The 72,089-nt window shown below is 41.6% G+C and overlaps 1 protein-coding gene, 1 long non-coding RNA gene and 1 pseudogene across 6 annotated transcripts in view; 2 read left to right on the top strand and 1 right to left on the bottom strand.

Moving 5' to 3' along the window:
- bnc2 (basonuclin zinc finger protein 2) overlaps positions 1-7,826 on the top strand; it is a 235,512-nt gene extending 227,686 nt beyond the window's left edge. The window contains exons 6-7 of one of the 5 annotated variants that reach the window (XM_067441605.1): positions 1,821-1,894; positions 3,680-3,814. In XM_067441605.1, coding sequence (XP_067297706.1) covers positions 1,821-1,851 — 31 coding nt within the window. In that variant the 3' untranslated portion in view covers positions 1,852-1,894; positions 3,680-3,814. Of the gene's footprint in view, positions 1-1,820; positions 1,895-3,655 lie in introns of all 5 variants that reach the window. The other 4 variants (XM_067441602.1, XM_067441601.1, XM_067441603.1 and 1 more) reach the window with 4 other exon arrangements.
- Positions 7,827-16,240: 8,414 nt separating this feature from the next.
- On the bottom strand, positions 16,241-59,475 carry LOC137074038 (uncharacterized). Its single transcript, XR_010904880.1, has 5 exons — positions 58,858-59,475; positions 58,530-58,768; positions 40,167-40,216; positions 27,792-27,854; positions 16,241-16,654 (listed from the first exon to the last, which is right to left on the bottom strand). It is a non-coding gene; the product is annotated as an uncharacterized lncRNA (long non-coding RNA).
- Positions 44,350-46,852, top strand: LOC137074037 (uncharacterized; annotated as a pseudogene).
- Positions 59,476-72,089: the final 12,614 nt, after the last annotated feature.

Here is a 72,089-nt window from a genome sequence, read left to right as displayed (position 1 = left end):
GAGACATATGATGTCAGGCTTAGAAAATTCAGATCTTCAAACTATGAATAAACTTTTTAATTTGTGTTAGCTGTTTCTTTGCTACTGCGATGATGGCCTTGACATGGAGAAAGTGATCTGATCTTCAGCTGCCCACTGCACATTAGAGGAAAAGATAAAGACAAACAAAGCACCTCATCATCTAATGTGACTCTCTTTCCCTTTGCAATTGAGTATTACAACTCATTTCACAAATGTGCACACTTGGCAGGAACCGAAAGGGCCATCAAATCCTAAAGATGATTAACATTCTTAGGACAAGACACATTAAGAGCCATACCTCTCTCCTCCTCTGCAGAGTAAAAAAAAAGGATTCTCAGGAGAGGCTGCCTCAAGCTTTGGGCAAATTGGTTTGGCTGCTAGATTAGAGGTCGGAAGGGAGGGAGAAAGAGCTGAGGAGGTGTTGGGGGATGGAGGAGGGGACTGAGGGGCATAACTTAGTTGTGGCCTGAAATGAGGTTGCAGGGGAGAAGGAAATGAGGCAGAAAGGCTTAACCTGATAAATGAAAGGGTAGACTCTCTTCTATGGAGTGTTAGGGCTTGGGCTTTGTGTTTAACTATCCTTAGTCAAGCTAAGTGAAATGTACTGCTTGCTTGGTTCCATTAAATATCTCTCTCTCTCTCTCTCTCTCTCTCTCTCTCTCTCTCTCTCTCTCTCTCTCTCTCTCTCTCTCTCTCTCTCTCTCTCTCTCTCTCTCTCTCTCTCTCTCTCTCTCTCTCTCTATGTGTGTGTTTGTGTGTGGGTGGGTGGGTGGCTACTAGTTTGACCCATGGGGACCCAAAGTCATACCCATTGTGGTGGGTATTAAGGTTTTAGGCCACACCCCCTACATTATGAGGACCTCATGTCCTCATTATTCAAATGATGATCTATTTTACAAAGTTCAGGAGAAACGCAATCAAATTGCCTGACCAATCAGCATGAGATTAGGCCTATATAGATACATAGCTTATACTCACCCAAGTTTGGGGTGGGGGTGGGGGGGTACTGTGTGTGTGTGTGGGCATGTTTTTGTGACATATGAGGACACAAATGTGTATAATGACATAGGTATTACAAGGAGAGGGTGACTTATGAGGACATTGGCCATGTCCTCACTTTTCAAAATGCTTATAAATCATACAGGATGAATTTTTATTAGAAAGTAAAAATGCAGAATGTTTCCTGTGATGGGTAGGTTTAGGGGTAAGGGCAGTGTAAGGGGATAGAAAGTACGGTTTGTACAATATAAAAACCATTATGCCTATGGAATGTCCCCATATGTCACAAAAACAAACGTGTGTGTATGTGTTGCCAATTAGTTATGAGCTTAGAGCTTATGAGCAGTGTGAGGGTGCAATTTTGAGGTATGCTCACATGTTGCAAAAGGAGCCGTCAACTTAAGCATCATCAGCTGCATATAATAATAATAATAATAATAATAATAATAATAATAATAATAATAATAATAATAATAATAATAATAATAATAATAATAATAATAATAATAATTCAGCCACAAATTACAAGCTCTAAATAGTTGCTGTGAGTCATTCAAAATAAAACTAATTGTCCCCTTAATTTTAAGATATTATTTAAAAATAGTTAACTGTTTCCTATCAGAACTGAAGTGGTCTGTTATTGTATAAATACAAACAAAATATAGCAATGGTCATGTGAACACACACATTAATCAGTATGCTGTTTTATTGAATGTTGATGATGCTTTGGTGGTCCACTCCAATATACCTAATATCAACAGAAAGGGTCCCTCTATTGAATTTATTTTTACTTCTTGCAGGAGAATGTCGGATAGGGAACTAAATAATTAAAGAAAAGGGACCCTTTTTGACTGCATCAACCATGGCACTGCTGGTAAGCTCTACAATACATTGTACAATCAATTTATCAGTCACGAGTCACGTTTAAGTGATTATTTTAGTTACTTTTAATCCTTTTGCATGGCCTGGGATCACTGTGGTCTTTTTTTAGTTTATTTTCTTGTATCTACATTACTATTTATTTTAAAATGTAGTGAGCACGTGTATTAAGGCTCAGTGCACACACATACCTTGGGGGTTTTATTTACGTTTTGATACTACATATACTAGCCAATGTTGCATTGTTTTCCATGACACCGGAATATTTGTTTAGTTGTTTGTTGAAGTTAATAAGGATTGACATATTACATAGTCTAATATTTGAGGGACTTTTGAGCAGTTGTCTAGCGGAAGATCAAGTTGAAGAAAACAAATCAAGGTTTAGATTAATTGGTGCAAAGTCACTTTCTCTTGCTATGTGTTATGTGATCCTGGATTAGGGTGAGAGAAAGCCCATCTTTATTAAAGTGAAGCCTAAATGAACAATATCCTTATGGGTCTCGATTAAACTACCTTCAGGAGTGAGTAAATGTGCTAATGCTATCCAAGTCTGAGTTAATATGCTATCAAGTTTCTCTCTATTATTGCATTACCACAGCTCGAATCAATTGATAAACTCCCATTCAATGTGGTGGAGTATTTAATTGAGTCAGAGTCAATTGCATTTGTGCATGCCTGCAGACATGCTGACAGGAGTAAACACTTTAGCAGGATACTGTCTAAGCTGTCTAAGAGTTATTGAACTCTGATGTGTCAGAAAGTAGTGTGCTTTGACACACATTCATGCATTCACTCAAATAAAAGCATGACAATGCAGGAAATGTCATAGACTTGTACTATAAAATTAACATAATTAAGTTATTGGTAGGGCTGGAGTGACCCATCAAGATAATTGACTACATTGATTATGCACTGTTTATGTTCATCCCTAATCCCCTGTCATGTTTCAAACAAAACAAAACTCTAGAGCAGATGCTGTCTAGCATGGTAGCAGCGCTTAACACAGTTGCGTTCATATAGTGTTTTTTTTTTTTTTTTGAGCATGACAACCCTACGCAATAACCGAACTGACACCTGCACATTTTCAGGACTCACAACCGCATTCTCGACAAATGAAAGGAACGGCACTGGACAACTAGCTGTCTGCCACGTCATATAATGTGAGAGCCACGGTGAACTTCATCATAACATGTTTTGTTTACTCACAGAAATGGAGAAATGATTTGTGTTCATTCACATATCCACCGAAGCTGCAATGGGTGCAAGCTGCAATGCGCAGATCAAACAAACTCTCTGCACTTGTTTACTAAGCATTTCAATTCCTTGTTCATTGTTTAAAATATCTGATGGATGAACTCACTTGTTTATTTAATAACAATGTCAGTTGTGATAAAACTGAACATTATTAGTACAATTTTATTGGTACATTTATTGATACTGTCACAGATTGTGGTTGCGAGTCCTGAAAATGTGCAGGCTTGTTTTAAGCGGCGCTGCTATGCTAGCCATTAGCATCTGCTCTAAAGTTTTTTTTTTGTGTGAATCATGAAAAGGGATTGAGGATGATTTTTTTATGAACAGATTTTTCAGAAGTATATTTAGTATAAATTTACTGAAAGGAAAACAAACTCTGTGTCAACAATACTGTGAAAACATGTTTAGTTTATCATTGTTGTTATGTTGTTGTTGTTGTTGTTTTTTTTGTATATATATGTTTGCAAATATTCATGTTTTCAGTTCAAATAAATTGCTACAGTAGCCTTTTCTCTCTTCCCTGCAGACATAGTTCCAACATCAACCTGCACCGCAAACTACTGACCAAAGAGCTGGATGACATTGTCCTGGACCCCCAGCTTACGACCTTGCCTAAAGAGCTGCGTGCTGAGTTCCTATCAAAGATCTATGCTGACCACCACCTAGGACTGGAGGGAGTGGGAATTGCTGCCAGTGGACCACCACGAGGCAGAGGACACGAGGGAATGAGATCTCCAGTCGCTAGAGAATATTCACACAGCAACGGCTATTGCCATGGTCCCAATGATGACTACATGGTGCTGGACCTGAGCACGGCCTCTAGCGTACAGTCAAGTGGCAGTGTGCAATCCTCACAGGAGTCTGATGAGGGCAGCGATGACGGCATCTTGCTGGATGATCTGGAGGGTGCTAGTGACACTGAGGACTGCAACCCTAGTACTGAGGCTCAGAGACTGGCAAGGGAGGGAAATGATGGGGAAGAGGCCAGGAAGGAAGGAAGAGAAGGAGGCACAGGGGAGGGGCTTCTGCGCTGTGACCCTTCCTTCTCACCATCCGTCTTGGCATCCAGTGGAGGTAATGGTACAGGAGGCATCCTTTGCACCATCTGCCACAAACTCTACAGTAACAAAGGAACCCTTCGGGTGCACTACAAAACTGTCCACCTGCGTGAAATGCACAAATGCAAAATACCTGGCTGTAACATGATGTTTTCTTCTGTGAGAAGCAGAAACAGGCATAGCCAGAACCCAAACCTACACAAAAATGCCCCTTATACAACAATGGTTGATTAGATCAATCCACACAACATCCACACAACAACCCCCCTATCCATTCCCAACAACAATCCCATATTGCTATAAAAATAGCATTGTTTCTCTTAAAAATCTTTTCAAGTATGAAAAGTTTGAGCAGAATTGTGCCCTTTTGACATTTCCGTTTTTTGGAAGCAAAGGACTGAACATACAGTATAACACCATAGATCCCTCAATCCCTGACACAAACTTATTTTCAGTCTCTTATTTGTGACTCTTGCCTGCAGAAATGATCATGGAAAAAAAAATCTTGCATTTGTGTAATGATAGCTTTTAAAAGAATCCCATACAAGAGCATGACTGGCTTAAATATGTAAATAATGTTGTGAGGGGCTTTGGTGTGAAACAGTTGCATTGATGGTTGATATTTTGTTCATTTGTTTTTGTTTTTCTTTTACTGTAATACTTTCATTTTAATTAGGTAAGGTAAGCAAGACAAAGTAGCATCTGCCTAGCTTGGTTCATTTATATTGGCTTTAAAAAAAATGTTTTAGAAAAGAAAAAAATATGTGAAAAAAAGAAAAGTTAAATACGTGACTTGTGACTTGTTTTATCTACCTGTTAGATATACAGATGGAGCTGGCATGCTTTAGCTCTAACAAAGTACTTTTTTTATTTTCTCATGTTTATAGCTTTAGTATAAAAAAAATAAAATAAAAAAAAATATGCACTTTGCAACTATACTATGGGACTTGTAATAATACTACAAGGATAACACTTTACAATGATGGTTGTCCAACGTGAAAAATATACATTTTTAAGGATACAGTGCCAAATGGTAATTACTGTACCTTTAACAGAAATGTGCCAGATCTTTATATGAGAATAATCTCATTTGACATGATTAAACCCAATATTCATCCCATTTAGTAAGTGTTTCAGGTATATTCATTTGAATGCAGTAAATAAGTATTACTGACTCTGATCATAACATTTGAAGAGTATAAGTGTATGGTTAAAGGCTAAACTAGCCCAGAGGTTAGGTAGAGAATCTTTCTACTGCATGTAGTATTACTTTAAAAGAGTCAGTATGTGTCCTGTAATTTATTTTGTCTCTATAAATTTGAGCAATTTTAACATATACAAATGCCATTGACATTTCAGAGTGCCACAAAAGAGAGGCTCTAAACTGTGACCAAAATCAAAGACAAAGTTCCGAAACCCAATGAAAAGAAATGACATTGAGAAGAAGTTACAGTAGTTTGTTATCTCCTCCAATGCATTACTTCCAGACATTATTTAACTGTTGGATTTTTAAAAAAAAATCTTTATCTTGTTCATGGCATGCATTGTCTATTGGCCACACAATAATAAGACAAAGAAGAAAGCACTATTAAATTTGAACCAGTTAGAGGGTATGTAGATATGAGTATTTATTTCTAGTTATCTGTTTATAATAATGAATTGAATGCAAATTAGCCCTTTGATGTCTGTTGCTGTCAATTGGAATAAATGAATTGAAAGATAATTATGAATGGATGAAATGTAATTTACAATACTGGAACTCCATGCAGTTCAAAAGGTTATTAATGTTGGACAAAGACTAGATGAATTTGCTCCCTCCTTTATGTGCTATTATAGTAGCCGTGCTGTTGTTTTCTGAGAAAAAAAACAGATGGAAGATATGAACTATATCAGCAGTGTGTATAATTAAAATGTACTGATACAAGGAACCTGGAGGTATTTCCACCACTGACCTGTGGCAATTCAATAAATTCAGTGATTCAGTGAATGTTGCTGACAATACTGCATCATGGAGAGACCCAAAGCTCTCTTACTGGTGTTATCTTTTCTTTACCTCCTCTGTTTTTTTCCTGCTCTGCCACCACTCTACCTGCTACCTCCTACTCCATCACGGCTGCTGCCACAGTGGGTGGTCCTATAGGGACACTGGCTAATAGTGTACACTTAACTTTACTGAATGGCACACAACACAGAAAGGGAATTGTAATTGCCTGTTTATTCCATATGAGGGGAACATTGAGCATTACTTTCCTACTATCCGGAAGGGCTATGAAAGAATACTACGTCAAATCCATTTGACTGCCTCAAAAACAATGTTTTTGAGTTACTTTATAAATCTTGCACCAATAACTGGTCAATAAAAATGACAGAAACATTATGACCTGTTAACCTCAAAACAGAAAGGATTTTTAGGACTGACAAAGGCTTTTGCTTCATTTTAAACCCAAATTATTATAATTATTATTATAATTATAATAATAATAAATATATGTACAGATGGGTAACGTGAAATCACAAAGTGAAGGAAGTTATCAACCTCATGGCCCCCTACTTTCCAGACTGTTGAACCAAAGATTTCTAGAGAGAGACACAGCACTGACACAAAGGAAATACTTAAAAAAATAAAAACGTTTAATCTGAGAAAAAGAAAATCTAATTCCCAGAATGCTTACAAATTGTGATGAGTTCAAATGTATCTAATGGTTCATAAAAATGTACATTGAAGAATCAGGCAGTACATTAAATGGCCAAGTAATATATAAAGTAAGGGAAATTGTCAATCATTTAACAGGAAAGAGGTATGAGAGAAGATCTCTAGTGAACAGTCATTACTGTCCTGCATTGTCCCCACAGAGTTAAGCTTTTACCATGAAGCCATTGGCTAAAAGAGTCTGAGTGAGCCTTAAATATTTCATTGCAGCTCTGAGGACAGGACCATCACAGACCATTAACATTGAATGCAATACCTTGCAAAGGCGATCTGTAAATTTGCTGTGTTAACACTGTTTCTTCTTGGAGTGATATAACAAAAATAAGATCAAATTCAATTGAAACTACATAATAGAAGACGTATGTCCAACAAAACGATCCATTGTAAATGTCAAATACAGAGGAGCATTCTGATCAGTGTGATCAGCTATGTGATGTTTCAATGATTTCAACAACAAAAAACCAAAAAAAAAAATCCATAATCCATAATTAAAACCTAGTACAATATATTTTGTTTTTGTGCAACCACAAAAAAATGAGAAATTAGACTGAAATATTTGGTTGAACTTTTCTGTTGATCTAATGTGATGTTTGGTGTAGTTGTCTTGTTTGATTGTCCCTTTTGGCCACTGAAGAAAAGTATATCCACATCAGAGGAATTTCAAATTTTGACTTACAAAGGGTGATATTGATTGCTTAACAATGCTACTTTAGGTCTAAATTGTTTAGATTTAACTCCACCCCCATGAGACCGTATGATGTCCACCTTGAATAATTAAACTTTTTTTTTTTTTTTTTAATCTTTTGTATCATAACCTTTTTTTCTTTTTGACATACAATGCATATGGTTTTGCCGTATAAATGGATTTTTTTGTACAAATCAGAACTCTTGTACAATTTTATATTAAAGATTTATGAGTCACTGGCACGTTGAAGTACTTTATTCTTTTGGAACAAAATACATATATATATATATATAGTTTCTTTGCACACTTGCAAGTCAGAACTACTAAAAGTGCTATTTTGGCTCTTTTCTCTTTTTACTTAAAAGTTCAATTTTAAAAAAGGTTAGATTTCTTCAGATTTTTGGAAAGAACAACATTTTATGTTGAATACAACAATAATTTCTTTCATATTTGACATACTATAGTAATGCAAATGGTGTGCAATAAACATTTTCTTAGATGCGTATATGTGCCATTGTGCATTAGACAGAGAGAGCTAGTTGGCAAACACTAACAAGTAAACATAAAATTAATGACAGATGTAAGATTGACTATGCTGTTGATATCATTGTGTTTTGCTGGATTAAGATTATTCCACTTCCACAAAGACCCACATATAGAAGAAACAATCTGCAAACTTTTTTTTTTCCTTTTCACTTTTTACATGTTGTTGTAGGAGGCCTTTAGTGTAGAATAAATGGGATTTTACATTTTTTTCATTTTAGTAAGTTTTAAGGAAATGTTGTAATATTGCAATATTAGCAATTCTGGGTAGCAGAATTTCAGTGATTTCACAAACTGTCTATACAAACGCAGATAACACATAAGGGCTTATTTGCAAGGTACACTGCTCATGCAGCATCAACTGTAGCCTGTATATACTTATATTTGTAATTAGAGAAGTCATAGTTTATGAAAAAAAAAAAAAAATTTATTATAAAAATATGTTCAGATTTACAAAACCAGATGAACTGAATGAAAACTTTGGGATTTAAACGATTTAGCTCTGTTCAGAGCCATGTTCAGTGATGATAATCCCAAAGTTAATGTCTTTCGAGAAGCAGAGGCAGACATTAAACTTGCTGCAAAGTGTGTTTGTTTAGCCTTTACCAGAGTGTCTGCAGCTTCCTCTATTTTATTCATGTTTTCATCTTCTGACACAAACTTTCAGAAATACTTCAGTGGTGTATGAAGTGAGGCGGCATCATTAGTGATATCCTGACCTGAAAAATCAGTTTTGGGACTTGTAAAATCCACCGATACCTGTCACGGGGCATGGTCTATGGTCTTGCATGACATAATTTTGTTGACAAAATCATCAGATGGATGATCATTGGGTTGTTCCTCTTCATCACTTGTATTAGAATCCATTTCAAAATCACTTTTCCCATTGAATTTTGGATGGCATCAATGATATCAATACAATCTTTCCTGGCTGAAAAAAAAAAAAAAAAGATTATTTAACCTATCCCAAACATACTTACCAATTTGAACAAATTCACATATTGCATAGAATTCACACATTCCACAGAATTCACACAATTTGTGCCCTGTCCAGATACCCACACTTGCGGTCTTGGCTACTTGAGAGAGCATGCATACAACAGGAAGTAAGTATGCAAAACTGTCCCATGTCTTATAAATGGCAAAGCGCAATGCCCTTAATTCACAATAAACCACTTCGGAGCGGTATTCAAGGCTATACTGCATTATGTTAGGGAACTTGCGCGCCCCGAAATCATGAGATGTTGAGGAAAATAGTCCACTGTAAGTTAAATTAATTAGATATTAGATATAATTTGGTAGTATTCAGTTAGTTACAGTACATAGCGACTACTGAACGACATTTAGCATGCAAAGTATTGAAAAAAAAGACCTGTAAACACTTATTCTGCAACACTATAAGCCTCTCCCATGAGGTAATCAAAAGTTATATACACACTTGCTGTCTTCACGCTTAGTTGAACATTTATACATTAGACATGTGGTCAATTGCAAAGACCGCAAGTGAGGGTATTTGGACAGGGCAACTTTCTGTCTAGCTTATTGTGTCCTCTATTATCATGCTAATAGCATTTATACTCCCCCACATTCCAGAACATTATCACCTATCCCTCATGCAGCAAGCAGATATTTGGGCAGACAAGTAAAGCCCAGAAAAGAAAACATGACCAGCTATATATTTTAAAAATTAAGATACAGATAAGCCCCTTTCACACTGCGATTCCGGCAAATACACGGATAATGCGACCCGGCATTTGTTCCCAGGCCGCTAGATTTGGTCCATTCACACTGCCAGCGAAATGCTGTAATATGTGCGCTTTCACACACAACGCTTAACGGTCCCGGGTCGAGTTGGCACGTGACATCCTGATGTGATATATAATGGTGAGCGTTCTCAGCTTCAGCACGGAAAGTAAGGAGCTCCGTGGTCTCGACTTGTGTCCAGTTTGCGCACATTTCTGCTCGGTTAATTTTAGTTTCTTTTGTATACGAACACTCTCTGCGTTTAAAACACCGACCAGCTCTTCTGGCACTGCAGGGTTGTGTTATTGAAAAAACAAGCTCTAGGAGTCGCACAATAACTACGTACACGTTGCGGCATTAGTTTCGGCTTTTGTTCACACAGCGCTCGTCCCGGGTCGAATCTTGCAATGTTACTAGGTTAAATTCGGTAATCAATCGTGGGGACTTGGTTGCTTTCACACAGAAGGCGACCCGGCAATGTTCCGGGAATATTGCAGGTCCGACGTGCAGTGTGAAAGGGGCTATAGTAATATATTCAAATACTTTCAAATAAATAATTTATTCCTTTATTCAACTAGAATTTATTTGTCAGCCACACCCTCAGCACCATATCTTTACACTTCACCCACTTGTTTTCCAATAGTCAAGTCAAGTCAACTTTACTTATATAGCGCTTTTACAATGATGATTGTTTCAAAGCAGCCTCACAATTTGATTCAACTGTACAGTCGTTCTGGAGAAAACAGTGATATTATCAGCTTATTTTAATTGTTGGCAGATCAGTATTATAGTTTGACTTACAAACTTACATAAAAATTTGAATGTCCCCAACTGAGCAAGCCAAGGGGTTGCTGAGAGAAAATTCTCGTGGTGCCCCCCTAAGCACTTGGTGCCCTACAAGCAGCGCGTGATGCGCATGGTGGGAGCGGCAGCACTGGCGACAATACACACAAAACGTCTCCGGGATATGACTATAACCCTTGTTCACTGAGCCCCATATGAAGGGACCAAGAAGAGGCCATGCCCCTTACTAGTGGAATGTGCCCTCAAGGCCAAAGTTGAAGGCAAACCTCACACCTGATAAGCCAAGGTAATCATCTGAACTATCCAATTACTGACCGACTGCTTGGACGCGGGCACCCCCGTCTTAGGAGACCTGAAGCACACTAACAGACCAACTAACATGTTGGTCCAATCTTCTCCATTGCAAAGACTTCTGCAGATAAATTTGCAGTGCTCTGACTGGGCTGAGCAGATGAAGTCTCCCTTCTTCAGCCAACACATGAGGTGGAGGACGAAATGCCTGCCACATTAAATGGCACTTTGGGCACATAGCCTGGCCTCGGATGAAGGATGGCCTTAACTCTGCCGGGGGCAAACTCCAGGCAAGTCGGCGTTATAGCCAAGGCCTGGAGGTCCCCCACCCTCTTAAGCGAGATGATTGCAAGGAGCAGCACCACCTTAAATGACAGAACTCGATCTGTCACAGACTCAAGAGGTTTGAAGGGGGCCGAGGCCAGTCCCTCGTGAACCACTGCCAGATCCCTAGTAAGAACTCTGGAGTGAGTCGCAGGCCTCATCCTCCACGGAGTTGCCTCCCCAGAGGCCCATCACTTACAGGAGGATGGAAAGCCATAATGGAAGCCACGTACACCTTAAGTGGAACAAGATGGCTGTAGAACCCCAACTCCCTTTCCGGTGGAGCAGCATGTTCTATGGCCTTCTTTACCAGCAGGGAGTGTACTTCCTGTTCCATAACCTGAGCGCGCTCTGGGACAACTGCAGTCCAGACCTCCCCATTGAATCTTGGTTGGCTGTGGCCGAACTGCAGTCTGTACCCCTTTTCTTCTGTACCCCTTTTCTATAGGACCCATGCCGACATATTCGCCAGGCATTGTCATGCATGGAAAAAATCTACGAAAACAATCAGTCTCTCAAAGCTGACCTCTGTGTTTTTTGAATACCGTTCTCGACTCCCTGAAGCGGCTGCCCGGCAGGAAGAGTTTGTGGATGATTTTCGATGTGCGAACGCCATTGCTGCTTGCCCGAAACCCCTCAGGGCAGAAGAGGTAGCGTGCGTGCGCTGGAAACCGATGTGGCCCAAAGCGCCATTGACAGTGGGATTAACATATCGATTTCCAGAAGGCTCAATGAAAAAAACGGACTCAGTTGCTTCTCCCCTCAGAAAGCCCTCAGATGTCCTACCACGACTAGGAGCACTTTGCCAAAGCTTTTTTTAGCCTGAAGTATGGCCCGCAGGTTAACCTTCTGCTGAGCTGGCTTTGAATGCCGCCTCTTTTGCCAAGTTCCCTGAGGAGGGGCTCTAGAGGCGATGCTCTCTTTCTGTGCCTGACGGTATGAGGACCACGAGGACGGCTGGGGCTGGTCGGTCTTAGGACCAGCCCTTTTAGATTTGGAATGGCAAGGGAGGAACTGCTGGAAGGCCGCAGATTGCATCTTCGTATTCCTGAGACCTGTCGACAACCATATTGACAGCGTCGCTGAACAGGCCAGAAGGTGAAAGAGAAGCTTCAAGGAGGAAAGCTTTATCTTTCTCCTTGATGCCCAACAGATTCAACCACAGATGTCTCTCCGTGGCCCACAGAGCAGGCCGTCTCCCTGGTGAAACGAAGAGAAAAAACTGTTGCTCTATGGAGCTCAGCCACATCCTCAGGTGTGAGTCACTCGCCTTCATCCAAGACAGGTTGGCCTGGTATGACTGCAATAGAGCCATGGTATGCAGACATACACCAGCACAACCTGCCACCATATATGCCCTGCCCACCATCACCGATGTATCTCTACATGGCATGGTGGGCGGCACCAGGTTTTCGCCAAATTGGGAGAAAGATAACTGGCCAAAGCCTCCTCCACCTGCATCATCCTTCCATAGCCATTCTCTCCTGCCCCCATTATATTGCTGTAATCCAACATCATTGGATTAGAGACGCGGGAGGAGTGTGGTTTCTTCCAGGATTTATGTCATACTGCTACAAACTTTGACCGCTTTCTACTGATGGGCGATTTTAATATCCATGTCTGCTGTTTGTCAAACTCCTTGTCACAGGAGTTTGTTAACATGTTAGATGCTTATTATGAAAATTAGCACAGTGGATCAAAAACTCCACTCATTCTCAGGGCCACACGTTGAACCTCGCTCTTTCTTATGAGCTTGATGTTACGGACATAGTGCTCTCTGATTTTCCACTTTCTGATCATAAGCCTATTTTATTTTCACTATCCCTTCCGGAGCTCTGTCAAACCACTGTTGCTCCTGTTACATTGTCACGATTCTATTCTATACAGTTTAGCACAAATTTTTAACTTTGTTTTACTGAACTATGCTCGCACCTGCACTTGGATAATCCTTTTGATGACCAGGATGCTGATGATCAAACTCTGCCTGGCTAAAGGTAGCAAATGTGACTGCTCCTTTTAAACCTCATAAGTGCAAACCTAAATCTGCCAGATGGCAAAACTCAGTCACTTGTGATCGAAGACAAATTTTCAGAAAGGCTGAACGCAAATGGAAACGGGACAGGCTACATGCCTCATTCCTTTTGTTGAAAGACTCTCTAACTTCTTATCAAAACGCTGCTAAGTCTGCAAAAGCTGCCTATCTTTCAAATTTAATTGAATCTAATCATTCTCATTCTAACCCAAAGACCCTGTTTTATGTCATCCAATTTGTTGTGAATCCATCCATTAATACATGTTCTGTTGCTTCTGATGCTCTATGTGAGGATTTCCAAAAATTCTTCATTGATAAAATCAGCAATTTAAGACTTAGTGTCTGCTCTAACCATCCCTCCTAGCTTGTCGCCTGCTTCTGTTTTCGGGGAGGTTTTTGAACCTTTAACCTCCAGACACTGAAGGATGTGATTGTCAAGATCAAACCCGCACTTTGTCCATATGATATCATTCACCCAAAATTTTTAAAACAAATCATTCATTCAATTGGGCCAGGAATGGTCTCTTTTATTAACAAGTGTCTCAAAACGGGTTCTGTTCCTGCTAGTTTTAAAGTGGCCACAGTCACCCCTCTTCTTAAGAAGCCCTCACTAAATCCATCAGTTCTAAAACACTTCCGGCCTATCTCTGTCCTGCCTTTCTTGTCTAAGTTACTGGAGAAAATTGTGCAGGACCAACTACAACACTTTATGTTACAGAACCCAGTCATCACATTTCCTTTGGCCCAGATAAACAGCTTAGATGTGGCCCAGATTAGATTGTGTTTTCCGGCCCACTTCTTCTTTACCACAGCTCAGCCAAAGCAGTGCCATAACTCCACCAAACGTGAGCCAAACAATACAATTATATGGAATTTTAGTATGGAGTTTTGTTAAAATCGAATGGCCCTTATGTGGCCCACATGCAACTTTGAGCATTACAGTATTGTTCAAAATAATAGCAGTACAATGTGCCTAACCAGAATAATCAAGGTTTTTCGTATATTTTTTTATTGCTACGTGGCAAACAAGTTACCAGTAGGTTCAGTAGATTCTCAGAAAACAAATGAGACCCAGCATTCATGATTTGCACGCTCTTAAGGCTGTGCAATTGGGCAATTAGTTGAATTAGTTGAAAGGGGTGTGTTCAAAAAAATAGCAGTGTGGCATTCAATCACTGAGGTCATCAATTTTGTGAAGAAACAGGTGTGAATCAGGTGGCCCCTATTTAAGGATGAAGCCAACACTTGTTGAACATGCATTTAAAAGCTGAGAAAAATGGGTCGTTCAAGACATTGTTCAGAAGAACAGCGTACTTTGATTAAAAAGTTGATTAGAGAGGGGAAAACCTATAAAGAGGTGCAAAAAATGATAGGCTGTTCAGCTAAAATGATCTCCAATGCCTTAAAATGGAGCGCAAAACCAGAGAGACGTGGAAGAAAACGGAAGACAACCATCAAAATGGATAGAAGAATAACCAGAATGGCAAAGGCTCAGCCAATGATCACCTCCAGGATGATCAAAGACAGTCTGGAGTTACCTGTAAGTACTGTGACAGTTAGAAGACGTCTGTGTGAAGCTAATTTATTTTCAAGAATCCCCCGCAAAGTCCCTCTGTTAAAAAAAAGGCATGTGCAGAAGAGGTTACAATTTGCCAAAGAACACATCAACTGGCCTAAAGAGAAATGGAGGAACATTTTGTGGACTGATGAGAGTAAAATTGTTCTTTTTGGGTCCAAGGGCCACAGGCCGTTTGTGAGACAACCCCCAAACTCTGAATTCAAGCCACAGTACACAGTGAAGACAGTGAAGCATGGAGGTGCAAGCATCATGATATGGGCATGTTTCTCCTACTATGGTGTTGGGCCTATTTATCGCATACCAGGGATCATGGATCAGTTTGCATATGTTAAAATACTTGAAGAGGTCATGTTGCCCTATGCTGAAGAGGACATGCCCTTGAAATGGTTGTTTCAACAAGACAATGACCCAAAACACACTAGTAAACGGGCAAAGTCTTGGTTCCAAACCAACAAAATTAATGTTATGGAGTGGCCAGCCCAATCTCCAGACCTTAATCCAATTGAGAACTTGTGGGGTGATATCAAAAATGCTGTTTCTGAAGCAAAACCAAGAAATGTGAATGAATTGTGGAATGTTGTTAAAGAATCATGGAGTGGAATAACAGCTGAGAGGTGCCACAAGTTGGTTGACTCCATGCCACACAGATGTCAAGCAGTTTTAAAAAACTGTGGTCATACAACTAAATATTAGTTTAGTGATTCACAGGATTGCTAAATCCCAGAAAAAAAAATGTTTGTACAAAATAGTTTTGAGTTTGCACAGTCAAAGGTAGACACTGCTATTTTTTTGAACACACCCCTTTCAACTAATTGCCCAATTGCACAGCCTTAAGAGCATGCATATCATGAATGCTGGGTCTTGTTTGTTTTCTGACAATCTACTGAACCTACTGGTAACTTATTTGCCACGTAGCAATAAAAAATATACTAAAAACCTTGATTATTCTGGTTAGTCACATTGTACTGCTATTATTTTGAACAATACTGTATATAAAAGTCTCATTAACTCCATGGTAAATAAAACACTCAACAACAAAAATGTATTCAATAATTTACTTTTGACAAATGTTTACAGTTATTCAGAAACCATTTATATTAGTATAAATAACATTAAAAGAGTCTAGACTTAATTTTACAAATTAAATTTCAAGAGTGTATTATGCTAAACTAGCAATGAGAGTTAAAGTAGAAGGGAGGGGGGAATCACAGTAACTTGCTAACTTTTAAGTAACTTCACAAGAGAAAAAAAGCCTCTAATTGTAACAAACCGCTCTGAGACACAAGGTAGGAGATCCAAATGCAGTATTTATTAAGAGGGTAATCCACAATCATAGTCAAAAGCAGGCAAAATGTCATACACAACCAAACAATCCAAAAAGGCAAACAAGACAGGATAGAGAGTCAAACAGGTAATCCGGGAAAACAAGAGACATGAACCCGGGGAAAATGCTGAGGAAATGCAGTGTACACAAAACAAGACTTCGCAGTGAATGACAGAGATATCCCGGCTAATATAGGGTGAGGAAAACAGGATAATGAGACACAGGTGTAAAAAGTGAGTGCTAATGAGTCCACGCAAAGGATAATGGGTAATGTAGTTTATGATAGAGTGACAGTCCGGATTGGAGTGCCCTCTGGTGGTGAGCATGGGCACTCACACTGGTGAATTGTGACAATAATCAGTTTTGGAAGTGTGTTGCTGGGACTTGCGTTTTTTCAACCAACTGCACCTGCAATAAAAAGTTACATTTAAATAATGTTAACAGCAATAAAACCTGGATGCTATGTCTGCATTATTATGAATAAAATAAATGTTAAACTAAAAGGATAGTCAACCAAAAATATAATTCTGTCATCATTTATTTTGTCACTTGTTTTAAAATCAATGCAATTTATCATTACCCAGGTTAAGATTTGAATGTATTAATTAATTTATTAGTTTTTTTGTGCCAAAAAAACAAAAACAAAAACTAACGCAATCGCTTTAAGCTCATAGATGTGAACAAAAAGATGTCGTTCCCCTCAAAAGATCTCATGGCCACAACACACTCGCGTTCCCAAAAGTTACTATAAGTTGCGGCCGCAACAAACCTAAAACCGGGTGCACACTGTCAGATTTATTATAGTCCTTCACAATTGTTCCTTGTCAGGCTGTACAAACATAATCAGTGCTGTAAGCCATGTCACACTGTAAGATCAAAATTGTCATATTTTGTGTGACGAAAGACGAGTGTAAAGACCTCAACTCTTCCCTGTGCAAGACCGACGAGTTTAAAGACCTCAACTCTTCCCTGTGCAAGACCGACAAGTGTAAAGACCTCAACTCTTCCCTGTGCAAGACCGACGAGTGTAAAGACCTCAACTCTTCCCTGTGCAACTCCTCCCGAACAAGGACCCTGGCAAGGCACTTGATTATCATCTTCCTTTTCATTATTTGTGTTCGGTTCTTTTCTAATTCCGATCTGGCCTTTTCTCTGATCTGTATTCACCATGTGCTTTCAAATCTCAACTATTACTACTAGCACTCGTAAATCACGCTCTGTACGCACGAGATGCCGCAATCCTAATAATTTGCGCTATATCCTAACATCCTCTGCTACTTTACTCTCTATTCCAATTGGTCTCTGGAATTGCCAGTCTGCTGTAAACAAAGCAGACTTTATTTAATCTATTGTGACTCATTCTCAGCTCAGCCTCATGGCCCTAACTGAGACCTGGATCAAACCAGAGGACACTGCCACTCCTGCAGCCCTCTCAACCAATTTAACTTTTTCACACACTCCTCGCCCTATTGGGAGGGGTGGGGGTACTGGTTTGCTTATCTCAAATGATTGGAAATTTGATCCCTTACCATCTTTACCGGCCAGATAATTTGAATCGCACTCAATCACTATTACTCACCCTGTTAAAATCCATGTGGTAGTGGTCTATCGTCCTCCAGGTCACCTCGGTAACTTTGTGGAGGAGTTGGATGTGTTACTTTCTAGCTTCCCTGAGGATAGTACTCCACTGATTCTGCTTGGTGACTTCAACATCCATCTTGTTAAACACCTAGCCACAGACTTCAGCACTCTACTGACTTCATTTGACCTTAAGTTAGTATCTACTATGGCTACTCACAGATCAGGTAACCAATTAGACCTCTTTTACACACGCAACTGCTCCACGGACAACACTTTAGTTACTCCATTACACACCTCAGACCACTTTCTCATCACTCTTAACCTCATATTGACTCCTGATACAACACGTACTCCTACACAGATTACCTTTCGGCGTAATCTACGCTCACTCTCTCCCTCTTGCCTATCCACTATGGTTTTATCTTCACTCCCTCCACCTGCTCAGTTCTCAGCACTGGATGCTAACAGTGCTACTGACACTCTTTGCTCCACTCTAACATCCTCCTTAGACAGTTTTTGCCCCCTTTCATCCAGACCAGCCCGCCCCACCCCATCTGCCCCCTGGCTGTCTGATGTTCTCCGTGAACATTGCTCTGGCGGCAGAGGGGAAATGGCGTAAATCTAAAAACTATACTGACCTTACCTTGTATCAGTCTCTTCTTTCTTCTTTCTCTACAAATGTCTCCACTGCTAAAACAACATACTACCACAACAAAATCAACAAATGCTCTGACTCTCGCAAACTCTTTAAAACATTCTCCTCTCTCCTTTGTCCTCCTCCTCCTCCCCCTCCAGCAACCAGTTCTCCTCACCACAAACTGACACGCACATCTCAACAACTAACACGCTTCCATCCTTCTCTCCACTCTCTGAGGCAGATATTTCTAAACTCATCCTTTACAATCACCCTGCTACCTGTCCACTTGATCCTATACCCACTCACCTCCTTCAGGCCATTTCTTCTTCAATCACTCCTGCACTCACTCACATTGTCAACACTTCTCTTCACACGGGAACCTTTCCCACAGCATTTAAGCAGGCTCAGGTAACCCGACTGCTTAAGAAACCCTCTCTGAATCCAGCACGTTTAGAAAACTACCGACCGGTATCCCTTCTGCCTTTCATTGCAAAGACCCTTGAGCGAGTTGTGTTCAATCAACTCTCTATGTTTCTTGAACAGGACAACCTCCTAGACAACAACCAATCCGGCTTCAAAAGCGGCCATTCGACTGAGACTGCCTTGCTCTCGGTAACTGAGGCACTGAGACTGGCAAAAGCAGCTTCCAAATTCTCAGTGCTCATTCTGCTGGATCTGTCTGCTGCTTTTGACACAGTTAACCACCAGATCCTCCTGTCAACACTTAAGAAGACAGGGTTCTCAGGAACTGCTCTCCAGTGTTCTTACCTCTCTGGTAGGTCCTACAGGGTGTCATGGAGAGGTGAAGTGTCTAAGTCACATCATCTAGCTACTGGGGTGCCCCAGGGCTCAGTGCTTGGACCACTTCTCTTCACCATCTACATGTCATCATTAGGTTCTGTCAATCAGAAACACGGCTTCTCCTATCACTGCTATGCTGATGACACTCAAGTCTACTTCTCTTTTCAACCAGATGATCTTACAGTGAGTGTTCGTATCGCTGCCTGTCTGACAGACATTTCTGACTGGATGAAGGAGCATCACCTTCAACTCAATCTTGCAAAGACAGAATTACTTGTTTTCTCAACCAACCCAGAACTTCATCAACATTTCTCCATTCAGCTTGGTTCATCGACCATAACTCCATCCAGGACAGCCAGGAACCTTGGAGTTGTGATTGATGACCAGTTAAACTTCACTGACCACATTACTGCAACAGCCCGGTCCTGCAGATTTGCTTCATACAACATTAGAAAGATTAGACCCTTCCTATCAGAACAGGCTGCACAACTCCTGGTTCAAGCTTTTGTTCTCTCCAGACTGGACTACTGTAATGCTCTTCTGGCTGGGCTTCCAGCATGCACTATCAAACCCTTGCAGCTGATCTAGAATGCAGCGGCGAGAGTGGTCTTTAATGAGCCGAAGAGAGCGCATGTCACGCCTCTCTTCATCAGACTGCACTGGTTGCCAATGGCTGCTCGCATCAAATTCAAGGCACTAGTTCTCGCCTACAAAAAAACCACTGGCTCTGCACCAATATACCTAAACTTACTTGTTCAGACTTACACACCCTCCAGAAGCTTGCATTCTGCAAACGAGTGGAGCCTTGTGGTTCCATCCCAAAGAGGCATGAAATCGCTCTCACGGACATTATCCTGGACCGTTCCCAACTGGTCCCAGCTGGCATTCGACTGACATTAAACGTTTAAATGTAGTTGAAATAATGTCAGTTTATGAAAAAACATTGTTTCAACTTCAAAACAACGTTGGACACCAAATAGTTGAATTGGTGTTGTTAACTCACTAAGAATTCAACATAGAAATATCAACAAGTTTTGAGTTGTACGTCAAATCAACATTATTTTTACAACCATGACTTTTAAAAATTTTGTTGAAATATATCAGTAGAAAAATAACGTTGGAACAACGTCCAAACAATGCTGATCAATTAACTGTTGAAAAAGAGTTGATACATGAATAATGATACAACGTTGAAATATCAACTCTGAATTAAACGTTTGTTGAGCACTTTCTACATCTTATGGCTTACTTTGACAGCAAGTCCGATTGATCATTTTGGTTAGTCATTCCATACAAGAACAATATATGCAGTGGTGGCTGGTGAAAATATTATATGTGGGGCTGTTTGTGTGGGGGTCTGGGGATATACATTTCCCCCATACAATTTTACATTTTGTAGATGTGATTTCCTGCATTCTGGTGCATTTTAATTTTTATATATTAAGTTGTATATATTAAGTTAATTTTTATATTAAGTGGTCTCTTAATTTTTCTTCCAGAGCTATATATATATATATATATATATATATATATATATATATATATATATATATATATATATATATATATATATATCCTACACAGCTCTGGAAAAAAATTAACAGACCGCTTAAAATTAAAAAAATAACACACAAACATACACACACACACACACACACACACACACACACACACACACACACACACACTTTTGAAGTCACATTTTATAACTAGAAAATTCCTAAATAAATGTTGAGTGTGCCTGACTCTGGTCCATATACGTATTGTGTTAATTAATAATGTGTTTATATGGGCAGACTAACGTAGTTTAACTGCGAACCGGAGTTTGCTAGCTAACCGTCAAACGCCGTGCTTATCTGTGTGTGTGTAGACGTATGGGCAGACTAGTTTAACCGCAAACCGCCGTTAAGTGTAACGTTACGGGCAGACTAGTTTAACCGCGAACTGCCGTTAGTCCGTCGTTCCACCGGCGTGTATGTGTGTACGCTCCATGAAGCTAACGTTATACATATTAGATCAGTTTGAATGTTTTTGTCTTGTACTACCGTTACCCAATCAGGGAGAGGCATAAGAATATCTATACATCTTTAGCACGTCACATTCTTCTTTCTTCTTTTTTCCAGACTCCTTTTCCAGTCTTCTTTAATGTTAAGTTGTCCCCATACCTAACCCAACCATATATTTGAATCTGAAAGTAACTAACCCTTAACTTTTTTTTTGTTACATTTTTGTAAAATTTAAATACAGGTTTATGTGGAAGACTTTTTATATATAAAATGTATATAATAATTTCTGATCAAATCATTGCATTTATGTTTGAATGATTCGTTTTTGACTTGAAACAGTTGCATATTAAACTTAAATTTAGCTTATCCTTCCTATTTTGTTGGTTTTGGGGGGCGTGTTAGAGTGGGATTCTGTAGGTGGTCCTCAGAAAAAAATTGGAAGATAAAGTGGTCCTTGGGCTGAAAAAGTTTGAGAAACACTGTGTTAAATTGATAGTAAAGGAGATTTATATTATTTGAAAATGTTTTTATTTTGAATAAATGCAGTTCTTTTAAACCTTTTATTCATCAAATATATTAAGCAGCAGAACTGTTTCCAACACTCATAATAAATCAGAATATTAGAATGATTGCTGAAGGATCATGTGACGGTGAAGGAATGATACTGAAAATTCAGCTTTTCACAGAAATAAATTGTAATTTAACATATAATAAATTGAAAACCAAATATTTAAATTGTAATAAGATCACAATATTACTTTTTTTTTTACTGTATTTTTGATCAAATAAATGCAGGCTTGATGAGCAGAAGAAACTTCTTTCAAAAACATTACACATAGTAATGTGTCCAAACTTTTATATATATATATATATATATATATATATATATATATATATATATATATATATATATATATATATATATATATATATATATATATATATATAAAATACTCCATTCTGGGCTCTAGACTAACTTCTCTACCTGCAGCAAGGGTTACTACCAACTGCCTTTTGTTGCTCGCTCAAGCACATGATTATCAATGACTTTGCATGTTGATCAATACTAATTGATATACTTTGATCATTGGCAATGCCACAAAAGTTGATATTTGCTAAATATTTTAATTTGAGAGAGTAGTGTTTGCTAATACTGATCTGTTTTTTTGTTTTTCTCATCAGATGCGGTCTTGAGCTTAAAGCCAATGAAAGTAGACGAATACATGGCCAAAGACTTGAAATATGCACCTGAGAGGACTGGTGGCGGTAGCAGAAAGAAGTAACAAGAAAGGAAGACTTAACCAGCTGTGTTTAATGTTGCCCAATGTTTGGGCCGTTTTTTTTTAAGGTTAAAAAAAGCTAGTTCACCCAAAAATGAAAATTCTGTCATTTACTCCTCACCCTAATGTCGTTCCAGACCCGTAAGACCTCCATTCATCTTCAGAACACAGTTTAAGATATTTTATATTTACTCCGAGCTTTCTGTCCCTCCATTGAAAATGTATGTACGGTATACTGTCCATGTCCAGAAGGACCAGAAAGATAATAACATCATCAAAGTAGTCCATATGTGACATTAGTGGGTTGGATAGAATTTCGTGAAGCAATGAAAATACATTTTGGTCCAAAAATAACAACAACATAAAAAGTGACAGTATACCGTACATACATTTTCAATGAAGGGACAGAAAGCTATTGGACTAAATATAAAATACCTTAAACTGTGTTCCGAAGATGAACGAAGGTCTTACGGGTGTGGAGCGACAAGGCGAGTCATTTAAAGGGTTAGTTCACCCAAAAATGAAATTGATGTCATTAACTCCTCACCCTAATGTTGTTCCACACCCGTAAGACCTACGTTCATCTTCACACACAGTTTAAGATATTTTATATTTTAGTCCCAGAGCATAATGCAGTATGCACACTTTACTGTCCATGTCTAGAAAGGTAATAAAAACATCATCAGAGTAGTCCATATGTGACATCAGTGGGTTAATTAGAGTCTCTTGAAGAGTCAAAAATACATTTGGGTCCAAAAATAAAAAAAAAGTATGATTTTATTCAGCATTGTTTTCTCTTCTGTGTTTGTTTTCAAACCTCAAATAAAGATTCAAACAGCCATGATTCATTGATTCGGATCGCCACAATGCTCTGGGACTAAAATATAAAATATCTTAAACTGTGTTCTGAAGAGGAATGGAGGTCTTACGGGTCTGGAATGACATTGGGGTGAGTCATTAATGACCTCAATTTCACTTTTGGGTGAACTAACCCTTTAATGACAGAATTTTTGGGTAAAGTAAAAGTTTGACATGTGTACAATTGATGTGAAAGGTTGGCACAATTGCAGCTATGTAATAAAGCATGTTTCCTACGTCAGTGAAATGTCTTTATTAATCTTCTTCCTGGTCTTCCTTTGACCAATTGGCTTCTTCCAAGCTGACTGTGCGTGTTTGCAAACTTAGTGTTTATGTATCCATTTCAAGGTGTTTGGTGTTGCTGTTGAACACATCAATACTTCAGTGAAAACAGTTTAACAAAAACAATGTTGAAAAGCAGGACTTTACAGTGATGTTGAAATTTCAAAGTTGATTGGATTTGCAAAATCTAAACTTAAATCAATGTTGGCAAATTCACCTATGTTGAGAAACATGACGTCGGAATGACGTTGCCATTTCAACGTTGATTAGATTTGCAAAATCTAAACTAAAATCAATATTGTTTCTATGTTGGCAAATTCACCTATGTTGAGAAACATGATGTCGGAATGACGTTGCCATTTCAACGTTGATTAGATTTGCAAAATCTAAACTAAAATCAATATTGTTTCAATGTTGGCAAATTCACCTATGTTGAGAAACGTGACATTGGAAAGACGTTGCCATTTCAACGTTGATTAGATTTGCAAAATCTAAACCAAAATCAATATTGTTTCAATGTTGGCAAATTCACCTATGTTGAGAAACATGACGTCGGAATGACGTTGCCATTTCAACGTTGATTAGATTTGCAAAATCTAAACTAAAATCAATATTGTTTCAATATTGGCAAATTCACCTATGTTGAGAAACATGACATTGGAAAGACGTTGCCATTTCAACGTTGATTAGATTTGCAAAATCTAAACAAAATTCAACGGTTATCCAACACTGGCACCTGACGTTGATTCAACAGTGGCTCAATGTTAAAATGCCAGCTGGGGTGGAATGACCTAACGATCTCAATTCGTGCTGCCGAGTCTGTAGCCATTTAAAAAAAAAAAAACATCTTAAGACACAACTTTTCCAACTGCACCTGACCAATACAGAATAGCACTTACTGATCACCACAGCAACGACCAAAAATTGCACACTCCTGGATCATATCTACGTCTACTATCCGGATTTGTGCCTTCAGGCGGGTGTGTTATATAGTTATCATAGCTATCATAATCCGGTGTACTGTATTTTGCATACGTGTGTTTTTGTTGTAGATGGCTATTGCTGCGCGTTTAGCTAGAATGCCATACAAAACCAACCCATTGGGCCACTGAATCTGCTTAACGACAACAGTTGGGGCAACAGCCTTAGTCCTAATGGGTTGTTATCATGGCTATCAAAATCCAGTGTTCGGTATTTTGCGTACGTCAGTTTTTGTTGTATGTGGCTATTGTAGATGGCTATTAAAAAAAAAAATGTGTACTGTGCTAATTAATTGAGACTTCTTACAGCTCTTACAGATTGTTGGCCTTGTTTGTTTCGTTGCTTCTATTGCGTTCCCCTTTTTTGTAAGTCGCTTTGGATAAAAGCGTCTGCTAAATGATTAAATGTAAAATGTAAATGTAAACGATAGTCGAGGCGTGTTAAAAAACGGACGCACGCAAGAGAACTAGTCCGGAGTTTTAAATCATCAATCAATGACTCGTTCGGTGACTAATGGTATCTATGAGGTCTTCCAGTCTGGTTTTAGATCTGCTCACAGCACTGAGTCCGCCCTTCTGAGAGTATTAAATGATATTAATCTCTCCACTGACTCCGTGGTTCTTGTTCTTTTAGATCTCTCGGCAGCATTTGATACCATTGACAATCATACTCTTTTATCAAGACTAGAGTCTTGTGTGGGTCTAAAAGCTTCAGTTCTGACATGGTTTCAGTCATACCTGTCTGTGAGGAAGTCATACGTATCCTCATTTGGACCGGAGCGCTGCTGCATATGATGCCCGTTTCACACATACTCCGTTTGCCGTGCGTATGCGGTGCATATTTTTCCCGTGCCCATGTTAACGGATTATAGCTTTCACACTGCATGCGGACGCGGTCCGGTGAACCGTTCCTGGAGTGGTACGTACAGATCAGAGTAGCCCTACATATCGGCGATCGTTTCCGCACCGAGTCTAGCCTATATATATTTTTTGATGTGCTGGATGCACTAAATTTAAAGTGACATTGTGCACTGTTCGCATTAAAATAAACATATATTGACGCGGAAATCTAGTTATTTCACCACGCATATGATGTGAATATAATTTATAATTCTACTTTGTTTCAAAGTCATCATGAGGCTTTTTGCCTCGGTATAGCAAGGAAAACAACAACATACCTGGCATTTAGCTAAATAAGAAGACATAATGATTAGCACTCCTCCTTCCTCCTTTCTTTTTGGAGGTGGAAAAACAAAGTTCCTTATAACGTGCTGGATTTCTTGAAAAAAATAATAATAAAGATTTACGAAATAAAAGACAAGATTTAAATGTTTTGCCACTTGCGTTGCGTGAGCAACCTAATATTTAAATCTAAAGGCTATATAAATATAAAGGAATTGGATTAACGGAATTGAATAAAACGTTTATATTCTAATAGTGCTTTTAAACGTGTCATCTATGAAAGGGTGTATACAAAAAAAATGCAATGATGACAAGCCATGTTCAATAGCCTAACAACTTTTAAATTTTAAATAAAAAATAAATCTGTGTTTGTGATAGCCTATAGCTACAGCCGCGGATCAGTTGCGCGCTGCAAACGCGGCAAATATCAAAGCACAATAGCGTGCGGGGCTCCTGCATCGGCAACTTTAGTTTGGTCTGAACTCCCTATGCACCCTCCCGCCCACACACACCGATACACACACTAATGGTGAAACGAAGATTGGTGAGTGTTGTGAATCGTGATAGTCAAATTGTATTTTGTTTTTAATTACCTGCTTACCTTTAGCTATGTTTTCTTGAGGTGAAGGAAAGGGGATATTTTGGATTGCTATGGAAATCTATAATCTAGCTATAGTGAACAAGCAAAATACAAGATTTTGCAAATGCAAGTTACAAATACCCTGGGGCTAAGAACCCCCCCCCCCCCCCAAATTCAAATTTCAATTCCAATTCAAAGAAACAATTCTACAGCTTTAAATTCTCTTCTTCTTTAATGCTTAAAGGAGGTAAAATCATGGCGACAAGTAAAGACAAGACGGAGGTCATTTTATTTGTCCCAAATGAAAACTCTATAAGCGCTGAGTCTATCGCCTTTTAAATCCCCAGGAGTGCGGAACCCAGGTGTTCTAGTTGATCCGCATTTAAAATTTGACTTGATTAAAATCGGACAAATTTAGTCCGTAATCAGTTCAAGTTTCTACCAGGTTCGTCTACTCTCAAAAATCAAAGGCTTTCTTACACCGAAAACTCTGGAAATGGCTGTACACACTTTTATCACATCTAGGCTTGACTACTGCAAATCTTTATATTGTGGCATAGCAAGCTCTCAAATTGTTCGTTTATAGTTAATCCAAAATGCTGCGGCTAGACTTATTCATAAGTGTAACAAATATGACCATATTTCACCGGTTCTTAAATCTTTACACTGGCTGCCGGTTCGACAGATAATTGATTTAAAAATTGTAATGTTTGTTTTTAAATCCCTGCATAATTTAGCTCCTAGCTATCTCTCTCGTCTTGTAACCCATACATTCCGCCCAGAAACTTAAGGTCGATTGACCAGGCTCTGCTTGTAGTCCCTCGTGTTAGACACAAGTGCAGAGGGGAGCGCGCATTTGCAGTGGCAGGGCCGCGGTGGCTTAGTCTGCTATTGTTCTGCCAATGCTGCTTTTCTAATTATTATTATTTTTTTGTCACGAGTCACAAACTCAATAAGCTCCTCATAAGCGGGCACGTGAGGTGACGAGTGAGCCTCAACGTAACCCACATCGATGCTGATGCAGACAGCATGCAGACAGCTCAAACATCGAACCCTCTCCTCGTGCAGAAGAAGCTGTTGGGCCTTGACCCCTCCTGGACATCCCTGTGCCCCCCCTTCAGACCGAGGGAAATGGACTTGATAATATTGTGTAATTTTCTCACATAAACCACTGCCTGCTGCTGCTTCTGCTACTGATTGCTTTTAGAGGAAAAAGCTGCCCTAAACTGCTGGTCTTGGATCGTTTTTCTTCATAATAATAGCATATTATTAACAAAAAAGTGTTATATTAAAATATCTAGTGCATATCTGGATTTGTGTGAACTATTTACCTGACTACCTACCACTGAGACACTTACCTGTTTGATTCTGTCCGTTCGTCTTCAGTCTACTCCAGAGATCCAGCTATCTGCTATCCCCATCTGAAACAGATATTCACCACTATCATCAAAATTACTTATCCACTTACTCAGTTACTCATGTAACGAATTAGCTCTTAAGGGAAATATTAATAATTATTCATAACTCATTATGATTAATTATGAATATTTGAATAATTTAATAGATTAGCTTTATGTAGTTACATTAACATTGCAATCAATTAATCAGTTCGTTTGTGAACATTTAGTATTGATTATTACTTAATTCTAAGAAAAATATATTTTTCATGGCTACAGAAAAATATTCTTCCTTTGTATTTACATAAGCGCTTAGAGCGCAGACCCAGATCGATCATTTAAGGGACAATTTGTTTGCAGGCAGGGAGTCAGAACCAAACATATATTGTGCACAAAATTTAATATCTATAAATCACGAACGAGACATAAAACACATACATACACAAAACATACATAGCAAGAGTTGAAGTGAAAGTGGTTAGAAGAACCAGGTCAGTACAGATGGATGAAGTCTAAAGAGTCTAAAACCTTGAGAGAAACCATCGGTGACTACAAGCCCCTTTGTCTGAACAAAGGGGTTTACAGTTTCACTCACTACACAGCAATTTGTTTTGCTTACGATACTTGCATATGGCTTGAGCCGTAGAAGACCGTCCAGGTGGAAATTGCAGGAGAAAGTTCGATGGTTTGGTCTGATGGGTTTTTCCACGCATGATTCCTTCCGTGGTGAGTGAAGGAACGATGGTGAACTTGCAGAGTCTCTGATGGTCGAAGAAGAAGAAGGTCGACATGAAGTGTTGGGGTCTGTTGGCATAATAGCGGTGTGTGGGCCTCGGGTTTCTGGTCCCACACAGCACATGGATCTGTGTATGGAGGCCCTCCCTGCTTGGGGGGCCTGCATTGGTGGCCTGTCTCAAGGGCCAGCCACAATGACGTGTTGGTTCAGCCAGAGAGAGAAGAGAGAGAGGGAGGGCATCCGAGCACTCCTCTTTTTAAGGTCTGGGAGTAGTCATGCCCTCCTGGGGTAGACTTGACCAATGAGATTGTTGGGATTTCCAAGCGGGAAATTCCTCTGAAGATTTTATGGCTCTTTGTTTCAAGCTTGAATCAGTGGGTCTCTGCCCATTCATACTCTAATTAATGCAACAAACAAACACTGCATTCTCTGAATAAGTGACATACATGGAAGTGTAAATCGTGAAGTGAGCATTAATTTGATAAGAGACATGACATATATGAGGTTACCTGAACTAGTAAGTTGTTAAGACAAAGACAAAAACATTTTACAAGACAGTTATGTGTTTACATACAATGTCCTGGGGTGCATGTTCATTTATAGATGGTTTGTCTATAATTTTAGGCAAAAGCGTGTGTTTTCCAAGCTTTGTGTCTTTAACTCTGGACTTTTCCTGTGGCCAAATTCTTTTGGGCCGTAAAACGTCTTATCAGATGGTTTCCAGGGTAACAGAGAATCTTTCTCTGTTGTGTTGGGGGAAGGTCTGTTACTAAGCACAAAGTATTCAAAACATATTTGTTAAATGTAACTGGCGATTGTGTGTTTGATTCGCCTGAGTCGCTACACTCATCAGCTGTTAATGTCACTTGTTTTCTGCATACCTGCAATAAACCTCTTGTTTTGGATATTACCTGTGTGTTGAATTCTTCTGTTCTGACAATTTAATATTCATTTTCTTTTTAACTGAAACTCAAAATTGTAACAAATTAGACATTTAAAACATGTGAACCATCCCACTGTAGCAATTACAGCATCAAGTCAACACAACAAAGCATCCCAGAGACCCCTTCTCTAAACCCTGAACTGATCATAAAACTGATCAAGGATGCCCAAATGGCGCAGAGACAACATCTCTCCCCCTTTACCTGTGTTATCTAAAAACCAGAACATGGACAAGGTAAGTCACGTGATGTGTTTCCTCTTTGTTCTACAAGCGTAACAGCGGGTATTACCTCATGAAGAAGGGACTCGTTTATTACCGACAGACATAAATTTAAAACGTTATTTAGACACATTGTCGCTAAAAGTTTTTCAAAGGCCCAAAATCAACCCAGACATTAGACAGACACTACTTTTTCCACCTCCTTCCTCGACCCGCACATTCCAAAGGCTCTTTGAACATCACTCAAAGACCTCATACCAATGCAGACACGAGGAATTAACTTAAACCTCAGATTCAATAATATGAATTAATCCACCCAACGGCGCCTTAAACATTTACTAAGGTATTATGTATATTTTCATGTAACTTGTGAAATTTCTCTGTATGCTAGACATGTATCACATATGAATCTTTACTATCTTCTATTCCCATCATGGGAATCCGGTTGTTAGGTCTGACGTCACGCGGCAGCGCTTCCGGGTCCAAACGCTAATACGACAAGAAAAACTATATACACTAATATACACACACAATGTGGTGTAATACAAAAAAGCTATAATCATAACCTTTTTCTCCATACCAAAATTCCAGATGACCAGACTGTGATTCATCTTTTATAAATCATAAAAACATTAATGTCTGTAACGCTGTGACCACAGAGACTGTTGTGTAGACTAAGTATTTAAAATGTTTAACTTTTTTAAAAGTTTGATGTTTAATATGAAACAATAACACTCATAAATGGGTCAATGGCATTCTCAAGTGAACCGAGTTGAGGCTTGGACCCAGAAACGGCGTTCCTTATGTCACGACTTAACAAGCGGATAGCAAAGTGTTTGATGTCTATGTGATGGGATAAATGATTCTCATCATTTTGATGCAAGGTAAATTTGTGTAAAATCTACTGTGATTACAATAGGAAAGTTGGTTTCTTAAAAGTGTTTCATTGGAAATTACAATAATGCTATGCACGAACAGGAGAATTGGGTGGGACACCTGCCCACAACAATATCTCATTGGCTGAAGATGCCCCCAAGGAGGGACCTTGGGACCCGTTTAAAACTCCTGGGCAAACAAGATATATTTGCTTTTTGGTTTGCTTCGTGCAGTCGTGCTTACTGACTGCCGTGGTTTTGCGGTGACTTCTGTTTTTATCGTGCGGGCCTTTCCTGCCTGCACGCTGTGTCCTCTGAGCTACCCAGAGCTCTTCACCACACTTCAAAACTCTGTTTGAACCTCGCCGAAGAAAACTTCCTGGAATCTGCGCAACCGCGCCTCAGAGACTCTCATTGCATAGCAACCAGCTAACACCATCCAGGATCCGGTTTTTAGCCTGCAAAACCAACTATCTGTCCCTCTGAACACAACAACAGACTACCAGCCGAGCAACTCCGTCCTAAGAGGAACCCATGCTCGTAAGAGCATTCAAACGCAAGTACATGACTCCTCATTCTGGCTGAACTGGTAAAAATTGTATCTAAGTGAACAAACTAAGGTTGACCGGCCCCACTTTATTTTAGGTGTCCTTAAGTACTATGTACTTACATCAAAAATAAGTACAATGTACTTACTGTGTTTAAATTGTATTTCAAAGCACTTTTGCTGATATTGAGATGGATACGGGTAGAGTAAGGGACAGGTGTTTTGATAAGGGTCCGTTTAAGGGTAGGGTTAGTTGTAAGGGAAGTGCCAACTGTGCAATTACAAATGCAACTACAGAAATAAATGACAGACGTAATTACATGCAGGTCTCTTTCAAATGTAAGTACAGTGTAAAAACATGTATGTACACAATAAGTGCATTGTATCAAATTATTAATTACAATGTTAGTACTTAGTAGTTAAGGCCACCTAATATAAAGTGGGTCCGGTTGACCTGTTAATATATTGATTCTCAAGTTGTAGCTAAGAAATCATGTCTGAACGATACATTGGGACTTCACTCCTTTCCATTAACAAACATCCCTTTCCCAGTAACTGTATAAATGTGTGTTTTCGTTAGTTTGTGGGTCTAGAATAGTTCAATAAACTTTGGTTTACCTTTTTCATCTATACAAGTGTCTTTGGCAGTGGTGTAGTCTACGAGTAGTCTAAAAGCTTGAGGATACGTAACAATATCGTTTTGTGACCGAACTTTCTTTCATAAATTTTGACCAATCACCGCAACTTTTCTGCACTTTGATCAATTATTCGCTGCGTCCTGATTTTTACACGAGCACATCTCTACAGTCTGAGCCTGATGCACGGAAGCTCACTCGCTCATATCTGAGGTAAGTCATTAACACCATTACCGCTTACATTACAGGTTTTATTGAACTAAATACATTGCAATCAGCCAAAACGAATACGCAGTTTACTTTTCTAAACAAAAGCGCTCCAAGTCAGTGTTAGGCAGTTCAATGGGGGGCGGGGACGCGCATCTCTTAAAGGGGCCGGGCTATATTCCTCCTCCAGGTATGGTGTGGTTCTGGTGCGCTCCCAGGTCCGCATGACAGCTTTCACATTACCAACTGTTCAAAAGAACTGTGCCCTGTTCTGAACTAAACTGCCAGTGTAAAAACTCCGAAACTCAGAAGACAACCATCTTCAAGATAAAGTAAAGCTCCCATGTATAACGGATTGGCACCTCAAAATAATACATGTGTGTGTGTGTGTGTGTGTGTGTGTGTGTGTGTGTGTGTGTGTGTGTGTGTGTGTGTGTGTGTGTGTGTGTGTGTGATGGGTAGGGGTATTTGTGTGTCTGTGTGTGATGGGAAGGTTTAGGGGTAGGGGCATTGTGTGTGTTTGTTTGTGTGTGTGTAATGGGTAGGTTTAGGGGTAGGGGCATTGTGTGTGTTTGTTTGTGTGTATGTAATGGGTAGGTATAGGGGTATTGTGTGTGTTTGTTTGTGTGTGTGAGATGTGGCCCGTCTCAGGGTCTCTTACGACGGCGCTTGCCACCTGGCTAGGCAGCGGGCTGGACGTCCTTCAGGCCTTCAGGCCGCCGGGGCAGGATGTGCCGAATGGCCTCCGCCTGCTTCTGGGTGGCCGAGAACTGCTGGGCAAAGCTCTCGACTGCGTCGCCGAACAACCCCACTCTGTGTGTGAGTCACCTTGTTTCTTGTTTTTTTCATAATTTAACCCTTTCCTATCATAGGCTATCACAAATATCTAACACTTTATTGTGAAAAATAAGTAAAAAACATATATCTTTAATTAAATACTGGTCTTCTGAACTTACAAAATTTTGAGCTGCAAAAGTGGCAAAAGGTTGCAAAGTTCAAGGGGGCCGGATATTTTCGCAAGGCACTGTATATATATATATATATATATATATATATATATATATATATAAAATGTAAATCCCGACAAGTTATGGTAACTCAAACCATTTGAGGAAATCGATTGCTTCAAACAATTAAGTTTTAAAACATTATACATTATACATAGAGATTCAGTTACATTAACTTATATTTAAAACCATTATACATTATACATATAGATTCAGTTACATTAACTTATATTTTAATGTCGTTTTTGTCAATCCTTAGAGTAAACTGAACTAAAAGATTTTAAGTATTTTTTTTTAATTCAGTTTGAATTCAGGTAACAAATCTATCTCTTAACAACTACATGGTTACTTAAATGGATTTAGGAAACAGATTGCGGCATACTGTTTAAAGGGGTCATATAATGGTACACGCACTTACAAGCATATTTTATGGAAATGTGTGTTGGCACTGCCTGTACACAACCATCCTATCCACAACTTTCCTGCAAATCTTAGTGGGCGTCGCCATGACACGCAATACTTCCGGTTGACGGTATCTCAGTTCCGGTTTAGCATACATAACAGTCATGCTGCGTTCACACCAGACGCGAGTGACTCGAAAAAATAGTGCTATTCACGTGAAGTTGGACGCGTAAACATCATTCACTTCATTCACTACACAACAGACGCAAATTTGCGTCATGGGAGGGGCTTCTGCCAGGCAGCGGCAGTCATCAGAAGGACTAGCAGAGTTAAGGCTGCTCTCACCGGGGTTAATAAGCCCTGAGGGCCTGGGTCTAACACATCAGAACCCTTGCTTCCATAAACCATGCAACATAAACGGACCCGTTTGACATGTTGCCTAGCACCCTACGCACTCCATTCAATGCCCAACGAGATTCAAATAAACTCAAGAATTGTGATGTTGAAGTAATTTTTGTATTTTAATATTTGTAATTAAAATGTTGTTCATGTCAGACATTGTCAGTAGACTTTTATTTTAATCAACATGAAAATAGATGCATGAACTTTTTTCTCAATGAAATTATTGAGTTTATATATTAGTTTAACCTATTTAAAATACTGCAGTAAAACTGTATAATTTTTAGCAAGGGGTATGTTTATTGTTTTCAATAATTGACAGATTTAATGTGTAGCCAGACCGCTCTAAAAGCCTAAGGTTACTATCCAAATAGAGACCTGCACTCTTACGGGACCCCGCGTCGCGGGATAATATTTGATGGGTGAATGCGGATGCGGGTGAACAAAATAAATAACTAGAAACAAATAAACCTTTATTAATAATAAAATAAAATCGCTTTACAGGCGCATGGATGGAAGGTAACTCTCGCGTGGTTCATAGGAACAGCCAAGCCTACCACACAGTGGCAAAATGTCTGCGCCGCATAACTCAGGTGAACCGCTTAGTGCTACAGATATTAGTAAGTGCTTGTAAGATAGTCAGATCCATGCGACCATCTGGGACATGTGATAATTTTGCCTGAAGCGTTGTTGTAAAAGTCTACTCCTGAGTACTGATAATACAACCAAGCGTTTAGCTGAGAACAGTATAGACTAACGTAAACCGGAAGTTTGTTACCGGCTTTGGTCTACATTGCCATAGCGATCATGGGAAAGGTCAGAGTTTGGAAGTTGTGGATAATGGTAAAAATCCATCCAGTGTTTTTTTTAAAAAATCTCCTTATATGTTTTTCCCTGTCTCAAATCGAGCGGTTTGACGTCACACGGTCGGACACCCCTCCCACGACTGTTGATTGACACCAGCCCTAAAAGCGAGCTCAAGCTGTCATCATCACAGTACGCCATTACGCTGGAGCAGAATGGCTTCTAAGCGATTGTGGTGTTCTGTTCTTGGGTGTAATAATGAACACAGCAGTCATTCTGATGTTCCTAAATCCCAACCACTGAAAACAAGTGGCTGAGTTTTGTTTTCATCAATGCTTTTATGTTTGCGCGAACGTGAAGCATTTCTCACCAGACTGCTTTATAACCCGAGGGTCAGTATAAAACAGGTTTTGCTTAGAAGCTGCTCCTGTGTGAAGATCTGTACAAGTTATTTGTCTTCATGCTGCCCCTCCAGAAGTGAGTGTAGTTTGAAACGGTTCACGATGAATGCGGCTAAAGTGGGTAAGTTAGTTTCTATGTATGATGTTCTAAATTTAGTTGATAATCCCACGTTTAAAATGAACTGGTTTTAAAATTAATGTGGATGTGGTAACAATACATTAAGCTTAATTATGTAGATGGTTTATAACGGTGTCTGTTACTGTAAAAAAATCGTGTTGTAACAGTTATTACAATGCATAGATAACATTACGCATCACAGACATACCGACATTAACAGAAAAAAGTTTTTATTGGCATAATCTGTAACAATCTGTCAGTGAACTAATGTACACAATCAGTAAACACATGGCATTCTATCTCACTGCGCTAACGTTCCCTTTCGTTCAGTCACTCCATCCACAGACAGTCCAGCTGGATTGGGATCAGTTCGGGGACACACAGGTAGATCTGTTTGCCTCCCACGACTCGTCCCATTGCAGCCTGTATTACTCCCTAACCGAGGGTACGCTCGGCACGGATGCACTGCCGCACAGCTGGCCGTGGGGCCTGCACAAATATGCGTTCCCCCCAGTGAGCCTTCTTGCACAGGTTCTGTGCAAGGTCAGGGAGGACAAGGAGCAGGTCATTTTGGTCACCCCGTATTGGCACAGCCTGAACTTGTTCCAGAACTGCTACTTCTTGCGAAAGCCCCTCCCTGGCCGATTCCTCTGAGACAGGACCTCCTGCCATTCACTGCCATTATAAAGCTTGGAAGAGCCATGGATTTAATATAATAAATGATTGTATTCGTCTGAAAGAAGAATGTCATATACACCTAGGAAGACTTGAAGGGGGAGTAAATCATGATGAACAATCCCTTTATCCTGTTAAGCTGAATCCCAACTTTTGAAAAAAATCCTAAGAAATGCATACTCAGACAAAAACAAACACAGTTTGTGAATCCTTTGCACTAAAAGCATAATTATGGTCTCATTTGAAAGCAGACACCTGGCAGTTTACTGTAAAGTCAAAATGATAATATTTTTTATAATCAAAAATATTTATAATAAGCTTCAAAGTTTTGTAAAGTTATTAGAAATTTATATGTATTAAATATCTTAATGAAAATAAAATTGAAATTGGCTTGGAGAAATCTAGAAATGCACTACAGCTAAAGCCACAAGTCTGACCATGTTATATTTCAGATCTGAAGATGATAAGCCTAAAACTCTGAATTTTATTAAATGTTTTACAAGATCGTTTCATGTGATTTTATTTTGAGATTTCTCTAAAATATCAACTGATGTTTATTGCCATGTCTTCTGAGCTTTCATTCAGTGTATTGCATCTATTGCTTAGGCCGGAGACACACTGCAAGCGTGGCGTTTCTGCTGCGTGTCAGCCGCTGGGCGGCTGCCTGGCGTTTTCTCTGTCTTTGCACACCAGAAGCGTGTCCGGCGCGGCGCTGCTGCTGCTGGGAAGCCCTATACTTCATGTTAAATATAAATATATTGCCTATTGATACAGCAAAGACAACGTCGGCAGTAGCCTATTGACCATACATATATATTGTTTTCACGGCAAAATAGGCTAAAGAATATTTCGTTCTGTATTGACAGGTTTAATATTTCAAAATCAATAATTATGTTGTTTTTAATTTACAAGTAGGCCTATATCTGCATTTATGTTAATCTAAAGACTTTCAAACATGAAAATGTAATTTATTAATATGTATTCGTGTCAAAATGGCATATAAACATCTTTTCCTATGCTATTTTGCCTAGAAACGCTTCCAACACGCTCGCGTGTCGCGTGAATAATAGGCGTCTCTTCTATTTGAAGGATGCACGCGTTTTCCGCGTGAGCCGCGCGGCTGACGCAGGCAGTATGCAAGCGCTAACTGGTTAACATGGGAGCCGAAATAAAAACGGACACGCCACGCAGCCGAGACGCTCACGGCACGCTTGCAGTGTGTCCCCGGCCTTAGAGGTGCAACTGCCCCATTCAGTTTGTCTCCCCGGGACACATTCACACTTCTGCGGACTGGTTATGGCTCAAATTATTATTCTTTTGTCTGCATTATAATTACTAACGATTCTCTATTCAAACTGTTCTATTCAAACCTCATTTCTAAATCAAACCTTTCACTTTACCTTCCCTGACTCTATCAAATGATTTTCGTCCAAATAAGCATTTCAGTAGTTTTATATTTATAAAATGTTCATAAAAATTATGTATTTGCTCAGTGGCAGGTGCATCTAGGGCAAGCTAGCATGTTAGCTTAGCACACCAGCAAAACAACAATTTATAAGATTAAAATCATGTTTTATTCAAAACTTACTTCATATCACTTTATACTTTATAAGTCGAGTGTTTTATATAACAATCTGTGATCTCATGTACGTTAGCTTCGGGTCAAACAATCTGACAGAAAATACACAATGCTAAAAGCTATGTGGAATAGCATTGCATTATAAATATAATCTATTATGAAACCACCCAACATGTCATATAGAACACAGACCAATATTGCCGCGATTGTGTGTTTATTGTCTTCAAACGCGTCTATCTGCATGCTATAGCGATCTGACGATCTCTGGAAGCTGTTTTGGTCATAGATATCCATAATAAGGACTAGATTTCTTACGGCGGAGTCACCATCGTCATCATACACACTCTATTCAATGTCCAACGAGATTCAAATAAACTCAAGAATTGTGATGTAGAAGTAATATTTGTATTTTAATATTTGTAATTGTAATTGGTGGCCATCTTGTCACAGGCAAGCTTTCTGTTGGGCTCTGTGGAACCTGATGTAAGATGAGTGATCTGTATGAACATAAATACTCTTAATAATCTCGCTGAAATCTTGACGGATTTACAAATGGTTTGGTTTCTTACAAATGTTATTAACATGGCTACAAATCTGGATGCTTTAACACATTGAAAATGCAGCTTTTCGTTTCGATAAACGACTTAATCGTGCAGCTTGTGTATCACGGCTAACTTACGTGCACTTTATCAAGGGGGCTGAGACCACAATCGAGCTGTTCAATTATATAGGTTTTATTGACACCAATAACAATTTTATGACAACCAATCTTTTGTCTAGTTAAAATAAACTTAGTTTGCATGTTTTTTTTTTTGTTTACATTTTATTTAATTATTTTATTATAATAGTGATATTCTTATTTTATATTTATATTTATATTTATATATATATATATATATATATATATATATATATATATATATATATATATATATATATATATATATATATATATATATATATATATATATATATATAGCTAGCACTGGGAAAAAAAAATCAGAGCTGTATATGTGTATAAATATATATCATTTCTCATGTTGCCATTCGGTACACAGTTTTAGTAGCCTATATATTGATTTAACATAAATACCTTGTGTGTATGTATATTCATTGCACCTATCTGTTATGTTCAATGTTACTTACATATTGAAGTCCATGGTTATAATTATTTATAAGTATGTATTGTCATAACTCATAACTACATGACATTTATAACCAACGAAACAGTTTGAAAATTGGTTGAAAATTGAGCAAGTTATGGTTATTTAAAAGTACATGCACCATTTAAACACACTGTTACGAGTGAGTGAGCTGCCTGTGACAAGGTGGCCGCAAGTTGCGGACGGCGACCTCCATTGGCCAACAGCGCACACAAGACATCTACCGTGCGTCTCAATCAGCTCCCGAGTTCACTAGTCAGGGCACTGATCAGGACTCAAGTCAATGGGCTGCCAGAATAAGTCCGGCTGCCAGAATGAATTGAAAACACAGCACATCACAATCTACTGCGCTCATAATGATACATCCACGGATTTTGGATAAAGATTGAATAAATAATACTTCTTTGTATAGAAATTTGACTCAAACATATGAGAATCTATCAATATTTCTCCACATCTGCACACATTTGAAGTAAAAGCCCTGAGGGAAGTTGTTTTGTCAAGAGTCTTCCTGACAACCACAGAGGAGTTTTTTTTATAAATGGGAGCAAATGACGCGCATATTACAATCAAAAGGTAGCGACGCCGATGATCATTATTCATAACTCCTGGCACATATTAACACATTACGGTCACTATAAGACTTTGAGAATAAAACAGAGGTAAAAAAATTTAACTTTATTCTTAGATCTTTTTAATGATGTATAGTTTGTCAAGATAATTACATCTGATAGTCAATTTGAGCTAATTTAAGCAAAGAGAGCTTCCTCGTGAACGTTAAGAGGTTGTTTATTATGTGTCAAACAAGCTTTTGCTGTGCTCAATGTATATGTTTTGCTGTGCTCAATGTATATCATTGGTCCTTGGGTGTCATGATGCCATTTCATGTGGGGTCTATTAAGCGATATGGCTTGATGTTAGTTGAGGTTTGTGTTATTTTTCATCTGGACTGTATATGCATTCATCCAAAAAAAAATTTGATTTAAATTTAATTCTAATAAAAAAAAAAAGAAAAGGAAATGCTTTAAAAAAATTGTATTGCTTCAGAAGACTTATCACACTGTAAAAAATTATTTGAAAAAAAAGTTACCTGGTTGCCTTAAAATTTTGAGTTCATTGAAATTGAAATTTTGAGTTAATACAATGAATATTTTTTGAGATTCGACAACCTTTATTAAAATATTATTAAAATATTTTTTTAAGCATATTGGGAAATTTGTTTGGAGTTTTATTTCTGATGATGCAGTGAAACATGCCAAATAGTGCTATTTTCATGATTTATCCATTTTTTTATGTGGTTCAGATACAAAAATATTTTGAGTTTCTATTTATTAAACAAATTTCCTTCATTGTATCAACTAACATTTTTTATTTCAATAAACTCAAAATTTTAAGGCAACCAGGTTACTTACTTTTTTAAGTTAAACCAACAAAAAACAACCAACATTTTTTACAGTGCATTTGTGCTGAAAGACATTTCTGGTCAAAATTACATTTCCAAAAATAGCAATTCATCCAAACATTTAAATTGAAGAACAACATTTTAAATAACTGTTCAAAACGTTATCATTTGCATTTTGCACAAAACAAAATCCCATTGATTTGTTCAATGTTAATTTTACTTACTCATAGTATTGTAGCCATGTTGCTGCCATTGCACCTTCCATGTCTTTGCTCTAAAAAGATTAAAAGGCATGGTAACAATCTGTTAGTGTGAGTTTCAAGTGAGAAAATGTAATGAGGAACAAATAACGGTCTAAAATGTTAACTAACGTTAGCTAAACAGGATCTAAAATGCTCCTCAAGTCAATTTGTTTACCGGAGCTGCGGCTGCATTAGTCAAATTAACTAGTATCGCATATGACTCGATATAATGATTAACAATACGTTTAAAATGGTTGTAATATAAGGAATGGGTGAGTTTACATTAACGTTACTTTTTGCTTGGTTAGATACTGTGGCGTGAGAGTGATATGGAAAGATGGCCAGCCATCTCAAAACCCAGCATTTATTTGTGTCTGACTGTGAGAAAGCACAACAAAGATACCGTAGTTTCGGGGCCTTTATTTACCTGAACTGCAGATGGGAACCAGCTTTTATTTGAAGCAGGCTTTTATTAGGGGCAGGCCTATATTTCTAATTCCATCTGTTTAAAATATAACTGCTTTAAGTAAACCATTTTCAATTTAAAGTGATCGTTCCAGTGGACAAATATCATTGATTTATTTAAGAAACATTTGCAAAAATACCACCATACAACAACATAATACGCATTTTTTGTAACTGTGCGAGTTGAACGATGAACGAGTTCTCGACGAGAACTCATTATAGGCATTTTTAAATAAACATCCATGTTTAATCAAATAAATAAATGAATCACTGGCAAAATAAATAATTTTGGTGAAATGTGACCCTGTCTGTGAAAACCCTCCTAAAGTCATTTTTTCTACATAAAATCATGTAAAGAACATTCTGTTAAAATATTACCTTGATATCTCTAATATTAACTGAGTATGGCTATGTTAAATATTTGCTGAATTTCGGGCTCAGAAAATCATGTTTCCCTTTCAGTCGGTCACGTTCAACGTATGTCGGACTTAGACCGACGAATGTGGATCACTTCTGGGAGCCCCTATCAGCTTCGAGATATAGAAAACGGGCCAATGAACATTGGCTTGCGTGCTTTGCATATCTCACCCCGCCCCGCTGCGCGGGTACAAAGCGGAAGCGATCGCCACGCACTGTTGTCATTCACTTCGGAGCCGAACGGTGTTGATGAAGCACCTGACTGCCTTCTATCTAGCAAGAGAGAGAGAGAGAGAGAGAGAGAGAGAAAGTGAAAGCGTGTGCCGGGGGAAATTGCTCATGTTGGTCAGACGGCACAAGACAGTGTGACCGCGATCTCACAGCTGCCGAGAGAGCTGCTTTTTTCAAACTGAGCAAATTGCACTACACACACACACACACACACACACACACACACACACACACACACACACACACACACACACACACACACCACACAGTTGGTTCGGTGGGCGTGTTCCTTTTTCTGGTGAGAGCAGAAAACAGGCTGCACACAAAACCTGTTATTCTGCCGCGGTCGATCCCTGGGTGCTTCAACACCTAAAAGAGCAAATTTTCCTCACAAAAAGAGCTACACGGGTGACGTGCCGTCCTTTTCAGGATGTATTTCCACCCGTGCGTTTCTGGATGCGGTTGTTCCCTATCGCCTACTGATGGTCACAAGCACTGTATCAAGTGCCTGGGGTTAGAACACGCTGAGGCGGCGTTTGTGAATAGTTCATGTTCTCACTGAGGGAACATGACTATCTCAGCGCTTAGGTCGAGACTCGCCTACCTCCGGGAAGGTGGAGTCCCCCTACCCACAGCTCGATTTAGGTATATTCCTGCCCAGCAGAATAGACCTACTTTGAAGGTTTGGCTGGGGTGATCAGAGGATCATGGTTAGGGCAAACCCGTCGAGTGAGCCTTCGTGGGACCCTAATCCCTCACAAGCGCCCCACATGCGCGGCCGACGGTGTCTTTTGGGGCACCGCGGATGAGCAGATGTCGATTGCTGCATCAGAGGGGGAGTTTCAGTCCTCTGGGGATGAAGATTCGGCTGTACTGCCTCCCTCTGGGAGAGTGGCAACGGTCGAGTCGGACCCGGAGTTGACGGCTATGCTTTCCCAGGCTGCCGAAAAGGTCGGGCTTGAGTGGAACCCTCCACCACGTCCCGAACCTTCTAGGTTGGACGATTGGTTTCTCGGGGAGGGCCGCGCTGGTTCTCACCGTCGCACCCCGTAGCCTTTCTTCTCGGAGGTGCATGAGGAGCTGACTAGGTCGTGCAAAACACCGTTTAGCGCCCGTGGGCAACCTAGTTGCTCCTCCCTCCTCACTACCCTTGACGGCGGGCAGGCCAGGGGGTGGAGCCGTCGCCGTAACTGTGTCCGACGTCCGCCTCTAGCTGGCGCGGGGACCCGAAGCTCCCGTCCAGGGCCTGTAGAGTCTCTTCCGGTCTGACCGCGAAGGCCTACAGGGCCTGTGGCCAGGCCGCGTCCGCCCTGCATGCCATGGCATTGCTTCAGTTGCATCAAGCACAGGCACTGATGGACATGCACAAGGGTAGTCCTGGCCCAGAGCTCCTCCGGGAGCTCCGGACGGCGACAGACCTCGCCCTATGGGCGACGAAAACCGCCACCCGTACTATTGGCCAGGCAAAGTCCACTGTGGTGGTCCAGGAGCGGCATCTCTGGCTCAACCTGGCTGATATGAAGGAGACCGATAAGACCCAGTTCCTGGACTCCCCTATTTCGTTGGCTGGGTTGTTCGGCGACGCGCACCACTTCCTCTCCCCAGAGGAGGGCCAGTGGTCTCCATTGTGACAATTACATATGTTCAATCATGATGCTTTCATGCCTTGTCACCCTCAGGCGCCTTTCCAATCGCGTGCGGCACACCCACAGGCGGCCTCCCCACTGTACCGCGCCCCCTCAGTGGAAGCAGGTAAGTATTGCCACGCGCACGCAGACCCCACCACGGGCCACCTCCGCGCCGTCCTGGTCGGGTCCCTGCATGCCGCTGCGCTGCCCCGCGGCGGGTACGTCTGTGGTGCCGTTAGTCCCGCTGGTGCAGTCGCTGGGGGCCTGGCTAGCTCTCCCCAGCCCGTCCCGCTGGCTCATCCGCACCATCAGACTCGGCTATGCAACTCAGTTCGCCCGGCGTCCCCTCAAGCTCAGGGGTGCTCACTTCACCTCTGTGTTGAAGAAGCGCGGTCTGCATTGGTCTCAAATTGGTGCAGCGATCGACCTGAAGGACGTGTACATGTCTCGGTTCTCCCACGACACAGACCGTTTCTACGCTCTGTGGTCAACGGACAAGCATATCAGTATGAGGTCCCACCCTTCGGGCTTATAGTGCTCAAGAGTTAGAGTTGTTCGCAGTTTGTCCTAACCTGAGCCGCGTCAAGATGCCGCTCCAGGGCAAGCACGTTCTGGTCCGTACGGACAGCACTGCAGTTGTAGCGTACATCAACAAACAGGGAGGTCTACGCTCCTGTCGCATGACACAACTCACTCGCCACCTCCTGTTATGGAGTCTGAAGTATCTGAGGTCACTTCGTGCCACTCACATCCGGGCCGGCTCAATTGTGCGGCCAACAAGCCCCCACGGCAGCCAGTGGAGAGTGGAGACTCCATCCCCAGGCGGTCCAGCTAATTTGGGATCTCTTCAGGGCCGTACAGGTAGACCTGTTTGCCGCCCCGGACATGGCCCATCGCCAGTGGTTTTATTCCCTGACCAAGGGGACCCTCGGCATGGATGCGCTGGCACACAGCTGGCCCCGGGGCCTACGCAAACATGCGTTTTCCCAGTTTGCCTTCTTGCACAGACACTGTGCAAGGTCAGGGAGGATGAGGAGCAGGTCCTGTTGGTGGCGCCATACTGGCCCAACAGGACATGGTTCTTGGAACTAGTGCTCCTTGGAACAGAACCTCCTTGGCCCATTCCTCTGAGGAAGGACCTCCTGACTCAGAGACGGGTCACCCTCTGGCACCCGCGTCCAGACCTCTGGAAATTCCATGTCTGGTCCCGGGATGGGACGCGGAGGGTCTAGGTGGCCTGCCACAGGCTGTGGCAGACACCATCACTTCCACTAGAGCTCCCTCTACGAGGCACCTCTATGCGTTAAAGTGGAACCTGTTCGTCGACTGGTGCTCTTCTCACCTAGAAGACTCCCGAAGGTGTTTGGTCAGGGCCGTGCTTTCCTTTCTACAAGATGGGTTGGAGAGAAGGCTGTCCCCCTCCACCCTCAAGGTGTATGTGGCCGCAATCAATGCCCATCACAAACTAGTAGAAGGTAAGTCTTTGGGGAAGCACGACCTGATCGTCAGGCTCCTGAGGAGCGCGAGGAGATTTCAGTCGTTCCCCCTCTATACCCTCTTGTGACCTGTCTCTGGTGCTCATTGCACTTCAGAGACCTCCCTTTGAGACTTTGCAGTCAGTGGAGTTAAAAATTCTATCTCTAAAGACGGTACTCCTGACTGCATTGGCCTCTATCAAGAGGGTAGGGGACCTGTAGGCATTTTTCGGTCGACGAATCGTGCCTGGAATTCGGGCCGGACTCCTCTCACGTAATCCTGAGACCCTGGCCTGGATACGTGCCCAAGGTTCCCACCACTCCCTTCCGGGACCAGGTGGTGAACCTGCAAGCGCTGCCTTCGGAGGAGGCAGACCCAGCCCTGGCTTTTCTCTATCCTGTCCGAGCACTTTGGACGTATGTGGACAGAACGCAAAGCTTTAGGACCTCAGAGCAGCTCTTCGTCTGTTACAGAGGACAGCAGAAGAGGAAGGCTGTCTCCAAGCATAGGATGGCCCACTGGATAGTGGATGCCATTGTCTTGGCTTATGAGTCCCAGGATGTGCCCTGCCATCTCGGGATTAGAGCCCACTCCACCAGGGGTGTAGCCTCTTCCTGGGCGCTGGCTCGTGGCACCTCGCTGACAGATATTTGTAGAGCTGCGGGCTGGGCGTCACCTAACACGATCGCTTTTATAGCCTACGTGTAGAACCGGTATCTTCCCGTGTACTCACTTCTCATAGTCGGTAGCACCGAAGGGCCTGATCTATTGTCGGCTTGCTGCACCACTTCCTTCCTCATGGAACGGATACGTGCGCTTATATGCTCCAGTCGAGTTCCCCAGAATGGCGAACCCTGTGGAGTCCTCTGCAACCCTCGGCAGTCAGACGTGGCGGAGCGTCTAACGGCAGGTCTAACACTCGTATGCAGTGTGGAACTTGTGTTAGGCTGGGTTCCATATGTAGTGACCCCCACGGCAGTCCCATATATGTATTCTCCACGGTACGGCTCCCTACAGCGAGCCTGTGTCTTTCCCTTGGCAGAGCCGCTCTGCCGTCTCAGTGTGGTGACTGTCCCCCGCCCAACAGGGCCGGGGCCACCCCTGGGACTCCCGTATGTAGTACTGCCCACGGTCAGTCCATATGTGTAATTTCCACGTTATCTTCCTTCGGGAGAGTGTGGCTTCCGCAGTGGCCTCCAGGGGCACGCTTTCCCAGCCTATTTCCAGTAATCCACTGATTGGGTCATGTGGGATGGCAGTGTGACTCTCCCTGCAGGAAATTCCCCGCCTGTTGAGACGGGGTCCGAGGGACTCCCGCAGTGTGCTGGAAGTCGTTGTAACTCTTATCTACACTGTTAAATATAACTTACTCATCATCATAGTGTTTAATATAGCCTATCAAGTTAAATTTGACATCACTAGCTTTTAATCTAAATAATTACCACGCGTTAGCTTTTCGCTAGCCTGGTAGCTTTCCATCCCGGCATCCGGGTCTCCTGTTTTCTGAGTTCATTAGACAACTGTGGTGAGTTGGATTATTAAATAAACTCCATCAAACAACTGTGGTAAGTTGTGGATTCATCAACAAATACGGTAAGCCATGTCTTCTCCTGTCATTTTCACTTGCACTGCATGCTACATCTTTAGCATATTTAGCTCCGTTGGCGAACAGGGCTTCACATATGATAAATGTAAGGAATTAATCAGGCTGACGGAGAAGATTTCAGATTTAGAGACACGCATCCAAGATTTATGTGAGAGTAGTGAGAATGTAACAGCTTTAGATACTGCTTTGGATGCAACTAGCTTAGTGAACACTCATTGTTTGGTTCCGGCTGAGCCCGCGCAGCAGGGCTGGGTGACGATGAGAAAGCATCGTCGCGGATCAAAAAACCACTCTTCTGTTCCGATTAGAACATCAAACAGGTTCTCCCCACTCAGTGATGCACCCACTGAGGATCCTGTTGAAAGTGCCCTAGTTATTGGCAATTCTATTACACGGAACGTGAAAATAGAGACACCAGCCACCATAGTCACATGTTTACCGGGAGCCAGAGCGCCTGACATCAAAGCAAATTTAAAAGTGCTGGCTAAAGCTTATCGTAAATTCTCTAAGATTATTATTCACGTTGGCACTAATGATGTTCGACTTCGCCAATCGGAAATCACCAAAATTAACATTAAAAAGGTGTGTAAACTCGCAAGTACGATGTCAAAGGCTGCATTTTTCTCTGGTCCCCTCCCTGCTAAAAGGAGTGATGAAATAGTTAGCAGATTATCATCACTCAATGGCTGGTTGTCTAAGTGGTGTCTGCAAAATAATATAAGGTTCATAGACAATTGGAAAAGTTTTTGGGGCAGACCTGACCTGTTGAAGATGACATTCATCCCTCCTGGGCTGGTGCTGCTCTTCTCTCTATTAATTTGGCAAATAGACTTAGACAGAGCTAAACCTTGACTTACTGGGGCCCAGGTCAGGAAGCAGACAAACTGGCTGAACCAACCGTCTGCTAGCTGTCTCACATCACCAAAGTCAGCTAAATACCAGCACACAGAGACTCTTTCACCTAGATATTATCATATAGAGACTATGTCTGTTCCCCGAATTAGTAAATACAAAAAAAAAAACATCAAAACCATTTAAAAGTAAAAATTTAATTGATGTCCAACAAATGATGAACAACAGATATAATTCGGATGAACAATTGATAAAGCTTGGGTTGCTGAATATTCGATCCCTTTCTCCAAAAACGCTTATTGTTAATTATATGATTATAGATCATAACTTAGATGTGCTGTGTTTGACAGAAACCTGGCTAAAACCTGACGACTACATTACTTTAAATGAGTGCACCACCCAAGATTATTGTTATAAACATGAACCACGTTTGAAAGGTAAAGGGGGAGGTGTTGCTGTAATTTATAATAATATTTTCAGTATTACTTAGAAGTCTAGTGTGGCAAGGGGGGCGTGGTTCAGCGAGGTCTGCAGCGGGAGAGAGAGCCGCGGGACGAGCGGTAAGTGAGTGGGTTGGACACAGATTGGTAACACCTGTATCTCGTTTCAGTAATGGGCGCGGAGAGAGTACAAAACGCCCGGAGAAACGGAAGCAGGGGAGAGAGAGGACTGCTGACGCTCCACACACATCCCAGAGACATTGAATGAGACCCGGAAGTGAAAAGACCCGGAAGTGAACAAGAGTTTGAATGAAAGTCACACGCGATCGTGTGCACACTGTATTTTGAGTTTGTTATAATAAAAGAGACGTCAGCAGTCCAGCCGACCCCCTTGTCCTCTTCCTTCCTTATCTACGAACTTACTACATCTAGTTTCAAATTTGGTGCTTTATGTAACATTGTGTAGTGTAAATGATAAATCCTGTTTGACATTTGTGCTGGCTACTGTATACAGGCCACCAGGGCACAATACAGACTTTATCAAAGAATTTGCTGGTTTTGTTGTGATGTTGCAACAGAAACTATTGACTCTCTCTTTACTAGCACTTTAGACATAGTTGCTCCCCGGCGCTTAAAGAAGATAAAAACAAATAATCCAACGCCGTGGTACAACGAGCACACCCGGGCCCTTAAAACAGCAGCCAGAAAAATGGAGCGCAGCTGGAAGAAAACAAAACTGGAGGTTTTTCGCAATTTGTGGAAAGAGAGCATGATTGCATATAGAAAGGCCATAAAAACTGCTAGATCTGTTTATTTCTCAACTCTTTTAGAAGAAAACAAACAGAATCCTAGGTATTTATTCGATACAGTGGCTAAATTAACAAAAATAAAGCTTAAACTTCTGATGTTTGTAAACAACACAGCAGTAATGACTTTATGAACTTCTTTACTAGTAAGATTGATAATATTAGGAATAAAATTATAACCATGCAGCCGTCTACTACAGTATCACTTCAGACAAAGCATTGTAGTGTCACTGAGGAAAAACTACCCTCATTCACTGCTATAGGAGGAGAAGAATTGGCTAAACTTGTTAAATCATCAAAATCAACAACATGTATGCTTGATCCTATACCGACTAGGCTACTAAAAGAGATCCAGAGGTCATAGATCCTCTGCTTATTATAATTAATTCATCCTTGACATTAGGATATGTACCGAAAACTTTTAAGTTGGCTATAATAAAACCACTTATTAAAAAAACGCAACTTGATCCTAAATAATTAGTTATTTACAGGCCAATCTCGAATCTACTGTTTCTATCAAAAATACTAGAAAAGTTCCTGGTATGAATGGTATATGTGAGGATTTCCAGTCAGGATTTAGACCGTATCATAGTACTGAGACTGCTCTAATTAGAGTTACAAATGATTTACTCTTATCGTCTGATCGTGTTTGTATCTCTCTATTAGTGTTACGATCTTAGCGCTGCATTGGATACTATCGATCACAATTTTCTTCTGAATAGAATCGAAAATTATGTTGGCATTAGTGGAACTGCATTGGCATGGTTTAAATCATACTTATCTGACCGTTATCAGTTTGTAGCAGTAAATGAAGAGATGGGGTACCGGTTCAGTATGGGGTACCGCAAGGCTCAGTGTTAGGACCGTTGCTTTTCACCCTGTATATGCTACCACTGGAAGATATTAGGAAGCATGGTGTTAGTTTTCATTGTTATGCTGACGATACCCAGCTCTATATTTCCTCACGCCCGGACGAAACTTACCAATTCACAAGATTAACGGAATGCATAGCTGATATCAAATTTGGATGAATAGTAATTTCCTGCAACTTAATTCAGATAAAACTGAATTTTTTATTTTGGACAGAAAAGCTCCACAAGTAGTAACCTAGAATACTGTCTAACACTTGATGACTGCTCTGTCAAGCCCTCGTCGTCAGTGAGGAACCTGGGTGTGCTCTTTGATACCAATCTTTCATTTGAAAGCCACGTTTCTAGCATCTGTAAAACCGCATTCTAGCATCTTAAAAATATATCTAAATTACGGCACATGCTTTCAATGCAAAATGCTGAACAGTTAGTACATGCGTTCATGAGCTCAAAGCTAGATTATTGTAATGCTCTACTGGGTGGTTGCCCTGCTCGCTTAATAAACAAACTCCAGCTAGTCCAAAACGCAGCAGCTCGAGTTCTTACTAGAACCAGGAAGTATGATCGTATTAGTCCAGTTCTGTCAACACTGCACTGGCTCCCTATTAAACATTGCATACATTTTAAAATCTTGCTTATTACTTACAAAGCACTAAATGGTTTAGCTCCCCAGTACTTAAGCGAGCTCTTAACACATTATACTCCATCACGTCTATTGCAGTCTCAAAACTCTGGCCAGTTGATAATACCTAGAATATCTAAATCAACTGCAGGCGGTCAATCCTTTTCCTATTTAGCACCTAAACTCTGGAACAGTCTTCCTAGCATTGTTCGGGAAGCAGACACACTTTGTCAGTTTAAATCTAGACTAAAAACACATCTCTTTACTATGACATACACAGGTCAGCCGGAACCGGGAACACTTCCCATAACACCTGATGTACTTACATCATAAAAAGAGTGGCAGCTACGCTAATGTTAGTCTCTCTGTTTATCCCGAGGTTTATCCCGGATCCGGGCTGTGTCTGGATCGGATGGTGGACCTGCGCCTGGACATGACCAAAGCATCCTGGGGCCCTATCTTTCACTCAGCGCAATTGACTATGTACACCGACGCATGTGTCATTCCTATTTTGCACCCGTGCAAAGCGTGCTTTTCCCTCCACAGAAGCACGTCGCTAAACTAGTCAATGAACTTGCGCTCCCTGGGCAGTTCAGTGCAAAAAAAAGGAGGCATGTTCCGGCGCAAACAATCCCTGGTGCTATTTTGCTGATCCATTAAACAATTGCGCCACTGACCAGAAAAAAAATTAGTCTAAAGTCAGTGGAGCATTGTTCATTATGCTATTTTAAAGGCTATTTTAATCCTAAATAAACCCGTCTCTTGCGTGATACCCTGACATTTTGAATAATCCGATCTAATATGATTTCTGACCTGTAAGGTTGCCAGAATAATAATCATACACCGTGTGTTAATAGGCCAGAGGAGAACTGGCACCCCGACTGAGTCTTGTTTCTCCCAAGGTTTATTTTTCTCCATCATGCCCTGATGGAGTTTTGGTTTCTTGCCACTGTCGCCTTTGGCTTGGCTTGCTCAGTTGGGGATGCTAAAGTTATGATCAAAGTTATTCAACTAGTTCTACAGATAAAATTTATGAATTAGGTTTTAATTAATTCTATAAACTATAATACGGATCTGTCAACATTGTCGCTATACAGTCTTGTTCAAAATAATAGCAGTACAATGTGACTAACCAGAATAATCAAGGTTTTTAGTATATTTTTTATTGCTACGTGGCAAACAAGTTACCAGTAGGTTCAGTAGATTGTCAGAAAACAAACAAGACCCAGCATTCATGATATGCACGCTCTTAAGGCTGTGCAATTGGGCAATTAGTTGAAAGGGGTGTGTTCAAAAAAATAGCAGTGTCTACCTTTGACTGTACAAACTCAAAACTATTTTGTACAAACTTTTTTTTTTCTGGGATTTAGCAATCCTGTGAATCACTAAACTAATATTTAGTTGTATGACCACAGTTTTTTTAAAACTGCTTGACATCTGTGTGGCATGGAGTCAACCAACTTGTGGCACCTCTCAGCTGTCTTTCCACTCCATGATTATTTAACAACATTCCACAATTCATTCACATTTCTTGGTTTTGCTTCAGAAACAGCATTTTTGATATCACCCCACAAGTTCTCAATTGGATTAAGGTCTGGAGATTGGGCTGGCCACTCCATAACATTAATTTTGTTGGTTTGGAACCAAGACTTTGCCCGTTTACTAGTGTGTTTTGGGTTATTGTCTTGTTGAAACAACCCTTTCAAGGGCATGTCCTCTTCAGCATAGGGAAACATGACCTCTTCAAGTATTTTAACATATGCAAACTGATCCATGATCCCTGGTATGCGATAAATAGGCCCAACACCATAGTAGAAGAAAGATGCCCATATCATGATGCTTGCACCTCCATGCTTCAATGTCTTCACTGTGTACTGTGGCTTGAATTCAGAGTTTGGGGGTCGTCTCACAAACTGCCTGTGGCCCTTGGACCCAAAAAGAACAATTTTACTCTCATCAGTCCACAAAATGTTCCTCCATTTCTCTTTAGGCCAGTTGATGTGTTCTTTGGCAAATTGTAACCTCTTCTGCACATGCCTTTTTTTTAACAGAGGGACTTTGCGGGGGATTCTTGAAAATAGATTAGCTTCACACAGACGTCTTCTAACTGTCACAGTACTTACAGGTAACTCCAGACTGTCTTTGATCATCCTGGAGGTGATCATTGGCTGAGCCTTTGCCATTCTGGTTATTCTTCTATCCATTTTGATGGTTGTCTTCCGTTTTCTTCCACGTCTCTCTGGTTTTGCTCTCCATTTTAAGGCATTGGAGATCATTTTAGCTGAACAGCCTATCATTTTTTGCACCTCTTTATAGGTTTTCCCCTCTCTAATCAACTTTTTAATCAAAGTACGCTGTTCTTCTGAACAATGTCTTGAACGACCCATTTTCCTCAGCTTTCAAATGCATGTTCAACAAGTGTTGGCTTCATCCTTAAATAGGGGCCACCTGATTCACACCTGTTTCTTCACAAAATTGATGACCTTAGTGATTGAATGCCACACTGCTATTTTTTTGAACACACCCCTTTCAACTAATTCAACTAATTGCCCAATTGCACAGCCTTAAGAGCGTGCATATCATGAATGCTGGGTCTCATTTGTTTTCTGAGAATCTACTGAACCTACTGGTAACTTGTTTGCCACGTAGCAATAAAAAAATATACGAAAAACCTTGATTATTCTGGTTAGTCACATTGTACTGCTATTATTTTGAACAAGACTGTATGATAAATTAAAATAAGCTGATAACATCACTGTTTTCTCCAGAACGACTGTACAGACAAATCTAATTTTGATGCAATATTATCCTGTTTGACACTTTGAAGCTGCTTTGACACAATCGTGATTGTAAAAGCGCTATATAAATAAAGTTGATTGATTGATTGATTGATTGATTGTACCCGCGCAGCGGGTGGTGTGCGATATGCAAAGCAGGCACCCCAATGTTCATTGGCCCGTTTTCTAAATCTCAAAGCTGATAGGGGCTCCCAGAAGTGATCCCAATTCGTCGGTCTAAGTCCAACGTACGTCTCCTTTCCCTCCTTCAGGGAACGAGGGTTACAAATGTAAACGAGACGTTTTGAGAAATTTCAATATAAACACAAGCTTATTTTTAAAACTGCAACACATTTGATGCATAATTATCCTGAATATGAGCCATATACCACATTAAAATATATCACATTAAAGCTGAGATTCTCCCATTTTCAATGATATATGACACATTTATGGGAAAATTCTTAAAGTTTTGTAAAACAGGCCTATTTATTGAATGTTGCAATTTGTTTGAATGTTGCAAAAACATTCAAACAAATTGGGGGTACAAGAGCTTGATTGTAGCAACAATTACAAAGTCAATTAATTGAAATTATTTGTATAACTTTATTAATAAAACTAAATATCCAAGGAAAAAGTCATTAATATATAAAACAATTAATATATTACATTTCAGTAGAAAATCTCTAACTTAAATTATGTTACTGGGCTACATTAAGTACAGTACTGCAGTAAAAATAAAGAGAAGGATAGTTCACCCGAAAATGAAAATTCTGTCATCTTTTATTTACCCTCATGTACCCTCAACCTGCACTTTCTTCAATAAACCTGGTTATATCATTATTCGGGGTAATTCCACCGAGATTAATATCGGAAAAGCTGTTTAAGTAATCAGCTATTTTCTGCTCGCGTTTAAGTGCTGCCATGTCAAATACCCTAGATAACTTATGCTGTGTTCCAGTTCGTTTTAATCATGCCCTTCACTCGCAAACTTCCCTCCGTCGCGTTCACTCGGATGTGCGTCATTGCTTACGTTGCATGAGTGCCCACTACTGGCGGAAACTTTGCAATGGACTGAACTGGAACGCCCTAAGCCCTTGATCACTTGGAATCCACTATGGAGTTGAGTTATTATTATTTTTTTCCTTTACAAAATTGTTTAATGCAGCATTCTATATGTATATGGATGTGTTTGGGTTGTTTTAAATGTTTTTAAAAATATCATAGAGTTGTTTGTGGTGGGGTAAATTAAACGCGATATGTGGTGATGTCACAATCGTGTTGCATTGTGGTATATGAAGCTGCCTGTGAAGTGTACATATGAAGTAGACTTGCTCACTCGGTCAAAATCGAGGGAACAAGGGTCTGTCCATATAAACTTCTCTTGTCCACTTCACGAAGTGGAACGCACTTCAAAATGGCGGCAGAGATTCCCCCAAGGGGAAGTGCTTAGGGAAGTTTGCAAGTGCGTGTCTTGAAGTGGAGTGGAACGCAGCAATAATTCATTAATCCAGTGTTTCCCAACCTTTTTTCAGTCATGGCGCCCTTTGAAAATGTTCTAAATTTTGTGGCACCCCCTCGCATAGGTTACGCTAGGGGTGTAACGGTACAGATTGCTCACGATTCTGTTTTAGGTTTTATGTTCCCAGTTTCAGGTTCACGGTTTCTGTATGGTTCGGTATTTGCTATGTTCATGGAAAAAAAGAACTACTGTCAAATAAAAATAAAGAAAAGAACAAATAACTTAAATCCAAGCAGCAGCACAAATAATTGCTATTGAGCAAAGATAATAAAATAATGTTTATTTCTTTTATTTTTAGGTAGGTCTAACATTAGTTTATAGGTAAATAAATTGAATAAAGTAATTGTGGCAAGGGGGGCATGGTTCAGCGAGGTCTGCAGCGGGAGAGAGAGCCTCGGGACGAGCGGTAAGTGTATCTTGTTCCAGTAATGGGCGTGGGGAGAGGATAAAACGCCTGTGGAAATGGAAGCCAGAAAGAGAGAAAGAGTCGGACTGTTGATGCGACACCCAGACCCTGAGTTTACCCGGAAGCGCTGTGAACCGGAAGTGAACGTTGTTTATGAGTTTGACTGAAAGCACACGCTGAGTGTGACACTGAGTTTGATACGAAAATAAAGAGAAGCATCAACAGTCCAGCCGACCCCCGTGTCCTCTTCCTTCCACACACACGAACTTGTTACAGTAATCAAATGAAAAATTACTGCATATTTAACTGTTTAAATTTAATATTAATCCTTATTAAACTTACAAAATCTATTCAATCAATAGCAGTGAGTGGTTCCTTATCTTCTTTGACAGACAGCAGTAAAGGCTACTGCCCCTTTAAGACCCAGGGGTATCGCTTTCTCGACAGTATGTTAACTTAAGGCATATTCAGACTATGTCTGCTTGGACACTCATCAAGATGGACATGTTGACATAGGCTACTTCTTGTGTGAGTTTGTCCGTTCAAGCGCAAGACTTGAAAGAGAACTCAATATACTTGCGCGCTGAGACGTGCATGTGCATGCTTTCGGATGACCGCACAGAGACAAAATTTCTCACATCGCGATCACCATGTGAGATCGGTAACACTTTACTTGAAGGGGTGTGCATAAGACTGACATGACACCTTCATAATCATGACACGTGTCAAGAATATGAAGGAGTTTTTATGCATGTTTATGACAACTGTCATTAAGTGTCATTCGCTTAATTATGTCATTTTTAATGCAATGATGACATTTCGGAGTTGTCTTTGTTATGACAACTTGACATAAACCAATACATCATAACCTGTCAGTGTCTTTGTCATGACAACTTGACATTACCAAGACAACATAACCTGTCATAAACATGACATAACAGATTATCAAATTTAAGAAACTTACTTAGCTTATAGGGTTAACCTTAAACTGTTATATGGTTGGTTTTGATGTTGACTGAGGCCATTATAATGTCATACTTTTTTTTTTCAGTGGCAAAAGTTTAATTTGTCATTAAAATGTAATTAGGTGTTAATACGCTGTCAAATTATTTTTTAATAACAGCATCATTAATATTTTTCAGTTCACAATGTTTTATTTTATTTTTTAAGTTTCCTCCACCAGCTTCAACAGAAGGTTAGATAATAGACAATTTCAAATGTCTTAAAAATATGAAAAGGAGTTCGAGAAATAAAATAAGTAATTTAATTTTTAAGACCTGCCCTCTCACAGAACTGACTCTTAAAAACACAAGGCATGAATTTATACACAGGTGACCAACACCAATTAACGCAAAAAGGGGAAAACACGTACACAAATAATGGCCATTACACAAAATAAACATATATATATCAACATCATATACACACATAAACAAACACAAAAAAATAACACTTTGTCAAATGACTTCACTTTATAAATTATCTTCCGATGTATAAAAATAAGAGAAATAGTCTTTAGAGCCCCACCCCGGACTGAACAATGAATGGTTGCGGCTAGAGTCTAGGCCAGAACATTATATATAGGGCCAACGTTTCCGCCCGAACCCCTTTTGACGGTGCACCAGCACACGAGACTCCACCATAACAAACCGAATGGTAAGAATAAACTCAAACTATTCGTTAAAGAGTGAGCGAAAGTTTAAATAAAGTATATTAAACCCAAAATAACGTTGTTGTGAATTGTTTTTACTTACTGCAAACTAAATTGACATTAAACACCTAAACAAACTAACCTGACTGAGGCTCTGTCAACAACTGTTACAGCGTACACATTACCAGTGGTGCCACCATAGGCATCATCATATAGGTGTATATGTCTATGCCACTCTATCATTTTGAGTTATATTAATAGTTTTTAATGACTCTGTACGATTTCCTCTATGATGCCATATTTCAGGTCAAGCTAAATATTCATGACACTGTTATAAAATAATTTGACAGAGTATTGACACTTAATGACATGTTAATGACAAATTCAACTTGTACCACTGTAGTTTAGGTCAAGAAATATATTTATGACAATGTTATGAAATAACTTGACACAGTATTGACACTTAATGACATGTTAATGACAAATTCAACTTGTACTACTGTAGTTTAGGTCAAGAAATATATGCATGACAATGTTATGAAATAATTTGACAGAGTATTGACACTTAATGACATGTTAATGACAAATTCAACTTGTACCACTGTAGTTTAGGTCAAGAAATATATGCATGACAATGTTATGAAATAATTTGACAGAGTATTGACACTTAATGACATGTTAATGACAAATTCAACTTGTACCACTGTAGTTTAGGTCAAGAAATATATTCATGACAATGTTATAAAATATTTTGACAGAGTATTGACACTTAATGACATGTAAATGACAAATTAAATTTATAAAAAAAATCATGACATTATAATAGCCTAATGACAGCCAACGTCAAAACCAACCACATGACAGTTTAATAATAATAATAATAATAATAATAATAATAATAGATTTTATTTATAACACACTTTTCATTCTGAAGAATCTCAAAGTGCAACAAAGGGAAAAAATAACAATACATGAATAACAAGTAAAAATTACATCTCAACATCATGCCGGACGCTGATGACGCTAGCCTGGTGCAAACTTCAGCCACCATGCAGTTCAAGCCCGAGGAAGACCACCAGTGAGCAGCCGACACCCAGAAGAGAGAGCAGCCGCAGCGAGCAACATCAAATTTCCTTCAAACCAAAACCAACCACAAATTCAAACAAAAACAGAAGAGAAGCGGTGAAAAAATGCAAACAACGTCCTCTCAGTGGCTGCCAGCAATCAGCAACAGTCCCAATAGTAGCTCTGTTAGACTAGTCACAAACATAAGAAAAAATATAATAAAATCTAAATTTAATAGTAAAGTTAACATGATTTGTGGGTGGAGAAGTGGCGAACAGACAACGCCAGCATCCTCTCCCCCACGTTGCCTAGCAACTAATGTAATGTAAACCCAAAAAGCTAAGTAGTTTCTTAAATTTGATAATTAATCTGCTATGTCATTTCATATCTGTTTATGACAGGTTATGTTGTCTTGGTAATGTCAAGTTGTCATGACAAAGACACTGACAGGTTATGATGTATTGGTTTATGTCAAGTTGTCATAACAAAGACAACTCCAAAATGTCATCATTGCATTAAAAATGACATAATTAAGCGAATGACACTTAATGACAGTTGTCATAAACATGCATAAAACTCCTTCATATTCATGACACGTGTCATGTCATGATTATGAAGGTGTCATGTTAGTCTTATGCACACCCCTTCAAGTAAAGTGTTACCACAAAGGGTACTAAGAAAGACCGTTTGCCCACGTTTTTCTTTTATTATCGCTGTTGTTGTAATGTATAACTGAGGAGCCAGCACGTGTATCCATCGACAGAAACATACATAAAGCATTATTTTCAAGTTACAACCTATATTAAAGATGCAACATCAGATGTGAGACGAAACCGCGATGCAAAGTGCGTGCTGAAACCTTTTACACGGCACCCGGCGCACCTTGGTTGGGAAACACTGCATTAATCTGACACACCACCATCCACAACTTGTTTTAAAAAGACACATAGCAGGCCTAATATGACTTTAAATTAATATGGTTATTATTGGCACAATGTTTATTTACAAAACAAAGAAGAAAATATTAAAATATTGGCGATGACACGAAAATATCTCGCCAGACATCTGAACCCGACTTAAGTCGCGATGACCTGATTGCCGCTCGTGCCGACTGATATTAATGTCTTTCTCTTCCTAATGGTAAAAAAATAAGTTCCTGAACTGAATAACATACAAATCAGCTGGTGTTGTTGCGCTGAAAACCCCTTGAGATGATTTAAATTGATGTTTAGGGAGCCCGCATCCGATATTTTGTTTAATGCAAAATTATAAAGTGTAGTGTCAATAAAATCACTAATTTCAGTATTTATAATGTTATGAATTAAAAATTGAGTATTGTATCTCAAACCCCTTGGTATAATTTATAATTTACAGCAATAAACACAAATTACCTATTTTTGTCATTTTTATGACTATGGCACTTTGACGATCAAAATCTCATAATTAAATTTTGCGACTTTAGCCGGGGCTTCACAGACGGGATCACAAATGTACTTAAATAAATATCATCACCTGTGTACATTAGTCCACTTCTTCTTGATGCTTTTTCCTGTTGGTTTATAGAACAATCATTCCGAGTCGCCCTCTGTCATTTCAAAGTTTTGCACAAGGGCGAGCACATCAAGTATAAATGCCTCGTCCGTTTGGGAAGGAGCGCGCGCAGTCAGTGGAGGCTCGCGCAGCGGAGACAGGCGAAAGTATAAACAAGGCGTGAGATGCGGAGCTGAGCTTCGAGGCTTGAGTGCAACCACCTTAAGACATAAAAGAGATGAGAGGCTGATATTAGGTGCGTCTTAATCAGCTCCCTAGTTCAGTAGTCAGGGCACTGAACAGGACATACCGGTAAGTCAATGGACTAGGGAGCTGATTAAGATGCGTGCGAGGAAGGAGTGAGGGCGTAAGAGCCTGGAGGCGGAGCCAGGGGCTTCAGACTTCCTGGGATTGGGGACTCCCAGCAGCTCCGAGGGGTAGCCGCGCCACTGAGAGGAGGCTAAGGTGAAGATGAGGGGCTGATGGGAGGAAGCGATGACTGGTCTGTAGGAGTGGCAGAAGACTGAAGAGGAGACTGAAGACAACAGATACTGGTAACATGACTATGGCTGTAGATGGCAGTTCGGAGAGTTGGTGGGAAAGCGAGGATGGGTAGGGTTAACAAGACTGATGATGAAGGTTCAGATGAGATGAGGGGGCACAGAAAATTGGTCTCTCCACACGAAAACAAACTGTCCATAATGTTCCAACCGTACTCACTCTCAGTGGCGGGAGGGTGGGCAGTACTCGTCTCCATTCCCTCGAACTCCCTCAGTGATGGAAGGGTCAGTCGGCTCGCATACCTGGTCAGACGAATTCCCCTCAGGCTTCGGTGAGATGTCCGGCTCTGACATCGCTGCCGAGGTCTTCTCTCCTTCTGCAGTTGGCACGTCCTGCCATTCCTCGCAGCAAGGTGGTACTGGGCTGGTTCCTGGATCAGGAGTGGGGCTGGTGGCATCCACGACGGTGAATGGTGAGTTTCAGGAAGCCAGCACCCACTCTACATACGATGAAAGGCTCCCTCGAGGACCCTTCTCGAACAACAGGCAGTAGTCCGGGAAGGTGGTCTGATGGGCGCCTTCTCCCTGCTCAAGGCACATGCGCTTGACCGCTGGATGGTCCTTGGTGCAAGCGGGGTGGGGGTGGGGGAGAACATAACGGTGATACAGATGATAGTTAATTAGACACAGCAGGACTAAACTAAAATAATGAGGGATGATGGTGGCATCAGAGTACAATGAACATTTTTTGAGATTCGACAACCTTTATTAAAATATTATTCAAATATTTTGTAAAAATATTGGGTAATTGTGTGTGTTTTATTTTTGATGACGCAGCGAAACATGCCAAATTGTGCTATTTTAATAATCTATCAAATTTTTTATGTGGTTTATATACAATAATATTTTGAATTTCTATTTATTAAACAAATTTCCTTCATTGTATCAACTAAATTTTTTATTTTCAATAAACTCAAAATTTTAAGGCAACCAGGTTACTTATTTAAACCAACAAAAAACAACATTTTTTTTACAGTATATATAGGACATTTTAATTATTTGAATGTTGATTCGCAGGTTGTGTGAGCTCATGGCCATGTGAACAGGCCATTTCAATCTATCTTCCATCCAATAGCAGTGAAAAAAAAATCACAAATAACATTGTAGTAAAGTTCGTTGTGTATGGAAGGAAGAAGACAGGGGTCGGCTTTGACTGGGACTCGCTTTCTTTATTCAGTCTTTCAAAATAAATAATAAACACACATTCAGTGTGGTATCTCAGGTTCTCCACGATATGGATCACTCCTTTGCACGTTCAGTCTCTGTATATCACTCAGTTTCTCCGGTAAGCACACGCAAAGTCCCAGTCCAACTCTCTCTCCCAGCTCTCTCCCGGCCGCGGCTTAAATGCGCTCTCTCCCTGCCAATTACTGCAATCAGAAACAGGTGTTCGTCATCTGTGCTTGACCTACTTACCTGCCGCTCCGCTCTGAGCTCGCGCTGCAGACCTCGCAGAACCACGCCCCCTTTGCCACATACCCCCACCGCCCGACTCAGGCCGGGGAGCCATCCGGCCTGCAGCCTCCCCCCCCCTCCCCTCCCCGCCTACAGGAGAGGAAGTCAGCCGCAGCCATCTGAACACCCGGCCTGTGGATCACCTTGAACTTAAAAGGCTGTAACGCTAGATACCAACGGGTGATCCGCGCATTGGTATCCTTCATGCGGTGGAGCCACTGCAAGGGCGCGTGATCCGAACAGAGGGTGAACTCCCGCCCCAGGAGGTAATAGCGAAGGGTGAGGACGGCCCACCTGATGGCCAAACACTCCTTCTCTATGGTGCTGTAAATCGTCTCTCTCTTAGAGAGCTTTCGACTGATGTACAGCACCGGCCGTTCCTCCCCCTCCACCTCCTGGGACAGGACCGCGCCCAGCCCCCTGTCCGAGGCGTCAGTCTGCAGAGAAAAAGGGAAAGAAAAGTTAGGAGCTTGTAGGAGCGGCCCACCACACAGAGCCACCTTTAACTGAGTGAAAGCCTGCTGGCACTGCTCCGTCCACCGAACTGTATCTGGTTCTTCCTTTTTAGTTAGATCAGTCAGCGGGCTGGCGAGGTCCGAATAATTAGGTACAAACCTCCTATAATATCCCGCCAGCCCCAGGAACTGTCTAACCTCCTTTTTGGTCTTGGGTCTTGGGCAGGCCGCAACCGCTGCGGTCTTATTAATTTGGGGACGCACCTGCCCATGACCCAAGTGGAAGCCCAGATATCTTACTTCCACCCGCCCAATTGCACACTTCTTCGGGTTGGCCGTGAGCCCCGCCCTTCTCAGCGACCTGAGGACTGCTCGCAAATGCTGCATATGACGCTGCCAGTCACCACTATAAATGATATCATCCAGATAGGCAGCGGCATATGCAGCATGCGGCCGAAGAATTCGGTCCATCAGACGCTGAAAAGTCGCAGGTGCCCCGAACAGCCCGAAAGGAAGCGTAACGAATTGGTGTAATCCAAACGTCTTTGGTTACTGGAGACAAGGGGATCTGCCAGTAACCCTTTGTCAAGTCCAGTGTCAAATAAAAATGAGCAGTACCTAGCCGATCAAGCAATCCGTCAATCCGTGGCATGGGATATGCATCAAATTTCGACACCACGTTGACTTTTCTGTAATCCACGCAGAAACGGACCGAGCCGTCAGGTTTTGGAACCAAAACGATCGGGCTCGCCCAGTCACTGTTGGATTCTTCTATAACCCCCATCTCTAACATTGCCTCTAATTCTGCCTGAACCACTTTTTTCTTGTGTTCAGGCAATCTATATGGTCGGCTGCGTACAACCACGCCCGGCTCGGTCTCAACGTAGTGTTGGATGAGGTCTGTCCGACCCGGTAGGGGCGAGAACACGTCGGTAAAATCCGCCTGTAATTGTTTGAGGTCTATGAGCTGGGAGGGTGAGAGGTGATCTCCCCCCGGGACCAGAGCGGGAGATTGTGACTTTTGAACCGCCTCTGGTCCGAGATCATCCTCTCCACTCACTACCGTCGCCAGCATCACAGCCTCTGCCTCAACCCATTTTTTTAATAAATTGAGGTGGTATATCTGACGTGCCCCGTCCCTGTCGAATCGAATTACCTCATAGTTCAGATCCCCTACTTGTCGTGTGACCTCAAACGGTCCTTGCCACTTGGCGAGTAATTTGGAACTCGAGGTGGGGAGTAATAGAAGTACTTTCTCTCCCGGTGAAAATTGTCGTAATCTAGCCCCTTTGTTGTACAGCTGTCTTTGTTTGTCTTGAGCCTGTAACAAATTCTCCATTGAAAGCCGCCCCAGCGTGTGGAGTTTTGTTCTCAGGTCTAACCCAAACTGAATTTCGTTTTTACTAGCGGATGGTCCGTCCTCCCAAGCTTCCCTAATGACATCCAAAACCCCTCGGGGTTGGCGGCCATAGAGAAGCTCGAAGGGGGAAAACCCTGTGGAGGCTTGGGGGACCTCGCGGACAGCGAACAAGAGAGGTTCTAGCCATTTGTCCCAATTTTTGGCGTCTTCGTGAACAAACTTACGAATCATTTTTTCAACGTGCGATTAAATCTTTCTACCAGCCCGTCTGTTTGTGGGTGATAGACGCTGGTCCGAATAGATTTAATGCCCAATAATTCGTAAAGTTCGCGGATTGTCCGTGACATGAACGCCGTGCCTTGATCGGTGAGAATCTCTTTTGGGATTCCCACCCGGGAGATTAGGGAGAACAGTGCACTCGCAACACTTTTCGCCGAAATGTTACGCAGTGGCACTGCCTCGGGATATCGTGTTGCATAATCCACTAGGACTAATGCAAAGCGATGTCCGTGGGCTGACCGCTCTAATGGCCCGATGAGGTCCATACCAATTCTTTCGAAGGGGACCTGCATCAACGGGAGGGGGCACAATGGTGTTTTTGGTTGGGCCGGTGGGTTTACCAACTGACATTCATGACAAGACGCACACCACCGGCGTACATTCTCGTGAATGCCCGGCCAAAAGAATCGGGCCATGAGGCGGTTTAGTGTTGCTGTTTGCCCTAAATGCCCGGCCATCGGATTGTGATGAGCCGCCTGGAAAAGCATTTCCCGACGGCTTTTAGGAATTAACAACTGGGTTGTAGTCTGTTTTGTCTGGGCATCTTGGGTCACCCGATACAACCTGTCCTTTATCAGAGTAAAATAAGGAAAGGTGAGCGGTTGATCAGGACGGAGGGGATGGCCGTCGATGGCACAGCCTTCCGAAAACACTGGCGTTTCTGGAGCGCTCGGTTCCCCCGGATCAGTGCCCAGTGGTCTCGGTTCCACCTCCCCCGCCTGCGCGACCGCCACCTTCCCTTTCTCTTTTTTCCCCCAAGAGGCATCCACACACAAACATCCCAATAATTTATTAAAACCTGGCCAATTTGTCCCCAAAATCAGTGGATGCCGGAGGTGCTGGTTAACGGCCACCTCAACTCTATGTTTTTGACCCCTGAATAGAAAATCCATCGGGACTAAAGGGTATTCTCTCACCTCCCCGTGCACACACCTCACCATAACCATGCGGCGCTTATCCCATGCCCCGGATTGAATCAGGCTTTGGTGTATGGAGGTCTGGTTACAACCTGAATCCACCAAAGCTTGATAAGTACCCCTCTTGATACTCACGGGTATTTGGTACAGGCCAGCCTGATCGGGGGCGGCGTGTGGTGCGTCGGGGATCCGGACCAGTGTCCCCACCTCAATCCTCGGACACTGATCAATAAACTGTCCGGGGTCCCCGCAACGCCAGCACGCCGGCCCAGGTTTCCCCGCGGCCCTAGTGGCTGGCAGTGGGGTCATGAATTGGCGTGGAGAGAGCGGGTGCCGGGAAGCCGGCAGACCGGGATCCTGAGCTCCTCCCCCTCCTCTCGCTGACGGCTGGTACCCGACGGCTGGATCGACTGGAGCTCCCGATCTCCACCGTGGAGCCGGCCGGGGCGTCAGCGTTCTGCGTGACCTGGGTAGAGGGACAGGTTTAGAGAGAGAGGAGGGGGAAAAAGAAGAGAGAGAGAGAGAGAGAGAGAGAGAGAGAGAGAGAGAGAGAGAAGCTGAGGGTAGGGTTTCGCCAACCCCTCGGCACGCCACCATTTCGTCCTCCGCCAGCTGGATGGCCTGGTCTAGCGACGCCGGGCGGTGGCACTGGACCCATTGGGCAGTCCTCCTCGGCAGCCTTGCCACAAACTGCTCCAGTGCCACACGATCGATGATGTCCTCGACGTCACTCCCAGCCGCCATCAACCACTTGCGGCAGGAGTCCCGGAGCTGGTGCGCGAAGACGAAGGGCCGACCGAACTCGTCCAGGGTTAGCGTCCGGAACCGTTGCCGATGTTGTTCCGGAGTCCGGCCGACCCTCTGGAGGATCGCGCGCTTCAGGTCGTCGTATACCAGGAGATTCGGGACTGGCAGTTGGTGGGCGGCTACTTGTGCCTCTCCGGACAGTAGAGGCAGCAGCCGCATTGGCCAGTCCGTTTTGGGCCATTCCCAATACCCGGCCGCCCGCTCAAAGAGGTCCAGGAATGCCTCAGGGTCATCCTCCGGACCCATCTTGGCTAAAGTCATTGGGGCGGCCGAGTCGATGGTCTGTCTCTGGGGAATGGCCCGAACCTCCCGGTCCATCCAGCTCCGGAACAGCTCGCGGCCTTCATGCTGGGCCGTGAGGAGAGCTTCGAACCTTTTCTGTTGTTCCTCCCTCACGGCCAGCAGGTCCTGGTGGTGTTCTTGGTGAAGACCCGCGAGCGATTGAGCAATGTCCACAAGTGGCGTCCTCGGCGGAGTTTGCATGGCGGCGGCTCTCTTCTTCCTTCCCGGGTTTCGGCACCAGTGTAGTAAAGTTCGTTGTGTATGGAAGGAAGAAGACAGGGGTCGGCTTTGACTGGGACTCGCTTTCTTTATTCAGTCTTTCAAAATAAATAATAAACACACATTCAGTGTGGTATCTCAGGTTCTCCACGATATGGATCACTCCTTTGCACGTTCAGTCTCTGTATATCACTCAGTTTCTCCGGTAAGCACACGCAAAGTCCCAGTCCAACTCTCTCTCCCAGCTCTCTCCCGGCCGCGGCTTAAATGCGCTCTCTCCCTGCCAATTACTGCAATCAGAAACAGGTGTTCGTCATCTGTGCTTGACCTACTTACCTGCCGCTCCGCTCTGAGCTCTCTCTCCCGCTGCAGACCTCACAGAACCACGCCCCCTTTGCCACAAACATCCTCACGTATATTTTAGTAGAGGTAAAATTAATGTAATATTACAGAAGTGGGCCTTACAAGCTTAAGTTTTGGTTAGTGTCATTATTGGCTTTAGCGCATTTTTAGATTATAATAATAGTGTAGGTAAAAGCATGTTTTAGCCACTAGTGGTTTATCCAAGCTCTCACCAAATTCAGGCTCCCCCTGCGGATTTGACTGTTCCAGACTTCCCTCCACTAATGGCTTGGGCTGCCCTCCTGCTGTTTGCCATGTCTCTTCTACAACAACACACTCAGTGTCCGAAAACATTGTTGGTTCCTCGTCCAGTGGACTAGCAACTTCTTCCACTGGGCGTACCTTGCTACGCGGTGCGGGCAGCGGGGTTGGTAGCGGACAAGGATGAATATGTGCTTGATACACTCTTCTTTGCGCACCTCCTCCCTGTGGTTTCACTCTAGCATGAGCATACTGGAGACGCTCCCATTGAACAGACAGCTAGTTTGTTTCCGTGCCCTCCTCAGGCTCTCGTCCCAACAGCGCATCAACCGGAAGGTGGGGTTGTGTCCCAAACAACATGAAATATGGTGGATATCCTGTGGAGGAATGAGGCGTCACATTGTATGCATACACCAATTCTGGCAGGTGTTCAGGCCACCTCCTTATCTTTTTGGGTGGTAGCAAGCGCAGCAGGTCATGCAAGGTGCGGTTGAACCGCTCACAATGAGGGTTCCCTTGCAGGTGATATGGAGTAGTTCTTGACTTCCATACTCCTGATCCCGGGTGGGGAACGCCTGGCTAAACTTGGTAAAAATGTCCGTCACCACAAGACGTTTTCTCTGCCATCCTAAGCGGAGGATCAACATCTACCACTTCCAATGGACGGGAAGCCAGAAAAGGTGTCCAGGATGCCTGTATCTTGGGCTGAGGCATCTTAGCAATGTTGCCAGTTCTTCACCCATTTGTCTACAGCCCAATAGCATCTTTGCTTGAGCAAGCCCAACGTTCTCTCAATTCCTTGGTGTCCAATTTGGTCATGAACACTTCGTAGCACTGCCTCAACAAAACAAGTGAGAAGCAACAACTGCTGACTGCCGTTTTAGGACACTCAGAGAAGGGTCAGCATCCTGAAAGCAACAAAGTTCCTCCTTTGTATACCCAGGTAAAGTTGGAGTGTTCTCAAGGGCATGTTCTGGGATAACTTCCCCCTCCATCAGATCTACTGCCACCGGACTAGCCACTGCAAGGTCAGGTTCGACAGCTGTTTCCACCTGTAGCTCACTGCAAATGGCTACACAGCCATCAAACTCAGCATCTTCGGTCACTGCCTCTGCACTTTCCAGCTGAGGCCTCCGGGAAAGAGCATCAGCCGCTGTATTACAACGCCCCGGCCGATAGCGAATCTCAAAAATGATCACTGCCAGCTTTGCCACCCACCGCTGCTCCACCACTCCCAACTTAGCTGTGTTAAGATGGCAGAGTGGGTTGTTGTCAGTCAGGACAGTGAACTGCAATCCAAGCAGATAACCTCTGAACTTTTCTGCTACAGCCCACTTTAACGCCAGGAGCTCCAATTTCATGCTGCTGTAGTTCCAGTCATTGTGTTCGGCACCTCTCAACCTTCGACTAGCATAGGCTATTAGCTTTTTTCTCCCACCCTGGTACTGGTACAAGACAGCCCCCTAAACCCCAGCTACTGGCATCCGTCTCCAACATGAACGGAAGAGAGAAGTCGGCATATCCTAGCAATGGAGCACAGGTCAGCTCCCTCTTAAGACACTCAAATGCCTGTTGACACTCACATGTCCAAGAGCTCTGGAACCACTTATCACACTTTAATAACTGCAAAATCCCAGAAAGGACCACAGTTCCTTCACAGTACTAGGTGCTGGCCATTGGTCTACTGCACTGATCTTATCAGGGTCAGGGCCTACCCCTTGATCTGATACTTGGTGTTCCATAAACTTCACATCCGCTTTTTGGAAGTAGCACTTCTTCACCTTAATCTATAACCCAGATTCCCTAGCCGGCGTAACACTATTTCAAATATGGACAGTTGAGTCTCAAATGTGCTTGAGTAGACCTTGTTGATTCGCGGCAGAGGAAACGCATCTCGCTGGGTCTTTTAGTTCAGTTTCCGGTAGCCTACGCATAGCCATAAGCTACCATCAGCCGTCCTGACTAAGACCACTGGGGTTGCATACGAGCTACATCTTTCCTTAATCACTCCCTTTTTAAATAGTCCGTAAATATGCCCTCCACAAACTGATTGGGGGGTATCCTTCTGTACACCTGGGTCACGGGCAAATCGTCGGTCACAGGAATCTCGTGTTTCACCCAGTCAGTATACCCAAGATCCTTGCCACACCCTGCGAACACTTCAGCGTACTGCCTCAACAATGTTCGCAACTCTGCCTGTTGATCTGGAGTTCCTCCCATCCGTGCTCTGTCTGAGGGGCATTCCAAGTCACTTTGGGTCTCCGTCATGGTCCTCACACTGACAGTGACTTCCTCATGATCTCGGGAAATTCGATGAAATGCTACGTCGCATGAACCACTCTCCACCTGATGACCCTGGGACAGTACAGAGGCTGCCGTTATGCAAGTTTTGAATCTTCCAGCCAGTCAAACCGTGGAGCTTGTCCCAATTAGCCCCTCTTCATTTACCTTACTAAAAGCATCCCGCCAATGTGATTCTAGTGTTCCTGCCAGGGCATTATCAAACTCTGCCAAGATCAGCTCTTTGCAGTGCTGTGCAATATTCATGCCAAGAATTCCTGGAGGGGAAGGATCAGCTTCTCCACACATCTGGTCTTTAACTATCAAGAATCCACAACCAGGTATTGTTAACCCTAACATCTGAATGTCCAATTCCACATACCCCAGATATGGGAGAGGGAGTTTGTTAGCAGCTGTAATTAGCAACCACTTCATGATGCTGTGCATATCCTTATCTTTCCCTAGTAAGCGCTCTCCGAAATAGCTTTCCATCAGCGTGCTCACATTGCTGCCCGTGTCTAACAGACATTTAACAGTTATTCCACCTATGCTAATTTCAACCTAAGAGCATTATCCCACAGCATGTTCAGAGAAATGCTCTTTTGTCAGAGGACTGCTGCTTGAGCCATGGACTGCTCCTTTCATTGTTTGGCTCTGCGCAAAGGAGGGACCACATTTCCCGACGCTCATGCTTCGGCAGGGGCCCCTTCCTGCCCTTCCTGTTTGGGCAGCGATGTGCATTGGCGGGCTATATGTCCCACACCTTCACAACTAAGGCAAATAGGTTGACTGTCTCGGGTATATCTGCGCTTGTTTTTAGCTCGGAGCCTTTCCGAGCCCAAACTAGATCTTTGAGTACTAAGACTCCGGACTGCATTGGTTAACTCGCTGATTGCTGTTCCTTGTTGCACCACCGCTTTCACTATGTCTTGCAACATAGCACTCAGGTCATTTGAAGAAGATGTGAACACACCTGTGGATCTTGCACTCTCCTCAACACCCACGGCCAGCAGGTACCGAGTTTTAGCAACGCTTGCCCCACGGGGGCGCTTTTCCACACACCATAACAGAGCTTCTTTTCTGACCTCAAACAGCGCACCACTAGGTCTTGCACCATTTTCTGCAGTTCTCGATGAAGTACAGTGTCCCTTACTCCTTCAATAAACTGGTCCCTCAGTGCTAACTGCACATCTGACATTGCCTTAGATGACTGTTGGAGTGCTGCGTTTAACATAGTTGACAAGGCATGCAAATAATCTCGGAGATGCTCCCCTTCTAACTGCTTCTGTGCATAGAAGGCATGTAATAACTGAGGGGTTGTCCGCTTTTCTCTGAAGGTGGCCCTTAAGCAATCAAACAGGTCCCAAGGCATTGTATCCTCCCACTCCACACACAATCTTCTAACCTCCTCAAGTGCTGATCCCCTTAAGTGTGACAATATAAAGTCTGCCCGATCCGCTTCACTCGACCCCCTTACCCGAATATCTCGTTCGAGTTCCTCAATAAACTTGTTAACGGTCTGACTGTCACCACAATAGGGAACAATTTGTCTTTCTCTGGGACTATAGGCATATGACCTAGTATTCACAGTACTCAGACCAGCAAGTGTCGACATCACCTAGTCATCTCTCTTCCTAGCTCCTGAATTTGTGACTGGAGTTCTTGGAAAGGATTACCTCCAACCTCCCCGTCAGCGCTGAATGCTGCACCAGCCCCTTGGCTGATGACCTTCTCTATGTCATCAGGAGCTTCTGCCTCCATACCTCAGTTATCACGAGTCTCAGTCTCTACAACGTTCACCCAAAAACACAGTCTGATGCAGCCTCCTTGTTTCAACAGGCCCTGGCACTCTGGCTCCTTGTCTTCATGCAGTCCTTCCTAGTTCTGTGCACAGCTCTTTCGGTGGACTTTGGCGCACGATCCTCCACCACTACTGATGTTTATCTCCCCTCAAAAGGAAACCACCAGAAGAACTACCCCACTCCTGGTACCAATAAGATGTGGCCGTGCTAATGTGTTGGCTATAAAGAAAACTCAAACATAGCCAGACATCTAAAAAAGGGATTCTTTATTTATGACCGCATACAAGGAAAATGCGGCGTTAATGTCTGCAGTTTCCGTTTGAGGGAAGGTGTATAAACAAAGCTTATACAACTATGAAATGTGTTGTAACATTCCAAAGAACTAAAAAAAAAAAAAAAGTACACAAAACTCAAAATGAGTTATCAAAAATGTGTATAATATCCCCAAATAAACAATGGTAGTGGCTCTTTTTTTTCTGGATAAAAACAAAATATATAAACATTATTTTAGATGCATTCCCTTAAGCCACACAAACTTGTTAGACACAAACTACATGCATTTAAAACTCTCCACATTACACGTTACATTCTTTATGCTGCTATATTAATTCTCCTCTTAAGAAATATTATTATTTTACACAGTTAAATGGATATCAATGTCACAAACAGTCTACAGCTCTAAAACACCTTACTTTGAGTGAACATAATCATTTTAAAACAAATAATAAAATAAATGACTCTCACTTTCTGACATGTTGGACCGCACTAGAAACTTTACGCAGCTGACAAATCACGTACACTCATGTCTCTGTGTTCTCCCCTCTGATGCCATTCATCCAAAAGAGAAATAATTACTACTCACTTATTGCTTGATATGACAACGTAAACAACAACATAATAGTCAACCAACATGTAATAATTACATTTAACAAACACTCACGCTCAGCAACTGCCACTCAGGAGAATCACTATCCGTGCGATCAACAGCTGCCCACCAAACAGACATAAACACCAAAAAAAGGATTTCCTACCCTCTTTCAGAAATGTTTTGTTGTTTTCCACCACCCTTTACTCTCATGTGCTCCATGATGCTTCTAAGTTTAGCTCTGAGTGCATATTTTCTCTTTTGTTGTGCAACAGCACTACCTATGCACAAGAGCACCCTCTACTGGTGGGTAGGAATGACTATAGGTAATTTTTGCCCCAGTTACATACATATATCATAAAATGTCAAAGTCTGCAAATACAGTCATGAAGCACAATCGCTCATCGGTCCTAACTATTACGGTGTTTATTACAAGAAGCATGTGTTCACTAAAACATTTTCGTCTTAAATTTTTACCTACAAATTTATTCTGTGATTTTGTCAAGGTGTTAACGATTAGTCTATTTTTTTTAGAAACATATAAATCCTCCGGTGACAGGGGTATGTAATGCTTCATGATGGCACTGCTGGCACTGTTGGAGGATTACGCCAATGGCAGAATAAGGAGAGAACGAGTTTTCATTCAGAGACATTATCATCAAAACTGCATGAATTTTATTTTATTTGAAGTGTTTCAAATTAATGAAATATCTTTAATAAAAATAACACTTTATTTAAAAAAAAATACCTGAGAAGTACTATTTTATACAATTTTGTTTTTATGGATATTTTGATATATTTATTCTACAACATAAAAAGGATATTGAATGTTTTTCAACAATGTAATGTGTACGGCACAAATGACCTTTATAGTCCATATCTAATTTTCAATGTCTATTACCTTTGACAGTGTTGTGTCACGTGGATAGGAATATGTATGCAAATGATATGCAGATGAGGTCATGCATAGTAAAACTAGTTCCATATATGGTGATTTCTGAAAGGAGTCAGGATGGAGAAGCACGTACGCACAATGGCCCTCCTTTATCAAAAGTGCGTACACCAAATTTCCAGCGTACACCTTGCGTACACCCAAACCCGCTGTGACTTTGAGATTTATCAATATGGACGTTGGCGTACAGTGCGCTCAAATCCTACGCCAGCTCAGGAGGTGGTGTACGCACGTTTGAGTTAGTGGGAAAATGCGCAGAAAAACAATTCCTAACACCACAAAACGCACTGACAAGATATGCTAACCCACTGTTAAAAACCACAACAACAACATTCAGTGTTTATTTTTGTGCAACATGAACGTCAATGTTTAATTTGTGTGACTTTACCAAAAGCGTTTGATTTGTAGGCATATGTATTCCTCCAGTCGCGAGCCTGTACGCTTTATCTGACGTTTCAGGCCCGCCTGTCCCGGCAGCTGCGCACGGACTGGGACTAAAATAATTCATACTGACAAAATAATAAAAATGACCTTCTTCTTTTAAATAATAATAAAATCAATAAAAACGACATTCTTCTTCTAAACAACAAGCGTCATTAAGAATAATAATCATAATAATAAGAAGAAGAATCTTACAAATTGTCATGTAATTATTAATGTGAATGAATGGTACTCCACATCACATCATCATCACTATCGTAGGCCT

The sequence above is a fragment of the Pseudorasbora parva genome, chromosome 4 (assembly GCF_024679245.1).
Source record: "Pseudorasbora parva isolate DD20220531a chromosome 4, ASM2467924v1, whole genome shotgun sequence".
NCBI lineage: Eukaryota > Metazoa > Chordata > Actinopteri > Cypriniformes > Gobionidae > Pseudorasbora > Pseudorasbora parva.
Note: the sequence above shows the minus strand (reverse complement) of the source record. Positions and strands in the feature narration are given on the sequence as shown.